Source organism: Castor canadensis, chromosome 1 (assembly GCF_047511655.1).
Source record: "Castor canadensis chromosome 1, mCasCan1.hap1v2, whole genome shotgun sequence".
Lineage (NCBI taxonomy): Eukaryota > Metazoa > Chordata > Mammalia > Rodentia > Castoridae > Castor > Castor canadensis.
Window position 1 is genome coordinate 186,069,926 of NC_133386.1, and position 72,089 is coordinate 186,142,014.

The window sequence follows — 72,089 nt, forward strand, 5'->3', positions numbered from 1 at the left end:
CTAAAGTCAGGTAGGAGACAAGGGTGCTCACTCTCTCCACTCCTATTTGACATTTTCCTGGAATTCCTAGGCAGAGCAACAAAATAATAAGAAGAAATAAAAGGAACACAGAAAGGTAAAGAAGTAGTTAAACTAACCTTATTCACAGATGACATGATCTCATTCCTTAAAGGCATGAAAAAATTCCACCCCAAAACTCCTAGGCACCATAAACAGCTTCAGCAAAATAGCAGAATACAAAATCAACTTACAAAATTTTCCATACCCCAACAATGAACAGATTGAGAAAGAATGTAAGACAATATTTCCTTTTGCAATAGCCTCAAAAAAAAATCAGATCTCTAGGAATAAACTTAACAAAGGATGTGAATGAGCTTTACACAAGGAGAGCTACAAACCTGAAGAAAACTTTTAAGGAAGAGATTGAAGAATAATACAAAAGGTGGAATGATCTCCCATGCTGTAGGACTGGCAGAATCAACATTGTAAAAATGGCTACACTACCAAAAGCAATCTACATGTTCAATGCAATTCCCAACAAAATCCCAATGACATTCATCACAGAGATTGAAAATCTAACTCAACATTCATTTGGAAACACAAAGACCACAAATAGCTAAAGCAATGTCACAAGGAAACTCCTTGTATAGCTATCTAAAACAAACAAAAATCTCATTTTTTTTCACCTACAAGAACAAGAGGGAGAAACAGGTCCAGTCTGGGGGAGTTGATACCAATAGGAGGGGGCAGAAGATTGGGAAAGGGAATGGGAGGGTGAATTTAGTGCAAATACTGTGTATGCATGTATATAAATGGAAAAATGACACCTGTTGAAACTATTGCATTAATGGGGAGATATAGGAGAGCGGTGGAGGGTGTGAATTAATGTATATTTGATGTATTGAAAGAACTTCTGTAAATGCCAAAAGGTATGGTCACTGAACATAGCAACAAAAAAAGAAATTTATTGCATAATCTTACCAGTGAGCATTATGGTAGTCAGAATAGATCTGCCATATTATCCAGCAATCCCACTCCTAGGAATATACCAGAAGGACTGTGACTCAGGTTACTACAAAGGACCTGTACACCCATGTATATTGCAGCACTATTCACAATAGCAAGCTATAAAAAAAGCCAAGATGACCCACTCCCAATGAATGAATTAAGAAAATGTGGTATTTACACACAATGAAATTTTATTCAGCCACAGAGAAGAATGAAATTTTGTCATTCTCAGGTAAATGGATGGGACTTGAGAACATCATCTTAAGCAAAGTTAGTAAGGCTCAGAAGTCCAAAAATCACATGTTCTCCCTCGTATGTGGATTATAGACCTAAAACAAATGCACTAATAGTATTGGATATGGGTCACACACTAAGAGGAGGTGGTGCACAGGAAGGATAGGGAAAGGGAAGGAAACCAAAATCTTGGATGTAATAGTATACTTATTGTATAGGAGCAAACTGGCAGAGGCCACTTTGGGAAGGGGACTATGAAGTAGTGAAGAGGTCTGGTAGAGATGAACCAGTTTGGGTTGTAACACACATATGCATGGAAACAACAGAAGGAATCTCCCTATATAGCTATCTTTATCTCAAACTAGCAAAAATGCTGTCTTTATATTAAGGTATAAACAAAGTGAAATAGTGGTAGACTAGCAATAATATAAAGCATGCAAACTATGGGTTCAATTAACGCATCTCCATCACATATACTCACTTGATTGCAGCAAAGACTTATCTGAGTTTCATATTGTCCTCTATTGTTAGATATAATAGGTGTGAAGTAAAGAGAAAGAAAATTAGCGTCCCATAAAAGGATGACCAAAAATACCACTCAGATTGATTGTAATTTTCATATTTCTGAATTTATGGGGGTCAAGCTGCAATATGTGGAAATATTTTAGGGAATTTATACTGAAATAGAATATAGTTCTAGTTGGTTGTTCTAAACAGGGATTCTATAGAATTGTGAAATATATCATGAAAGGCTTTGTTATATCCTAAAGTGTCTAATTAACTCTCATTTACTTCCCTGATCAATTTCTCTAAATGATATCATGTCAACCAATGACAGATGGAAAGTATTGTCCAAATACTACAGTATAATGACTTTGTTGACAAAGTTAGTAGTGTAGCTAACTTTCTACATTGTAATTCTATTTTTCACACTTGTTATTATAATACCTAAATATGCCTCTAGGAGTTATGATTCTGTTGCCATGTAATCCCCTCACAGCATTGGGATAGGTTTGAAAAATATGAGAACATCATACTCGCACAATGAGATTTCATTCTGTCTCTAGTCTTTTTTCACCTGAAGGAGTACTAGTAAGGTAGTGTCACAAGGGAAAAGAAGTAAAATTTTAGTCTTTGATAAACTTATTGCAGTACTCTCTGGGGAAAATTCCGAGTCAAAAATGTATTTAATTATGATTGAATAACAGAAAACAATGAAAGCAACCCTTCAAGATTAAATCCCTACAGTCACTAGATGAAAATAAAATGCGATCTACATATTGTTCATTTACCAAGGATAAGGAAAGAAAGCTTTCTCATCTCAGGTAGGTTTCTGAATGACTCTGTTTAAATAATAATGAAAACTAAAATTTTTATTTTCATTGGAAAAATGAAGAATCAAATATGGGAAATATGTAAATGAAGGATTTTATATCTGATTTTATATCAGCTAAACATAATCTATAAATCTAATGTCCCATGATATTTTATTGTTAATCCTGTGAGATTTTGACTTAATTTGTAATTTGTATATAGTGTATAAATATTTTATTTCTTCATATTTTAATCACAATTCATAAATAAACCTTTTCTTTTTAAAAATAGCTATCAGTGATATGGTGCTTATAGGATATGTTTGTTTTATTAAAATAACAATATACTACAATACAAACTTCAACATAAGTAAATTCTAGGCCATGTAGACCACATACTATATTTAAGTCTACATGAACGACAGACTTCTAATTCCAATTTTTGTATATACACAGATAGATGCATATTTTTGGATATACACATATAAATGCAAACACAAAGAAACAGAAGCTGTATATCTAACAAATAATTGCTTGTCCTTACCATTCATTTTAGTGAACAAGTTAAATTAAGAGCCAAGGATATGCAAGTATATATTTGTTAAAATCTGTGGTTCTTACTCTCTTGATTTCATTTATTTGGCTTTTTAAGGAATTTGTCCTTAGGAACAGGAGGGGCTATTCAAAGAGATTGCAAAAGTCCTGGAAAACCAGTGATAGAGTAGGTCAATAAAACACATTTGATTTTTCAGTAAACACTAGACACTAACTAGACACAACTACACTAACAAGTATACTAGAACAATTTTCACTATATTATCTTTTATGCAATATCATTTTCAGGGCTAAAATCAATTACAATTCTTGAATAATTTAGTAAGTGTGACTCTAGTTGTTAAGCATATGAAATGTTTAGTCTTTTATCTTTGGGCATTTCTGTCTAACATTGATATATATTTCATATTATTTTGGATCTGGAATCAGCTTTTGTTCATTCAAATGTATTGCCTGAGAACCGATGACAGTGGCCAAGGAAAGTCATCTCATGAATTATATGTAAGTAAACTTAGAATTAAAGCAGGTCAACATACATTCAGGCATGTTTTAGTTTATTATTATCTTTTTAATGGTAATGCCTCTTTAAAAGAGATATGTGTCTGGGTTATTTTCTGAGGGTGGAGAAAGCAGTTAATAGAAAGAATTAATTTTCTACTTCCTAATAACACTTTGGGATATGCAGAACAATCCCTAATTTATCATTATCTTGTTTGAATTGTAATAGTTTTTGAAAAGAGCAAAGAGGAATGAGCACTGGAAATTTCTCATCACCAATTGAATTCCTTCTCTTGGGAATTACCAATAACCCTGGGATTAGAGTGGTTCTATTCAGTGCATTTCTAGCTATTTATCTTATTATTCTCGTTGCAAATCTTGGAATGATTACTTTAATCAGAATGGATTCCCACCTTCACACTCCTATGTACATTTTCCTAAGCCACCTTTCTTTGGCTGACTTTTGCTATTCCACTGTAGTTGGGCCTAAGATGCTGGTGTATCTCCTTGCCAAGAATAAATCAGTTCCCTTTGTTGGCTGTGCCCTGCAGTTCTTCATCTTCTGCATCTTTACAGATGCTGAGTGCATGCTGCTGGCAGTGATGGCCTTCCATCGGTACAAGGCCATCAGCAACCCTCAGTAGACATGTCCAGCAAGGTTTGCTCCCAATTGCTGGCTGGGGTTTACCTGGTGGCAATGGCAGATGCTTTGACACATACGACATTGACATTCCGCTTGTGTTTCTGTGTGTCTCATGAGATTAATCATTTCCTCTGCGATGTCCCCCCTCTCCTATTATTATCTTTCTCAAATACACAGGTCAATGAGCTAGCGATATTCACCATCTTTGGTTTCATTGAACTGAGCACCATTTCAGGAGTTCTTATCTCTTATTGTTATATTGTATTATCAGTCTTAAAGATCCACTCTGCTGAGAGGAGGCTCAAAGCTTTTTCCACCTGTACCTCCCACTTAACAGCAGTTTCCATTTTCCAGGGAACTATGCTATTCATGTATTTCCAGCCAAGTTCTTCCTACTCTCTAGATCAGGACAAAATGACCTCACTGTTTTATAGTCTTGTGATTCCCGTGTTGAATCCTCTGATTTATAGCTTACAGAACAAGGATGTTATAATCGGCATAAAAAAACTGAAAAATAAGATTTTATTTTAAATAAATATTTATATACTCTGAGTACAAACACATTTAAGTCCACACACACACACACATACCATTGTTTTCTTCAACTTTAAATTACAATATAAAGTTGTCTGAAGTATCTTATTATATATATATATATATATATATATATATATATATATATGTTAGTAAACCATAACATACAAATGGTTTATAGTTTCATAAATATGTTATACTTTACTATGTATTCTATTTAAATGTTATTCTACCTATTTTGAAAAATTTGCAGTTTCTTGTTATTTTGCCATTGGCATTTTTTTATCATTGCATATGCATTCATTTCCAGAATTATTGAAATATTTTTATGTGACTTTTACACTACTGATATCATTGCATTTCAAGGTAAAATAGGATCCATGTTATTCAGTCCTGTAATATATCAAGAAATAGAAACATTAATGTACTAAATATAAATAATTCAAGTAAACATTAAATATCACCATGTTGACAGAAGTGTATTTAACGTACAAGCAAAATGTCTGAACCTAGACTGTAATGAAGAAAGCATTCTTTGAATGGGGACAATTAGCTTTAGATATGAGCAGTGAGCTGGGACACACTAGAGGACGGTGGTGAGATGAAAGCATTCTTGTGCATTGACTGAGAATTATACATCATGAGGAGGCAGAGGAAAATGCCTTTTGAGAATAAAGAAGTCCATGATGTACAGAATAAATAGCAAAGTGCTTTTTGTCCTAGTTGTTATTTATTTACTTATTTTGCTGGGACTTGAACCCAGATCTGTACACACTGGCAAATGATCTATCACTTGAGTTGCACTCTTAGCCTAAAATGTGGTATTAATTTTCATTGCTAAGTGATGTTGAAAATTTTTTCATGTACTTTTTGACAATTTGTATATCTTGTTTCAAGAAATGTCCATTTTATTCTTTGGCAGCCTTTTTATTCAAATTATGTCTTTCTTTTGTCTGTTTTCTTTTTTCTATTGAGTTGTTTGAGTGCTATAGGAGAAGTAAGTTCTGACTTTCTACTGCAAGGTAGAGTGACAATTGACAATAATAATAATCAACTGTATATTTCAAAATAAGTGGAAGAAGTGATGTTTAATGCTCTCTCATAAAGGAATGATAGATGTTTGAGGTAGTGGAAATTCTGATTGCCCTGATTTGATGATTGCCTAATGTGTATATTACTCTTTACATCACATTGTACTACATGACTTTGTACAGTTTTGTGTCAACTAAAATAAAATAAAATAAAATGAAACAAAGCAAAATTGCAAAATAAAGAGCTCCAGTGAAATCTAACTTTGTGCTGATGTTCTTTACTCAGGTACTTCTACTAAGCTTTTCATCCCTTCTTCCCTTTCTCAGCTCTGGTCAAGTGCTCATCTTTGTGATTCATAAATAATATTCTTTAAAAGGCACCATTCTCTTCTTATTAAAATGTCACTTTCAAATGAGATTAAATTTTCTTTGCTCCAGAACACCAAGTTTTATTCCTATAATTCCATCACTGGTGTTGTGACTGTGACACAAAATAGGGAAATGTAAATAATAAGAACTTACATACTACCAGTTTATGGGCTCATTTAGATATCAGGCTATGATAAGTCTTGGATATGGCATACTTTGAATATGTATTTTATACCTTAAGAAGGCAAACACAATGGTTGTGAATTCTAAAGCAATGAATATACAAAGGTATGCAATTTAATTACATATTATAAGTATAGAATATTCATTGAGGTGTTTCTTTGATGTTCACATAAAATGGGCACTGTTCAAGTTTATGAAATCATAACACTTAAATAAACTTTTTCAGAAAATGTGGATATGGACATGAATTTGAAGGATACACAATAGCTTCTGAAACTTAATTTCCATTATAGTTGTACCAACTAAAAGACATTGAACACTTTTGGTTTTCCCAGCTGCCATTAAAAAATGTATAGTATAAAAACAATTCAGAATGGCAGTAAAGTCCAACAGGCTTGCTTTCTTTCCAAAGCACATTTAAAAAAATTTTCTGATGCCGTAAAGTTCATCTTATGTCTTGTTACCCCAGGATTTTTCTTCAAAGTCATTCTCTAATAAAACACATATCTTTTGAGGGCTAGTTTAGATGAATTTATTGTCAGCATTATATTTCTACCCATGCATGGTGTCAAAGGAGTGTGAAGGTTAGGACTCATGACATGGAGGGATAATTGTGCTTTTGAAATTAAAGTTTGTAACCTGCCTAAACAAAGTATATTCTAAGTAAGGTCTTCCTGGAGAAAGTGAAACACTTGAGAGGGAAAAATGAGTTTGAAAGGAAACAAAAGATCTCTAAGGAGAACTCTGAATCCTCCAAATATTCACAGGAGAATTAGTGAAGGTCCTGGACAAAATGAGGATTACTTTCTTTGATTACCATGGTGGAAAATTATTGGCAATGAATCAGTTTGGGCTTAGTCACAATAATTCATACAGACATTTTAGTATTGGAATCATCAATGAAAAAGTGGCAGAGTTATATCATAAAGCAATAAAAATTGTCTTAAGAATCACTTTTCCTCAAATTAAAATTTTATTAGTGTCATAGCATTTCACTTGATGATCATTAGAGCTTCATAAAAAGCCAGGGAAATCTCTAGAACAACAAATAAGATGTAAAAGCAAAAATAACCACAAAATCTTAGACTGGTCACTCCGAGTGGGTTTTCATAAGAAACAGAGAAGAATGCATTGTGTCTAATCACAGTAGGTATTTATATGCAAAGTGTGTTTATTCTGACATCATTTTGTGTTTAAATCTTAGAAATCAACAGTATTGATTATGAAATCTAGTTATCATGTAAGTAGTACAAAACAGAAATAAGCCTCACATATCAGAACTTCTGGGGAAATAGGTAAGAAAAAAGTTTATAAACAATTGTTTTATGGAACAAAGATGTTTAAGATTTTTATCATGTCTTACACACATCTAATCTGTTATTTGGCAGATCATGCAGAGTCTGCATGTTAGAAGGACTCAGCTACTGACTAGAGTCCTGTTCTGCTTTCTCTCACCTGGGCTGCCTCATCTCTGCAAGTAGTTCTTCAAACCACTGAACAACAGCAGCTTTCAAATGGGACAATGGAGAGGTCTGGCTTATTCCTATCTATCTTTTCAGGTTTATTACTATTGCTTGTACTCTCACCTACTTTTGCAGAAACCCTTGAACTTCTTGTTCCAGTAGGTTCTGAATAACAAGGCAGATAATCTCCAACCATTGACCACACAAGACAACATTACTTCTGAAACTGGAAAGGAAATGAACAGTTTATGGGGGAGTGAGAAAATGTGAAGTCTAAGAGCAGTCTGAGGGAAGGAAAAACGAATAACATTTATTCATTACCAGAATTTCTCACTTAAGTTTCTCTGTTTCAAGAAACTGTATGTTTCTCTGTTGCAAGTTACAAGAACATTTCTAGAATATTGGAAACAACAATAACTAACTTGTCTGAAGATGTGGGTTATCTGGACTAAGTAAGCTTAAGAAATATTACCTGAGCTTCTGAGGGCATCAATTTCTTAAATGATAAGAAAGAACTAGAAAAAATAGTAAAGCACTGCAAAGATTTTCAAAGAAATAACATGATTAAATTTGGATGAATATATGCTACAATTTCAGTTCAGAGTTATATGAATATAAAAAATTTCATTATCATTTTATTGGTTGATATTGTATTGAGTGGATTTCTATTAGAGTCAGTTTAGTTTAAATAATGGTAATGTAACCTCGCTTTAACTTCTGAAACAAGTAGGGAAAAAGGAAAAGTAGGAAGAGCATTGTTTTGCTGTTTTTCAGAGTCCTTTTCTTCCCTTCTTCATTGATAAGTATATCCCAGTGAGGTATCATGAGCTATTGCAAGATTCCCATGGTCAAATTCTGCTTCTGCTCCTTAAAATTTCAATTTTAAAATTAGATTTAAGTAGGGCTTTTGAGCCAGAAGGCAATCATAGATAGTCAAATTGAGTCTTCTTTATTTCCTTCCTATGCACTAATAGCATCCTGTAAATGTCCATTATAACATTTAAATGTAAATTATTAGTAAATTTAAAAATGAACAAAATAATCTGCTGATTTATACTCATAAGTTTATAAAAGAATGGTCTTGCATCAGTCACTCACCATTATTTATTTACTTTGTTATTTACAATGTTTTCTGGGTATGTCATTCAAAAATAGTCACTAAGTAAACAAAGCAGTTTTCCCTACAACACTAAAACAAAAAAGAAGTTTTTGAAAGTTCAGCGGTAAAACCTCCCTTTATTTCACTTTTACATATGTTCACCTAAGATAAAATGTGCTTGCATTTTTCACCTTTGGCCTAGCCTGTAATAAGTGGTATTTAACAGAGCACATTTGCTGTAAAGAACTCTGTGAACCATTCAGTTCTCATCAGCATGACCCAAATACATGAGCAATGTCTCCAGAAATAGCCACTCCAGTTTGTAGCACAGACAGACTGGACATCAGTCTGTGGACTTCTCTTCCTGGCCTTACTCTGGGGACTAGCAATGGAGTTATTGGTAAATGTAGAGCAAATGGAAACTATATAAATGGAAACTCAGGGTGAAAAACATGGACCTGCTCTGAAGGCTTGTGGAAAAGGGTTCTCAATTTGTATTGATGAACTCATTTATTATATCATAGTTGAATGATAGTTAAAAATTAAAAGCTACTGAAATGCCCATTCAATACACATAAAGTTTTAAAGAAAATTTACTTCATAATTCCACACATTCAATGGAATAAAACAAAAGCCAACTAATATTTGCATTAGTATTTCCTTTATAATGATTTTTCCTGGCTCTGTGTTTATCTGGAAAATAAGTTGGAACCATATTTTAAACCCATGTTAATTTGGGGGCATTCATGGGTGGATGGATTCTAGGTAATGCTAGAATATATTCTAATAATTAAATTTAGCTAATTGCATTTGTTTTTCATAATTTATTGACTCATTGATTAATACTCATTGAGTATGATAGGGAGGATCATACAAGGCTTTCTCCTCAAATCGTTTAATTTCATATATTCTTTAAAATATGAAATGTGAATGATCAAGCATTATAGAAATGAAGCAATTTATAAAAACTTGCAGTTTTCAACTTGGTATTTTGTATTACTTATTACATAGAATTTAAATAAAGTAACACTACCTCCTATATTTTTTTGTTTGTTTTGTGGTGCCAGGGATCCATCCCAAGACCTTACCCCTGCCAGGCAAGAATTCTACCACTGAGCCTGTCCTGTGTGTTGAATGTTGTCTCTCTTCTGTATTTGTTGTGTATAGGTCACATTGCTAGTCAGGATATCTCAATTATAGCTCAGTCACCTCTACAACTCCATGTGCTTTATTAAAAATGTACTAAATATATTAACATGTATTTAAAACTAAACATTCATTATTAAAATTACCTTCACTGCCTACATTTTTTAATTCATTTTTCTTTATCATTACCTTAAGGCACACTGATTAAATAGTCTTTACACATTGTCAAGAGTCCATTATTTTTACTTTTGAATTTTCATGTTAATTTTGAATAATCATCTATCATAAATGATAGATTTTTAGAAAAGAATCTGAATTCACATGAGACAGACACATGTACAAATCTGTGTACCATAATTTAGTTATTAATTGTGTGACTATAGTCAGTTTCAGTATTATATTTTCTTAAATAGGACTTGAAAATAAATATTATATAATATCTATATATCTGTATTTATCAGGTATATACACACTAGTGGTGTGTGTGTGTGTGTTTGTATGTTTTATTGACCAAAGAAGTCTCTAGCATCAAACTGAACTAATCATCAGGGAATAATCTCTTAGTGTTAAAAGCAAAGATATTCATAGCATCATTTCCTGAAACACAGGCTCTAGGCCATATCTTCTGTTTGGTTTTTAGAGCTGCTCAAATAAGTTAATTAAAATCCACCTGCAGATTCCAGCCTTAGACCATGCTTGCAGATTTCTGTACATACACATGAGAACTTAATTTTCCTCTTCCTGCCTTTACTCCTGGTTAGAGCTGAGTAGAGGCTTCTCCATGGCTACCCAATGCTGGCCACATAATCCACATGCTCAGATTAGATGCCTGAAACTACAAAATTGATCTAAGTCTCAGACTCCACGTTCCCAAGAAATGAGTTTTTATAATTAATCCCATAGTACGTTATTTTCTGTTATCCTCTGTGGACATAGCCCAAGGGCTGTGTCTGAAATGTCACACATAGCTACAAAAAGGAGTCAACAGGTATATACTTTGATGAATTTGTGCACCTTGGAGAATATTTAATGCTGCCTATGAGGTCAAATTAATTAGTTTTCTTCAATTGCAGATTGCTATTCTTATTTTCATTATTGTAAACCTACATTGCTCAGGGTCTTATACTGCAGATCTGAATGGACAAGTTATTTTTCTTAATAAAAATATATCCTATTACTATGAGTGGAACTGTGGCCTAGATATACAACCCAGTGTATACTATATTTTCACTGTCAGAAGGTTTTTTATTTATTCATTGTCTATCTCACTATCTCACCTCAGTTTTGGGTTTAACTCACTTTCTGGCTTTCTAGCCACATTTCCTCTGTGTGCCACGCTGTAGTTGTCAGCTAAGCCATAGTTCAACACTCCCAGCTCCTGTGTCCCATTCCTGGCTCTCAGAGCACAGATTTCCTTGGAAATTTTAGCTACATGTTTATAGATCAAGATGTTTCAGACCCAGAAAGTCATGAGAAAATATCAGAATTAAATTATTCAAGACATGCAAATTTATAGTTTGCAAATTGTTTCAGAAAAGCCATCATAATTTATAATATCTTAGCATTATATACTTGAGTATACATGACCACTGTGAAAAATGAACCCAAAATACTATAATAATAATAAAATAATTTGCTTTTTTCTATGGAGCCATTTGATCTAAACAAATCACAGCCAGTAGTAAACCATATTTATCTCACAAAAATTCACTCAGAACGTACACTGTGTAAAATTCAGTGATGAAATGGCAACAGATTAAATGAATCAGAATTAATGAATGAGTTACAAATAGCTCTAGTAATCACACATGATTTGACCAAATGTGGTCAAAAAAATTAAAGATGAGAAGAAATTTAAACAAACATTTTAAATTTCTGTGCATGTATTATGCAGCTCAGGTTACAGCAAGAGCTCTTAGTTCAGTGTTAGTGTTAGTTGTATTTAAATCATTGTGTGATCTACCTAATGCTTCCCTAAACTTAATTTTATGAAAACATATGAACCCCAAACAACTGGCATGCTACAAAAGCAAAATAAATGTTATCATAATCTACTCAAGCCCAAAAGGGCTTGTGATGTGCTTAATTTTGTGACAAAGTGAAAATGTTAGGTTTGTTAAATGGTGGCATGTTTTTAGTGGAAGCTGAGTGGTGTTATGGAAAAAAATGAATCAAGCATCTTCAGTACAGTACCAAATTCTGTGCATCCTGAGCACCCAGATTTTCTGAACAATGGTGGTCTCCTTGAAGCCATATGCCTATGGACACTAAGGGTCTATTGCACAAGGTACAAAAGAAAATGATGAGCGTCTTCACAAAGTTATATGCAAGTTTGATTTGGGCAATTAATTACGATATGCATGCACTTCCAAGGGAATCAAAATTAATAAAAAATATTTGGAAACTATATCCATTTTCTTTTACCAAAAGGAAATAATGGTATATCAAATATTTATCTATTATTGAAAAAATTATGGAAAAAGTTTAAGGAAAGAAAAGTAGAAAGAATGTGAGATATAGGAAATTAGTGAAAGATAGCTTTCCTTAAATAGATATTAAAAATAGTTAAGAGATTGATGTATGTAATGTGAATGATGGTAGTTCTAGTTTTAATTCTGCTCTGATTTTGTGGTAGGTGCATAATCAACCACATATTTGAGGAGTACCCATTTTAAATTGATTTTTCCAATAGTTAGAACTAAAAATCCAAAAATACACATTGTTGAAATTGCTAGTATCATTTTCCCTAACACTAAGGAAGCAATTTTTGGCTAATCATTTTTCTAAAGGCATTTTTGACATCTTTGTTTCTTAGACTATAAATTAAGGGGTTTAGCATAGGTATAACCAGTGTGTAGAAAACAGAGGTCACTTTGTCAATATATAGTGTGTGACCTGTGCTGGGGCGCAAGTAAATGAAAATCAGGGTACCATGATAAATTGTGACCACCACCAAGTGGGAAGCACAAGTGGAAAACCCTTTTCTTCTTCCCTCTGCAGAGCCTGTTTTGAGGATGGCTGCTATAATACAGACATATGAGAGGAGAACTGTTAGAAGGCAGATGGCTTCCACCAGACTTGCAAAGACCACCAGAATGATGTCATGCATGTAAGTATCATCACAGGATAGAGAGAAGAGTGGGGAGATATCACAAAAGAAATGGTTAATTTCTCTGGAGCAGAATGACAGTTGGAAAGTATTTGTTGTGTGAATAATTGAGCTCATAGTTCCCCCCAAAAATGCTCCAAGAGCAAGTTGGTAACAAACCCTCTTGGACATAATAGCAGTATAAAGCAGAGGGTTGCAGATTGCTATGTATCTGTCATAAGCCATGGCAGCCAACAGGAAAGATTCTGTGTCAACCAACGAGCAGAAAAAATATAACTGTGCAGCACAGCCATCATGTGAAATGGCCTTCTTCTCAGAAATCAAGTTCACAAGTAATTTGGGGGCAATGACAGAAGAATAGCATGCATCGACGAAGGACAGAATGCAGAGAAAAAAGTACATTGGGGTGTGCAGTTGGGAACTGATTGTGATTAATAAAATCATCCCAAGGTTCCCCATGAGAGTAATGGAATAGATACAAAAAAACCCACAAAAAAGAAGATTCTGAAGTTCTGGATGGTCACTAAATCCCAGCAGAAAGAACTCCTTCTTCACAGTGCCATTCTCCAACCTCATCATCCGCAGTGCTTCTGGGTTTCTGGAATTAGAGCAGAAAAAAGACACTGACAAAAGAAAAAGAGAACAAAAGAAGCAAGGTCAAAATAAATAAGATAGTGATTATAAATACACTTGATGATCCTGATATCAACAAGGCATGTCCTCCGTTAGTGCAGTTTCATGAACATATTTTCAATTTCCTTATATTGAATCAAGAATTTACTACATGTCTGGTTAAAGCTAATATTTGCCACATTAAATATCACTATTGTCAAATCAGTTTCAGAACTTTGAACCTGGGCAAATATTTTCTTTATTTCATTAACTCTGTTAACAAGCATCTTTGTCAACTCATCATGTAGAATGACTTCTTTATTTTTTTTGCAAACTCTGAATAAAGAGTCTTATTTCTGTTACCTTGTTTATTTCTAAGGCATATTAAAATGCTGCTGTTCCATGTGAAGCCTTTTGGGTAAAGGAATAGAACGTCTACAGTTCTAACTTTGAAATACGTCTTTTGATCATTCCCTCTGAGAAAGCAAGGAAGTCCTTGGAGTTGTTTGAAGCCCACTTATAAAAACAGAGCAAAGAGTTTGCATTAGTTGCTTCAGTGACTGATTTCTAGGTCTGTTCCTCAGGAACAAGGAAACCTCAGGCAGGGCAATTGCTCAGCAACTTTCAGTTCCTTCACCTACAATATGAAAATGGTATTAGTTCAATAAATTTCCTCCTACTGCCTCCGTTTACTTGCCATCTTGTCCACACAGTGCTTTTGAGTGGCAATACAGCATTTCTGGGTAAATTAAGACATCTATTTTCTTATTAATCTGTATGGAGTATTTATTTTACATGCTTACTAATTTGTCACATTCAATCCAGGCATGAACACTAAAGATAGCCAGAAATTTTTCCATGCTCTCTGAGGTTTATAATTATTACAATAATTGAAATAGGATGCCTATTTATTCTTTTAGATTACTGTTGTTTGTCATTGTCCTTGGTCTATTTGCAACTCTGTTAGCTGTAAATAATCAGACACAATGTAATCACACTTATCCATGTGCATTTTGTCCAGTGTGCAGATGATTGATTTCACCTCCTCTATCCATGTAAAACACATTTTTGCAGTTATTTGTAATATATTTATGATTTCCCTATCTTTAAAATTGTGGGTAAAAAATTCCTTTTTGTAACAATTGCACAAGTTTCATCAACAAGTAAAGTAAAATCATTGAACAAAACATTTTGTATTTATCAGAGTCACAATTTTAGGGGTGTGTGTGTGTTTGTGTATATAGACATATATACAGACATATGCTTATTCTTTTATAGTTCATAAGACATAGTCATTTCCCTCAGGGAATATTGACAGTTATTTTAAGCCTTTACTATTCTATGTAAGACATTATTTTACAAGTGCCCTCTCACTTTGAGAAATTAATTGTTAATTTTCAGAGAAAAAAGTAAACAGAAAGCAAGTGTACCTTGTTTTTCTTTCTCTTGAAATAGTTGAATATGGCAGTGGCTCTCTCTCCTTCCTTCTCTCTTGTTCCAGTCTACCCAAAATATAGCTCCACCATTTGAGATTAATCTCATTAACTATGCTTACGTCAGTAAAAGTTTTTATAAGTAATTTTTAGTAACAATTAGAAAAGTTCTTACTAATAATCTTTCAGCAAGCAATGCTTTTTCTTAGTCTTCTTTCTTTTTTTAGTGTATATTAAATGTATAAAATAATGGGCTTTATTGTGACATTTTCATACACGAAGATAGAATACTTAGTAAATATTCACTCCCATTGCTCTCTTTTGTCCCCATTACCCCTTCCACCTAGTCCTCGTCTCTATTAGTCTTCCTTCTACTTTCTTGTCTTATTTTAATCTAGATTCTGCACATAAGTAAAAAACATGTTACAATTGTCTTTCTGAGTGTGGTTTATTTTGCTTAACATGATGATCAATCTCCTTTTCTATCCATTTTCTTGCAAACAACATCATTCCATTGTTCTTCATTATTGAGCAACATTCTATTGGGTAAATACCTTATTTTCTTTGATTAGTCATCCATCAATGGGCAACAAGACTGATTCTATAACTTAGTCATTGTAAATAGTATAGCAGTTAAACATGATTGTGTGGGAGTCTCTATTGTATACTGCCTTTGGTTCCTTTGGTTGAATATCCAGCAGTGGAATATATGGTGCTATTGTTTGTAATTTCATGAGGAACACCCATACTTATAGTCATGGTACTGGACAAATTTACATTCTCACAAACAATGGAGAGGTTTTTTTTGCTTTTGTTTTTGTTTTTTATGCACCCTCATTAGCACTTGATATTTTTTGTTTTCTTCATGCTAACCTCCCTGACTGGAGTAAGAATGAATTTCAATGTAATTCTGATTTGCATTTCCCTGGTTTCTAATAATGTTGATTTTTTTTTCATTTATCGATCATTTGTACATTTTTCTTTTGACAGCTATCTTTTTAGTTCACTTGCCCATTTATTGATTGGATTTTGTTCTTATGGTGCTTAAATTTTTGAGTCTTTCATATGTTCCATATATTAATACTGTCAGAGGAAGAGCTGGCAAAGATTGTCTCTAATTCTGAAGGCTGCCTCTTCATTCTGGTGTTTGTTTAAGTAAATTTTTTCTTTAATAATATTATCCTTTATTTATTTCCCTTCATTTACTTTAATTTCTTTACAGTGTTTTACTGTAGGCAGCCATGCTGGTTTCCTCATCCTTACTTCAGTCTAGTAAGAAAGTAATCTTGTTGAAAAAAACCTCAGTAAAATTATTTTGTACAATGTCAGGAATTGCAGTCTAGCTGTCAAATCATACAATTTCCACTTGCAATTCATTTCATTTTCTAAACAAAGTGATAGAACCTTCTTAAAATTGTCATATCTCTTGGCTTCTACACAACTCTTTTGATATCTTTCCTGAACCTAACGTATTCCTACTCAGCCTCCTTCACATGAGGTGGCAATCTCTCAAGGCGTCATTCTTAAGTCTCTCCTTACCAACTACATTCTTCCAAGGTAATGCTAAATTTTTAAGATGCCACCTATAAATATGGAGAGCTTTCAATACACATTGCAAACTTTTCTTTTTATCTCAAAACTGTTATACAAAAAGGCACATAATGTATGTTAATTCTAAAATAAAATATTGTTGGCATCACTTCCTACAATATGTATACCTATTGTGTAATGACTATCTTAGTAAATATTTTTACCATGCCCACTGCTGTAATAAATTTTTTAAAATTACCCCATTAAAAAACTAACTAGGATTCACTGATTCAATTTTTGAAATGTGAGTAATGCCAAACTTTCTGCTACATTGTTGCTGACATTTCACTTTTGAATGTCATACCTCTTTTTACTCATCTGCATCTCTTAATTTATTTCTTTCATTCCAGTCTCTATTTCAAGTTATGCTACAAAAGCTAGTTACATTTCATTTTAGTTACTATTACAAAACATATTTCTTTTTTCTGCTTTCTTACTTATGTCCTGAAATAATTCTTTGTCTCCTATAATCTCATATTTCAATATCATAATAATTGACATTTGACATCTATTTCCATTTCATCTCATATGCTTTAACCCATTCCTGACATGACATAATAACATTACCAAAATCTTAAGTTCCTGCCATTTTCTCAGACTGGTACAGGTTTTTTTGAACAATACTGAGCAATATTATTTTGATTGTACATCATTTATAGTAAATGACAAGATTTTAGCTGTCTGCAAACTTATTGTCTGGGTACAGAAAATGTAATAAAATAAAATCCAATAAAGATTGCTGTTTCTGCATTATCAAAGTTTTTTCCTACATTTGTCTTTGTAGATAGGTAGATTAAATATGGTATACCTGGCAGTTATATATCTTATAATTTTCAAATACTGATCAATTCTCACAGCTCTTTACAACAAGGGTTGATTTTCTCTCAATGTTTGGATACAGGATTGCAGTCAAATTATAAAGCCCAGAGCTACACATCTTTCTGATAAAAGTGTGACCGACTGAGATTAGAAATTGTATATAACTAGGTTATTCTACTGGCCAATAAGTATTGCCTCCTCAGAAATAAGGCAAAATGCTGATATAAAAAAGATTAAACTGTTTCATTTTGTCCTGAAAATTAAATGTACTAATTTTGATATGGGTGTATTAGTTTTAAACCTAATATAAATTTTCATTTAGTGAACATGCTAAAAGAGTTCCCTTTGTTCTTCTAGGAATAGAGACAGACAGTTGTGGTGATTAAAAGCATAGTCCTGGAGCCAGTCTACTGAGTTTGAATTCTGACTCTGGAACACATGTTTGTGTGACTTTGTATATATCTTGTATAGTTTTACGGTTTCATTTTCTAATATGCAACTTTTTTAGATGATTTGGCTATAGAGTTACAATGAGAATGAAATGAATTAGTATATGTAGCATACTTTAAAAAGTGCTTTTCTTATCTCACACCTTTAGTAAGTATTATTAATATTCACACATTGAGGTAAGTTTGAGCTTCTCTAGACATTAAAATTTATAACTGATCAGGATGCTAATGAAAATGTGCAATATCCAGGTATAGATTAAAATCTAAAATAAATATTTTTTTATTAAAAGAAGAAGACAGAATCATTGAGCTACAGGACAACTCTATGAATTTCTTCTTCCTTTATATTTAGGTGATTTCATCCATAGAAAATGTCAAATCTCATGGAATACTTATCTTTCCATTCCTGTGGACACACATGAAAGACAAGGCTATGAACTCACAAAGTGTGGAGCTTTGACCACTGCTTTGAAGGACAAGAAATATCCAGTGGCTCTTTAGTGGAAGTGGGATGGAAATGCTTGTGTGGTCTGCATTCTCTATTTTGGTGGTTATGAAAAATGACCATTCCAAAAAGGAGCTCATCATTAGGGCCAGTGCTTAAATAGCTCTGGCAAGGCTGTCAAGGTAAAATAATTTGTTTGCTTAAGGTGTTTGTTCTAATAGAGATCCTTATTTCTGATCACGAAATTAAAGATACTGAAGAAAATTTTGTAGTGGATGTCACTTCTAATAATCTTGCAAGGATGTTACATGACTGAAGACTGAAAACTCTTAAAGAATGAAAAATTAAATATGAAAGATAAAAAGGAATAATAAAAGGTGAATAGATGTTGGAGGTATAGAAAAATGAGACAAGTAACTTATTCCACAAATGGCAGATTCCTAGTAAATTCAGTAAAACTATATATTATTACAGTAATTCTACATGTTGAACTCAAGAACTTTATTTACCATTTTATTCCTTTAAAGTAGGTCTATAAACCCTATCTGAGGTCTGTTACTTATGTTTTGATAATAATTGTTATCAATATATTACCATAATATTATATCAGCCTTAATTGATATCTAGGAATATTCAAACTTTTTTAAACTAATAACATGTAATTAGAGTTCAATTTGCATTTAGATTTCTAATCAGAATCTAATGATATTTTGATGCTGATGGTTTTCTTAAGAATATCATATGATCACGGCCTGATGTCATGTTACATGGAAGGCATAGGTAAGAGGATTACGATGGCCACCTTTGAACCAAAACCACAAGATCTTATCTGAAATTAAGTAAAACAAAAGAGTTGGAGACATGGTTCATGTGGTAGTGCGCTTGGCCAGCAAGCATGAGACTCTCAGCTCATACCTAATTACCAAAAAATGAAATTGTGTTCAATGTACTTATTAGTTGCTATTGTTTTTAGTGACATTTACTGTTAAGATGTCAGTTTTATAGGTGTAAAGGGAGTGATGCTAAAGAAGTATAAAATCCCTTTTTGTTTAATATCCTAGCATTATGACAAGAACACTTACCAGATCATTGCCTTTCTTTCATTGACGTTATTACTTCACTATTGTGAGTTCCAGTTCACCTTTCACCAAAAATATAAATTTTGTCACTTAAAGAAAGACAGCAAAGTTTGATTCATTGTAGCATGTATCATAATCCATTTTAAAAAGACCTTCTATGTTCATAGAAGAAAGGGTGCCTCTCTTAGGAAAGCTGTGTTCTCTTACAAGAAGAAAGACCTTTTATGGTTTTCTTCTAGACTGTTGTTCTCCTATTGGATCCCTAAACCCAAACTTTAACATTCAAACCTCTCATGGGAAAGGATGTGAGCAATTAGACAGATACACCAAGGAATTGATTAAACACAAAGTGGAATGATGAAATGAAATGATGTAACATGTTTTTAAACATCCTTGAAATGTCTCAAAGAAATGTATTTTGACTTTCAAAATAGTAGATTACATAGAATATTAAATTATAATATTTCTTAGGTCATGTGATTTAACTAACTCAAATTCTGAAACAACTATCAGAAAACTCTGTGCAAAGCTATGCTGCAATAAACTGAAATTAAGGAAAGTATATCTGTTTAGTGATTTAGAATTCAAAGTTCTTGAACATCAACATGTTGAAGGAAAACCAGCTCTGACTGAATTTAATAACTCTATCAGTACTGTGATATATTTGTGTCCATACTTAATTTAAATCTAACCACACAAGGCCATATTATATCTGGAAGCTATGATTTAACAATATATTTCCTCTGTTTTATGCAGAAAAAAAGGAGAATAATTTGAACTGGGCATTAAGAAAGTTTTCAAGTATGTAACACTAAGTGGAAGAGAGATAGGACAGCAACATAAACTCATGGAGATAGGTAAAGGGCATAATGGAGACTTGAGATGATCCTTAGAGGGAATTTGTTGCCTAATAAAGATAAGTAAGGTGTGTGTGTTTGAATGTGTGCGTGCACAGTGGCTAAACGTATCTTAAATCCAATTTATGGTAGTTTAACATTTATTTGAATGAATGAAGAACGTATTTATAAGTTTGGGTATCTTTCACTTGACTATGCTAAAACACATTTCAAAGGACAATTACAATGTATGAGACTGTATCTTAGTAGAGTATGGAAACCACCAGCTATCCTCACTTGTACATTCTGCAGAGAGATCAAATTGACACTGGCTAAAAAGAGTGGCTGTTGGCTATAAGAACTTCTTAAATTCAGGGAATTTCAATAAAGAAGTCTCCCCTGTGGAGACTTGATTTCTAGGTACTGACATCCTCTGGATCAGTGGCTCTCAACCGGAAGGGATTTCACACTCTAGCAGAGATTTGGTGGTGTTCTGAGACCTTCTTGCTTGTCAGATGTCAGATGTCTGTCTGGGTGCCCTGGCGTTTAAAGGATGAAAGTCAGGGATTGGAATAAACATCCTAAAAAAACATAGGACTAATGCTTCACAGCAAAAAAATTATCTGCTCCAAAATATTAATAATGTCAAGGATGAAATACACTGTCCTGTTTGGAGGAACAAGTGTAAAAGATTTTTGTCTTCCACTCATCTTAAAATTCAAAGTCTCATAAGTGCTATATAAAAATCTCACAACATTTAAAAAATTTGAAAAAGTCAACTGAATGCTGTATTCATGTCAAAAGCAGCAGCTAACTCGATTCTTTCATCCAGTGAGTATTCATGTTCAACACTGTGATTGTAGTTAATAATATTTTATTGCATACTTGAAATTTCCTATGGAGTCACCACAGGAAAAAAGAAAAAGAAAAAATGGCATCTCAATTAAGTTGAGATAGTAAATCACTGTGTGTATGGATATCACATCATTAAGACATATAACTTAAATTATATTTGATTATTATTTTCAGTTTAATCTTAATAAAGCTTTTCTATATATAAAGAAAGAATGAATACCTCTCTGTGTTAGAGATACTGCTGTAATCTTTTGAAAATAGATAGCAAATGATTGTTGACAGATTTTGTTTCAGTCACCAAAAGAAGAGTTTATTTTATGGGCTGAAACTTGCAGTGAACATTAATACTATTGTTATTCTGTTCAAGCTCCACATTTACAGTCTGAGCCTGGCATTTTATCTGCAGTTATATTTGAGAGAAGTAAGGCTGAATTTAGTCATCTTCCCCAGCCATGCATCATAGTCAGAACCCAGATACAAGTGTTTAATCTCATGGCAGCTTCTCTTCCAACTTTACTAAAGCACTAATGATTTATATTGTATTTAAATAAAAGACTCATAAAAATAAAAACAACAGTTAAATTCTGATTTGTTCTTCAAAAGATAAGTGTGTATTCCTTTACATATATTCTCATATATATTTGTGAAGGAAGTAACAGTATAAAGTGGAGAGAATGTCTACACTTTCACTTAGTCTGTGTTTTTTCATACTCACCAATGTGTGACAGTGCAGAGAAAATTATTTTCACCAATTGCCTCTCAAAATTAAATGCAAACCCATTTGATGAAGTAAGAGCAAGGGAAAACGGTTCTCTCAAATGTCCTTTCATTAGAAGAGAAATTAATTAGACATATCTTTAAAATGAGTTTTTTCCAGAAAATATATTAATTTCCATTTTTCAGGAATGTCATATGTATATAAATATATATATATATATTATATGTGGTACCAACCATATAATATTTATCTCTCTGTTTATCTATCTATGTATCTGTGTATCTATCTATCTAATTAAGAAGGTTTTGCTCTCAAATTTAAGGCCATATTCATATTGGCCACTAATATTTACTAAGTAAGTATTTTTCATTATTTTATACAAATAAGCCAGTTAATCAATTATAATTATATCTCACCATTAAATTACCTTGACAATATTGTCAAAAATCCATAAACCAAAGATGTCTCATTTTAGGAGACTCAGTCTGTATATATTACACTACTACCAAATTAATATTATTTATGTAATTCCATAGAAATATTGATATTAGGTTTTATAATTCCTTTATTGTTCCCTCCCCTATTTTGTTTGCTTTTGTAAAAATAGTTTTGGTTGGGTATTCTAGATTTGGTTATTTTGACTATCTTGTCCATCTTCCTAAGAATTTTAGGATAAGTTTCTCATTTTTGGCAAAGAGGTTTCTTGGCTTTTGACAGAAATTATATTGAATTAATGCATAAATATAGAAAGATTCTGATTCTGTCCAATATTTCATCTGCCAGTCTAGGATTATACACTATGTATCCACTTTGAGTTTTAAATTTTTTTCACAAAATGTTTTATAACTTTGTGTTTAAGTATTACTCTTCAATTTTTAAATGTATTTCTAAATATTGTATAATTTGTGATTCCACCATGAGTTGAATTGTTTTCTTAATTTCACCTTGAGAATTTTTTTGCTAATTGATAGAACTTAAATTATTTTTATATAATAATTTTCTGTCATGTTGTTGCGGGAAACAGCGAGGGAAACAAAGTCACAGAGACCACTTTGCAGGAAGCAGGAATTTTATGCTAGCAGACTTAGGGGTGATAAGTTCTCAAAGCCCTAAGCCCCAATTACAGGATTTGCCACCCCCACACCCCTTTATACAATGTGGGTACTGTTTATAGAAAACCTTGCAGAGATAGCAGAAAGCTGCTTGCGGACTCAGTGTGGGGAAACAAAGGTAAATTCCAGACATACAGTAAATCCCAGAAAAATGGCCAAGATGGCTCCAACATTTCCCCCTTTGATGTTTGACATTTTATTTGTCAAAATGCATCATCTCTTTTGTCCTCAGGGATGGGATTTACTCCTTGGTAACCTTGTAATAGATATAATTGTGTGGCCATTTTTCATTCCACTATGACTTTTATCAGGGTCGATATGGACCACATGACCAGTGGCAGCAAGTATGGGGATATAAGACAGCCTAACACTATAATTAATACAGCCCTAAATGTTGTTATAGACCTTCCTCTTGTAGAGAACCATAGTGAGGGGTTTAGGTTTGAAAAAGGAAGCCAGAATAGAAGCAACCAAAAACAATACCACATCCTGTTAGCAGGAGAAAAAAACAAACTGCCAGAGAAAGCCTTTTGATCCGGCTTTATCTCGCTGGGGCACTTACTGCTGTTCCTATTGACCAAAGAAAAGCAAGGTTAAAATGCCAAGAACAGAGATAGGCAAGGGATGGCAGAACTTAAGTATCACCACAGAACACTAACTATGAGAAACAATAGTCCATTACTTGTCTGTTTAGTTGATTCCTTAAGCTCTTGCTGTGCTTTGACTAGTCAATGTCCGCTTTGTGACTAGATCAAGGCTGAAGGTCCCCTCCTTAAAGTTAGTTTGAGCAGTTTGTTAGAGTCTGGTTGTCCTTTCCATTTAGGAGCTGTTCTCTTCCCTCTGCTGTAATGGATCCACGGGGTGCTCTCTGCCACCTTGATTGCCATGGGGGTAGTCAGGATCACCGAATAGGGCCCTCTCCATCAAGGCTGAAGATTCTGAAGATTCCCCTCCTTTATCCAAACCTGGTCACCTGGCTTAAAGGAATGGACATCAGTGGTTAAGCTGAAAGGGACTTTTTCTTGACCAGGGCAGTATAGGACCTTGAGCACTTCTCCCAAAGTGTGTATCTGTTGGAGCAAGGTTAGATTTTCTATTTTTTTAAATCTCTCTTAACGCCTTTTACTGGTGGGGGTGGCCTTCCGTAAAGAATCTCACAGGGCAAGAACCCTGTTTGTTTAGTGGGGCTGAATCAGATCCTAAGTAAAGCTAATGGCAAGATCTGTTTTTCAACTTAGGTGACTCTCCTGACAGAGTTTACACACCTGAGGTTTTAGTGTCCAATTCATCCTCTCAATCTTGCCTGAACTCTGAAGACACTACACTGTGTGAAGTTTTTAAGTTATTTTTAGTCTCTTTTTTATATATACATAGCCCCATGTACATGAAGATCGGTAAAAGCATAATTAAAGTCTGTGTATAAATTAACAGTTTCTCAGCTGCCAGTTGTAGGGCACATGTCACTGCAGTGAGTTCAATTTTTTGCACTGACGTGCCTGAAGCCAATGTGTGAGCTTTCAGGACTGAGTCTAGAGACACCACTGCATAGCCAGCATATCTTGTTCATTCTTTTAAGGAAGCTGCTCCTGTCTGTGAACAGCTGGTCAGGCTGAGCTAGATGCTGGTCACCAAGGTCAGGAAGCTTGAGAAGACTTCATTAATCACCTCAGCACAGTCATGGTCTGGAGGCCCCGCAGCTGACTGGAGGATGGTTGCCGGGTATAAAGTCCAGACCACTTCTAGTTTCACTTGTGGATTTTCACAGAGCATGCTCAGGTGTCTGACCGTCCTGGCATTTGTCAGCCAATACTGCTCCTTGTATTCCATTAGAATCACAAGAGAATGTGGGACCCTGACAGATATTCCCCCTCCCAGTGTTAACTTTTAGGCCTCTGATACCAACAAGGCTGTGGCTGTGAGAGTTTGCAGGCAGTGAGGTCATCCCTTTTCCACTGAATCTAACTGCTTGGAGAGATAAGCCACAGGACGATGCCATGAGTTCAGGCATTGGGTCAGGACTTCAGTTGCCATGCTGCTTCTCTCATGCATATAGAGGAAGAAAGGCTTCCTAGAGTAGGATCACTGACTAATGCCTCCTTGATAGCACGAAATCCCTGTTCAGACTCCCAGATTAGGGGCTCCCTTTCACTCCCTTTTATGGATTCATACAAAAGCTTTGCTAGCAATGAGAAATTAGGTATTCAAATCCGACAAAACCCAGCCACTCCCAAGAACTAACTGATGTGTCTTCTTGTAGTTGGAGTCAGGATTGAGCAGAGAGCTTGCTTGCTTTCTGCACCAAGATTTCACTGGCCTTGGGAGATGTGAAACCCCAAATATTTGACTTGGTCTTAACAGATCTGAGCCTTCTTTTGTGATACTTTGTATCCAGCTTCCCATAAAACACAGAGTAAGACCTCAGTCCCTTTAAGGCAGTCTTGGTGGTTAACTCCTGCAAGGAGGAGGTCATTTACATAAGAGAGTGCAGTCAGCTTCTTCTGCTGGCTATGCCCAGAAATCTGATGCCAGAGTAGTTCCAAAGATGATTGAGGAGTTTTTGAAATCCTGTGGGAGATAAGTCCAGGTTAACTGCTGTTGCCCCCATGACTGGGGGTCCTCCCATTGGAAAGCAAAGATGGGTTGGCTCACAGGTGACAACTGTATGCAGAAGAATGCATTTTTTACGTTCAAACATGAGAAGCAGGTTGCTTCTGCTGGTATCAGTGCCAGCAAGGTGTACAGGTTTGGAACCACCAGGAGCAGTCACTGCTGCTTGGTTGACTCCTCCCAGGTCTTGCACTGGGCGGTAATCATTGGTGCCTGGCTTCTGAACTGGCAGAAAGGGAGTGTTCCAAGCATATTGACAAGGTCTCAGGATTCCATAGTTTAAGAGTCTTTGTAGGTGATGATATATCCCTTCTTGTGCCCTCATCAAAATTGGGTATTGTTTCACTCTTACTAGAGTGACTCTTGGATTTATTTCTATTACCATTGGGGGAATGTTGACGGCTAGCCTCAGAGGATTGTTTTCTGCCCATACTCCTGGGACCTTAAGGGGTATCTCTGGCCCCTTTAAGGCAGTCTCTAGTGAATGTAATCTCCATTCTTCTCTTTGGGGAGTAATGAGGGGTAAGACCCTAGGGGGCCCTGAGCCAAAGCTTAAAGCCACTTGTCCATCCTTCTGAAAACTGATTTGGGCCTGCAGCTTGCTTAGCAGATCTTGGCCCATCAGTGTCACTGGACATTCTGGTATATAGAGAAACCCATGATCCATGATATGCCCTCCCAGTCATTTTCAGGGCTGGGAAAAAGAGCGTTGGGTCTGGGTCCCCATAGCCACCACAATTTTCTGGTGTTTTTGTGAAATTGATGCTACCAGTCAGGTCACCACTGAATGCTCAGTGTCAGTGTCCACCATGAAATCTACAGGTTGGCCTCCTACTGACATATGGACTATGGGTTCTTGGGGGCCGATGAGGAAAGAGCCCAGTCACCCCTAATCATTGGTCCACTCAATGCCTGCAAGCTCCACAAAGTCCTCTTTTTCTTTTGTCTTTCTGTGCTTGGGCTGGAGCTGTGGGCAATCATTTCTCCAGTGTCCCTCTTGGGGACAGAAGGCACATTAATTCTTCTTTAGGGTGTCTAATGACCAGGGCCATGCTTGTGGGGAGTTTCCTACAGGCCCCTTTTGTCTCTTCCTCAGCCTCTACCCCTACTGTGCCCTCCCCATCCATTCAATGGCACTGCCAGGAGATCTACCTTTTTCTTATTTTTCATTGTGCCTCCCTTTGGGTTTCTTGGTCTCTGGTGACAAACACCTTAGTTGCCACTTCCAGGACTGGGGTGCATTCATACCTGCAAATCCTTAGTTTTGTAAATTTCTTCTAATGTCCCTCTGGCCTTGCCCCACAAAGGTGGCATTGATCATTTGCTGATTTTCAGTGGCCTCAGGATTGAAGAGAGAATATAGACACTATGTTTCACCTAGTCTGTCATAGAACTCTGCTGGGCTCTCATAAGAATTCTGTAAGATCTTTAAGACTTTGTTCATGTTTATGGCCTTTCTTTCCCCTTCTCTTAGACCTGCCATAAGAGCCTCTCTGTAGCTATGTAAATTGTCTCAGCTGTCTGCTTCATTTGGGTCCCCTGTATGTTCAGCTTCTGGGGATAAGCTTGTACATCATTTGTCCCATTGGGGACATGAACCTCAAGCCAATAAAGGGCTTGGGGACAACTCACCTCTGTTCCTTCATGCTGAGGAGCATTTGAAGCAATTGCCTACAGTCTTGCTAGGTTGGATTGTGAGTTTGGATGATGGACTAAACCAAGTCAATCATGGTCTATGGCTTCTCAGTGTACAAGGGGGTATGGTTTTTACAGTTTAGGAGGTTCTTGTTGGTGAAGGGCTGAGAGATGAACAAGACCCTCCTCCCTGCAGCCCATGGTTTGGATTGTACTACATGGTCACTCTGATCTCCCTGAGGGGTATCTGGAATGCTACCTATGCTGTTCAGTGGGTTTTTGGGTGAGTTCCAGACTGTGTAGGTGGCCTGGTTGAAAATCCTGAAAAGGGAAGAGAAAAGGGGTTTCCTGAGTCCTCAAGTTCTGAGTCTGTTGTGGGATCTGCTGGAGGTGGGGTGGCCAAGACACAAGTTGAGAAATTGGGGCATATGGTGGTGGGAACAGGTAAGGGTTGGCCTGAAACACTGGAGGGAGGAGACTTTTCTTTCTTTTCCTTTCTTTTAAGAGTCCCAGTAATTGTTTCTCTTGCCATCATAATCTTATAGTTATCTTCAAAGCATTTCTTAAGCCAAGGAGGAAATTGAGCTGCCAATGTCTGCCATATGTCTATGTAGGGGAACTGGTCAGGATGACCTGGTGTCCCTGTCACTACCTGATGAACCCTACAAATTGTTTCTCAATCTACAGATCCCTCAGAAGGCCATACAACCTTAAAGGACACCCAATGTATTTGACAGAATTTCCAAAGTTTCTGGGGTGTGAGCTCAACACCATAATCACCTGTGTACTCTCTCTTGAAGTAGTCAAGTATAGATTGTAAAGGAGTCTATTTACTTTGACTCCCACCCATATTGAGACAAGGTACAAGAGGAACGGGGTGTTTGGAAATGAGGTATGAGGTCCTCAGTTTCCAACACAAAGGGAAGACAGACAACTTTCACTCCATCCATCCCTAACTGTTCTTGTGGAGATATTTCAGACATCTTATAGCTGTAGTGAGTGCATATAAATCCCCTCTGGTGCCCCAAAGAGGGATTACTCTACACCAAATGAGAATGTCCCTGGTTTCTGGAAATGAACTCTGCACACCATGTAGTGACCAAAGTCACACTCTTTTCGTGTTCTCAGATACACATCATGCATTCATCCAACCCAACAATCCTAGTATAGAAGAAACCAAAGCTTCCCCCTGAATAATCACATATACCAAAGAATCAGATTCAAGGTTACTGGTGCATACCGAGGGGGTGATCAAGCCCCTCTTCCATCCTCTCATGGATGGTCCCATTTTGATGGAACTGGGTCCTACCTGTTTCAGATGGGCTGTGCTCCAAATTTTCCTGGTTCCTGCTTTCTCTACCCAGGTTCTGTTGCTGTGTACAGACCTGAGGCCTCAGTCTCCATGGGAGGCTTGTCTAAATGTCTGGACTAAGCATCCAGTGGTGCCTTGGCTGGGTTGCATCCCTAGAAGTTGGGCAAGTGCCCAATATCCAGGGAGGCAAAAATGTCAACTTTGGTCTCTCCCACTCCCAGCCAATGCACCAGAAATGTTGCGAGAAACAAAGTCACTGAGACCACTTTGCAGGAAGCAGGAATTTTATTATGCTAGGAGACTTCAGGGTGATAATTTTTCAAAGCCCTGAGCCTCAATTACAGAATTGCCACTCCCCACCCACTTATAGAATGTGGGTACAGTTACAGGAAACCTTGCAGGGTCAGTTGGGGGCATGCAATATTGCAGAGCTAGCAGAAATCTGCTTGCAGAGTCGTGTGGGGAAACCAGTGTAAATTCCAGATGTATCGTAAATCCCAGAAAAGTGGCCAAGATGGCTCCAACAATGTGACTTTGATGAACTCAATTTTAGTTCTAGAAGGTTGTGTTTTTTTTATCTTTTGGGCTCTCTATATAAAAAATAATGAATTCTGTTTCTAAAGTCAATTTTACTTCAAATCTAGATTGCTACCTGATAGACAAACTTTCTTTTTCTTCCCTTCCTCCTTCCCTTCTTTCCTTCCTTCCTCCCTCTCTCCTCCCTTTTTCTTCCCTCCCTCCCATTTTTTCTCTTTTTGTCTTCCTATCTAAGCTTATCTATGTATCTGAAAGCATTGAGACTTGGTACCCTGCAGTTTTCTTCACCTTAGAGGTGAATCAGTCATTTTTCTAACCATTAAATGACATGTTAACAACATGTGTGATAGTTTCAAATATTTCATTCTATTTCTACATTTTTGCAAATTTACATTATGAGTAGCTGTAATAGTGGTGCAAATCACTTTCTATGCTGCTACCTCTTAAATTGCAGCCATATGCTCAATAACTGCTTCATAAAACACTTGGCTGTGGTGGTTCATGTCTTTAATCCCATCTCCTCAGAAGGCAGAAATTAGAGAACCATAGTTGCAGGCCAAACTGGGCAAAAAAGAAAAAAAGAAAAAAAGTTTGATCAGCTCTCAGAAAACTAGCCTGTCCTAGTGGCATGTGTCTGAAATCTCAGCTATGCAGTGAGTGTATGTAGGAGGGTGGGGGTCTGAGGCAGAGCCAGGCCACAGAGCAAGACTATCTAAGAAAGAAAAGAACAAAAACTAAAGCTAAGGTGGTAGAGCAAGCACACACTTAGCAAGTGCAAGTCCTTGTGTATAAACCTCAATACTGCTAAAAATGTAAATAAAAATAAAATTAAATTAAAAACTAAACTAAATAAAATTAAAATATGTTTTATTTTAACTGTTACTTAATAAATCCTGCCATAGATTTTTTTTCAATACTACAGTTTGAACTCAGGGCATAACACTTGTCACCCAGTGCTCTACCACCTAAGTCATACCCCAGCCCTTTTCTTTTAGTTATTTTTCAGATAGGTTTTTCACTTTTTCCTCAGAGATAGCCAAGGACTATGATCCTCCTTACTGAGATTATAGATCTGAACCACCGAGCTGGATCTCAACAATTTTTTTTAATTAACTTTCAGAGACTGATGAAGTGGATTTTGCAAATAATTGTATAGAATCATGTTGAAAATATAGGGTCACTATATTTGTTTTAACCAACAGATTAAAAGGATATAATCATATTGTCAATAAATAAAATGAGCATTGATGATAAGGACTAAAGAGGATTTTGAAACATTGTATGAGTGATAACCAAAATATTGAGTAACACTGCATTGTAAAAGCAAAATTCTATATTCCTTAAAATGACAAAATTTAAGAATTCTGATTCCTGTGTTATTCTAACAAGAATATATTCATCCATGGATAATTTTGCTAATTAAAATTAGCAAAAATAAAGAAAGCAAAAATTTAGTTCTTCTCTCCCTGCCTTCGTTCCTACCTCCATACACTCATTGTGTTTCCAATAATATTTTATAATTTTTCTTAGAACATTTCACAAAAATATGTCATAAAAGTTATTCATAAAAATAATGATTGCTGTGATTATTCTTATAGGTAAAATCACACAGGGATTTGCTGTCATGGGAAATGAAAGTTCAATTTCCATACAATTTTTTAGTTGCAAAGTAACATAATCATCTGGTTAATAAATATGATTCTGGACAGCAAGTACAACTTGAATGTGACTTCAGGAACAAAGAAATGACAGGAAATCTTATGATCCATGTATTTCAGATTAATTCTGTTGGTCATAAAATAACTCTGGGACACACCCCAAAACCCCAATCTTTTGCTTTCCACTTAAATTTGTGATGTATTTTTTAGCCTTGAATGTACCAGCGGGAGGGGGCAGGATATGGGGGTAGAGTGTGGGAGAATGAAAATAGTACAAAGATTGTCTGTACCTGAATGTAAATGGAAAAATGAGACCTGTTGAAACTATTTCAGGAGTGGGGGAGGAGGAAATAAAGGAGAATGATAGAGGAGGCGAATTAAACTATGATATATTTTAAGAACTTTTGAAAATGTCACAATGTACCCCCAGCACAACAATAATAAAAAAAGAAAATTATAACACACAAATAGGTATTCTCCAAATAAAAAAAAAGTAAAGGCATATGAGTTAAAAGTAGATAATACAAACATAAGTTATGCACTACATTACAGGTACAAGATCTAACAAGAATACTTTAAAATCTGAAGTTAGAGAATTACAAATACAAAAAAACATAACACTATTTGCTGAAAGTGTTCATGTCTACATGGTTGTATGCCCAAATTATTGTCTTCATTGTGTCACTCTAGAATTTAAAATAATTTTTTTAGTGCACTTAAAGAATCTATATCTTCTTTTCCTAAGAATGAAATTTAAGGAGGAATGTTTCTTAGGACCCAAAATGAAGTTATCTTTTACCCAGTAAGGAAAGAAACAGAGGATTTGCTTTTTGAGAATGGATTGTTCATCATTTATTTCAAGCAAGATCAATGCTACTGTTTTACTACCTATCCACCATTGTTTTGGCAAATTAAAATACCAAATTAGTGAAAATGAGTACAGCTCAGTGGTAGAGTGTGTGACCATGGGTTTGATCTTTCACATTGTAAGAACAGATAAATAAAAGCAAATAAAAACAACAGTGTGTCCTGGAAGCTGGTTTATTGTGAACACATCCAAAAATGTGGGAAATGTGATTTTATTTTATCATGTTTACATAACCATTGAAAATTATTTCCATGCATTGAAACCTAAATCTATTTTACATTTTCTGTTTTGCAAAAGAGACAGAATTTCATTTCTCAACATTTTCTGACTTAATTTGGAATTTTATCTAGATTCAAAGTAAACAGATTTCATGAAGATTAATCAAAATAAGATCTTATTTTTTATAATATCTTCTCATGTATTTTTCCCTCATGAGTCAACATGCTTATCCATGCCCTAAATTATTTAGATCAAGTCCTCTTTATTGTTTCTCCACATGTTTCACATTAATACTTTAATTTTATGTGTTGTCAGGGGCCTCTAAGAAAGCAATTAAAATTAGAAACTCTTTTCTTCTACCCTTTTATTTATTCTGTAATAACTACTTAGGCCTTTGATATAGAAATAAAATACTCTTGAAAGAGATTTGAAAATCTTGTATAAGGTACAAAATTTAGCATAAAATTATAGGATAATATGGATTCATGTTAAATTTATATATTCACTTTTTCCTGAAAGAAATTTAAAGAAAATTTTTGACATTTGACTATCTATGCTATTATTTTTATTCTAAAGCATATTTGCATGAATTATTATACCCCTATGATTGTATACATCCTGTACTTAACAGTAAAGAATTATTGTATCATACTTCAATTAATAAGGCTTCTTTTGTGAAAATAAAAATGTCAATGAGTACATATTGTTAAAGTTTAATCTTGATAAAATGCCATGAGTTTGGCAGGATTATCCAATGTTAAAATTTCAAGAAACTAAGCATGAAAGAAGTGAAATTACTTTCCAAATTAAAAAATCAGGGTCAAAACAATAAGTTTTGTTCTCACGAACTTGAAGCTTTTTCTTCTTTTCTAACATTTTATAGATTTAAGAATGGCAGCTACATTTAAAACAGTGAGTGCAATATTAAAATTGACTTCAATATTAATGGATCTGCAAAAGAAATGTACATCTGAAAGAAGACTGAATGAGTAGCTGTGGTTTGGGTACATATAAAACAAGTGAAAAGAGTATTTTATGAAGAACAAACATATAAGCAAAGATCATGAACAGAGGATAGAAATCAACTTACATGTGTCAGTAAATATTTCATCTTCAATGGAGGTTAGTGGTAACATGATTATAAGAAGTTAAAGATAAAGTGAAAGAAGGTAAGAAAGGCAGATTCAGTCACTAATAAGAATGGTTATTAAATGATTAATTATTATGAAGAGAGACAGAAAAAGAGACTCCAGAGAAAAGATAGAATGAATTATATATAAAAATTATTCTGTCTTTCCACATGAAATGTAATAGATTTCTGGATTCTTGGCAAATAATTATTATTATTGCCCAAGTTTTTCAAAGGAGATGATATGTAACCTTCCAAAAAACACTTTTCATTGCAAAATCTACCAAAATAGTAAAGGAAACAATAAAAAATAATCAAAAGTTGTACACAAATATGAATTTTTCTTTCTTTGCATGAACTGACAGCTGTTTTTTCATTATAAAATACTATTAATTCAATGTGTAAAAGTATTATATCTTCTAGAAAGTATATAGAAAAATGTATGATTTTTGTAAATTCTTCATTAAATATATGAAGGATTAAATATGTAAATACCTGTATCTTAGTAGTGATATTATCCATATCAATTTAAAACACAAAAATTTTAGAACAACATTTAAGTGAACTGCAAGTTTTGAAAACACACAATCCTTCTATTATAAATTAAAGACACACTTACTCACTTATTAAAGATAAGTGAGTAAGACTCAACCTTATCTTGTTATTTTACTGTTCTTCCATTCCCATCTTCAGGCAACTTATTTACCACTAGAACCATCTCCATGTTGAAACTACAAATTTTGTTACTGAACTATTGCTTAGGAAATTATACTGGATCCCACCACTTTTCTGAGAGCTTCTTTCACATCTTTGTTTCTCAGGCTGTAGATCGGGGGTTCAACATGGGAATCACTACGGTGTAAAATACCGTAGTCACTTTATCAATATCCAAACTATTGCCAGAACTACGCTGGCAATAAATAAAAAGGATTGTTCCATGGAAGACAGTGATGGCTGTGAGGTGGGAGGCACAGGTAGAAAATGCTCTGTGTCTTCCCTCTGCAGAGCGCATCCTCAGGATGGTGATAAGAATAAACAAGTAGGAGGTCAGGATGATCACAATGGTAAGAGCCTCCTTGAAATTGACTACAATGAACACCAGCACCTCATTGATAGTGACATCAGAGCAAGCAAGACTTAAGAGAGGGAGTAGATCACAAAAGAAGTGGTTGATCACATTCAACTTGTAGGATGAAATCTCAAGGGCTAAGCATAAATGAATCAGAGCACACAGAGATGCATAGAGGTAGCAGCCAGATACCAACACCCCACAGAGCTTCTGGGACATAATGACTGTGTACGACAGAGGGTTACAGATGGCCACAAAGCAGTCATAGGCCATCACAGCCAGTAGGAAGACATCAGTGATTGCAAAAGTACAGAATAAATAGAATTGCACCATACATCCTAAGAAAGAAATGGCTTTGTCTTTACTCACAATGTTAGCCAGCATTTTTGGCATAATGACTGTGGAGTAGCATAAATCCACAGAGGACAAATGACTGAGGAAAAAGTACATGGGCGTGTGCAGTTGAGAGCTGAGCTGAATCAGTACGGCCATGCCCAGGTTGGAGAAGACTGTGACTCCATAGACAAGAAGGAAGAACAGGAAGAGGAAGGCTCTCAGCTCAGGGACATCTGATAATCCCAAGAGAATGAATTCAGTCACAGTGATGCAGTTTACAACATTGCCACTACTAGTCAAGTGAGTGAAAAATAATGATTAGTTATATATTTCTTCTGCTTAATCCAAGCAGTATAACAGCTTTTGAGATTCTGTAAAATATACACTATTTTGTTTAACCTATCAGTAACATATCAGCAGCAAAACAATCTACAATTCCATCATTAGAAAGTGTGAAAAATTACTTTTAAAATTAGTGCCTCATGAAGACCCTGTAGATATGAAATTGTTGATAATGAAAGAGGAAAATAAAAAACAAACCATGAAGGCTGAGCATGTTGGAGCATAATTGCAATCCTAACTATGTGGGAGGTGTAAGTAAGAGAACAGAGATTGGAGACCAGCATCAGGGTAATAGTGCAAGGCCCCAGGCAAACAATTAAAGAGCAAAAAAACTGGTTGAGGTTTGGCTCAAGTGTTAGCGTATTGGCAAGCACAAGGCCTTCTGTTCAATTCCAGTACCACCAAGGGGAAAATAACTCAGAAACCACAATAATTTTTATTTATCAAATTAGTAACATAATTTAATTCATTATAATCATAATTATGAAGCCCTATAATGACTCATAAAGATGGAACACTTACATAAATTTTTCTGTAAAAGCAATAAGCCAACATTTATTCAAATAATATAAACTAGATGATCTTAAATTAGGAAATCAGTGACATTAGAAAATTTTATTGCATTCAAAAACTTGTTGAAATACTATTCCAGTGATGCAAACTCTTGAGTGTACTATTAATAATAGAAACTAACATTCACAGTACAGACATTGTTAAACTATGTTACATCATATATAATATAGAAAATTACCATGATTTTGAAATTTTATTTTAGAAATACCTAATTTAGATAACCCTAGTAGACCTAATGCATACATGTTGGTATAATGAGTGTGTATTTGTAGAAGTGTAAACATAAACACACACATATAGATGATAGGTATATAGAGAGAGATATAGAGATGAGAGATAGACAGATATGTCATAAACTTAATTTGGCTACAACCCTGAAACATAAATAATTCATCTACATTGAAAAGAAAAAACAAGAAAAGGAAAGAAAAGACAAAAATAAGATGTTTGCTTATAAAAGAGAAGAATATCCTATTTGGAATTTTTCTTTCCAGTGTTCTATGCTGATATTGTGAAAAAGTCCATGGTAAACCCAGTCGAATCCAAAATGACTGATATCCATTCCTGATCAGAGGAAGTTCACAGGTCCTGACACCATGGTCAACTTGCAGACATATTAATTTAATGGCAAAATTAGGGAGGCAAATGGCACTAGTTAACTCATCTTTGGTCACAAATTATTAATTTCATGAAGAAAGTTTGCGTGGAAAAGTGTTGGAGGAGAAAGAGAGGAGAGAGACAGGAGAGAGAGAAAGAGAGACAGAGATACAGAGAGGAGAGAGAGAGAGAAAGAGAAATCTACCATTTTGTTTATTCTGTATATTTTAAACATGTTTATGTTTCCTATGAAAGAGGAAATGTTTATGATTTTTCTTTAACCGTCTTTCAGTAAAAAGACAAACTATTTTTAATACTAAATACACAAAATAAGGGTCCTTACAGGATTCTGTAATTAGAAGATGGTTGACTTAAATATATTTTAATGTAAATTTTCCTCAGAAAATATATTTACTTCCATTTTCAAGAAATTGGTATCTAGTTTTAGTAAACAAACCTGAGTTACACACTGTTGCTCCTTGGAACTGAAGATGTTAGATGTGTGTAGTACACAGAGACTTTATACTGTAAAATAAGCTCCTTGGAAATTGGTCCCTTGTGTAAAACAATTACTAATCTGCAAGATATAACAAATAACTAAAAATTGAACTGAAAACCTATGTCTGAAAAGACTCAATCTCTGTGGACAATTTGTTATAAAAATACTCTAATTTGGTGTTATATTGCATAGCAGAATGCATATGTTAAAGATGAATGTATTATATATTTCAAAATATCCAGAAGATATATTTTCAATGTTCTCACCATAAAAAGTGATAAGTGCTTGATGTGGTGAATATGTGAATTATCCAGTTTTGTTCATTACACAAAGAACACAAGCTTCAAAACATCATCCACATCCTCAAAATAGATATAATTTTTTTGTGTCTGATGAAAATATCACAAGAAGACAAAAATAGATTACATTAATTTGGGGATCTTTCTTAAAACTAAATCTACCTTATTCTAGATTCTATATATAATCATGGATTTCTACATACTGTTTTTGATTATATGACTCATAACTCATTACCATTTTGAAATGACATGAATAGTTCTCATGGAATTTCTTTTTTCATAATATTATAAAGCCTTTTAGCTTCCAGCAAGATAGACTATCCAATGAATCTACTGGTCAGTCAACTCTGATAATAGTGCACACATACTGGGCATTTGTTATGCTAGAATATATCTAAATCTTAACATTCGTTAATTAACTTATTTAATCTTCCTAACAATAAGACTAGAAACAGTTTTTGAGGCATTCTTGACTTTGTTTAGGGTACAAAATCACAAATGCCATGCAATATGATGCTACAGCAGGATTTAGCTTGCCCACAAACAGCCTTCTCCCAACTTCCCCTCACTTATGTGGTCACTTTTTCTTGACTCCTACCTCAGTCTAAATTGGGTTTACATGAATGTAAAATCATTGTACAAGAGATACAATTATAGAGAATGGCAGAGTGAGGATGCACATAGGAGGTCGTCGGGTCCATGATTGAACTTCACACTTAATATAAAAGCCCAAGAAGGTCGAACAATATGCTGTTTTGGGTAAGTCACTGATTACACTCGAAGGCTCTGTTCAGATGAAATTGACTGAACCTGAATACATGTCATTGATTCTGCAGAAGAGTCCAAGAAAATATATGGAAAATAATTAATTACCAGTTTGTCTAACTATAATACTTCATAATTATATTTCCCTATAATAGGATAACTTTCTACTATTCTATACTTTTGTTCCAACAGAGGACTGCATTGCTCATTTGTGATAGATACCAGAAATCCCACATTATTCAAGTAATTTCTAAAATTTTAAGATCAAGGAATGAATTTTCTAATTGCTTTCCAGTCTTTTCTATGTTACATTGAATAATGGGTAAAATGTAGACCCTAAAAAACTACTTGTTCAGTAAAAGAATGAAAAGAAAAACTTAGACACATTATTGTTTTTATGCTCATTTTACAGATGAGATAATGGAGACATGTCAGCTGTAATTTGAACAATGTTCAAAAAATTTGTAGGAAAAGCCAACATGCTGCTTCATGGCTTTTCCCACTTATGTAATTGTATGAAGAAAAGGAGAGACTCAGAGTCAGTGTCAGGACTGCATTTTCTCTAAAGTGTGTCCAATGCTAGATAGCACCAAATGGGACCATCCGCCAATCTCTGCATGATATAAATATTTTTCAATCTGGAATTAATAAATGTTCATGTGTTTGATTTAATGTGTTCCTTGAAATGTGAATATTGAATCTGATGAACTACTGTGCTAAAGTCTTTGTGAAAAACTGTACAAGTTGTTACCATGACAAGTAATGCTGAATCTCACTTTAGGTTATGAATTACCATCCTATACAAGGTTCAAAATATTCAATAAGAAGCACAATTTCATTATGTGTGTGTATTAATATCTGTCAATAATTAATAGAAGATCATTATAAAAATCAGTCTTGCATAATTGTTCTGTAAGATGAAAACTTTTATTAAATTTATTTTTTGTTTTTACAAAATAGTATCACCTTATTCTTCACTTAAAAAGATGGAATGCATATTGTGGGATTACAACCTGAGCCAAGCAGCAAACTCAATTGTAACAATGAGCACTATGTTATGAATAATATATCTTAACTGATTTTCTACATAACAACAAGGAAGGAAAAGGCTCACCATAAATGATGCTGTGGGGAGTACTGCATGTTTTGTGAAGTGATTTCGAAGATTACATTGTGAGCATTCATTTGGCGTATATATGCAAATAAAATAAAAACAAATAAATTTAAAATGTCATTTTTGCAAAGCTTATCATTTGTCTTATGATTTCAGAATCAGTAGGGTCTTTTAAATCGTTAAGAAAAACAATAAAACCATTTGGAAACATGAACAAAGTGCCTGAGCACATATTTCACAGAAACCAAATGAAAATATGATTGAAAATCAGATGTTTTCATCTTAACAAGTCTTTATTTCTCTGATGTTTCCATTCACTACGATGTTTTCTGAAGCCAAATATGATTACAGAATTGTTTTTTTTTTTTAGCTTCCTTGGTGAACTACTTCCTTTGATTACATCATTTTATGTAGGAAAATACATGAAATAGAGAATATGTAGCCTGAGGATTCAGTTGATTATGCCCTTTTTCAAACTCTACCGTTTTTTTTTTTCCCAACACTTCTAAAGCTATTTTATTTGTTTATTTATCTATGCAGAGTATTGCTGCATAACCCAAACTGACCTCAAACTCAAGATCTCCTTGCCTTAGGTTGTGTTAGCAATAATGGCGCTGATAGGTTTTGGTTCTTACTGCACCCTTAAGCTTCTGTTTTCCAGGGCCACAGTCCTGCCTCAAGTCTAGCTTGAATCCTCCTTCTGCCCCAACCTCCAATCACTATGAACCGTAAGATCCTAAGGAATCAGATCATGCTGAGTCCCACTGAGGGGTATTTAAGCCCCTGCCCTTCCTGCTTCTCTCTCTCTGGCTCTCTTGTCTCTCTCCCTCTCCCACCCAGCAATAAAGAATCTCTTGGCCACGTGGTCACTTTTTGGGCCTATATTTCCTTACAGGTTCCAACTGCCATAGGTGCCAAATTTCCAGCTCCTTGCCAAACTCTGAACCAGCCCTTCTATTCCATCAGATGACCATGATCACCAACCACTAAAAACTTAATATTGATATCCAAAATTTCTTTTGAAATATACATCCCAGTAGTGTCTAATCTTAGTAGCTTTGAGTAACAGCCAAGTAAAATAAAAAGCTAAGAAACTGTGGGGAAGGTGTTAACTTTGCCATATGGTTTGGCAATAGGGAACTGTCCTTGTCTGGATCATAAATAATATTTACCACCTTTTGTCACATTCAGTTAGTTCAATGAGATGAAAACAGTGAGTTTTAGTGCTTTATTGTTTAGATAAAGAGAGATTTACAGCTCACACTTGATGATGAGGAAAGAGGTAAGACTTCTTTCTTGTGTGAAAAAGTGTTGGGTCTGCTCTCCTTTCCAAGTCCATTCTTCTATTCTTTGGATTGAGGTGCTAATGACAAGACTTGCAAATTTCATTTCAAAGGTCCTTTCTATCTGACTTCCTGCAAGATTCTAAGGAAAGAAGTAGTGAAGTAGTGGTTGGTAAGGAAAGATGGGGAGTAAGTAGGAAGAATGAAGGACAGAATTCCTTCTTATTTTTCAGTTAGTTTTACAGTGAATGAACACTTGGTTCTTTCTGCCAGCTTCCCCTCTTATTCTCTTCAAAAGTAAGACAGCAGCTTGGCATGACACACTTTGGTGGTCAAATGCCCTATAAGGACATACCACGGAGATTTGAATTACACTGAATCCTAACACAGACTCAGGGGCCCAGTCACACTGAGAGCTGTGTGTCTTTGTCAGAGGTTTAAAGGCAACTAACTGGAGTACTTTTTTGCTCTGAAGTTCTGGTAGCAATATATTTTCCACATTGTTCCCCTATATTAAAAGCTGTTATAGGTGGTTCTGTTGTGGCAATATAGTCAGAGGAGAAACCAAGCAACACTCGGAGGAGTGGAGAACTCAGATTTTAATTTTACGCTAACGGGCCCAGACTTATACCTGTGTCTGAGCCCCAAACAAAGGATTCACAGGATATTTAAAAGGCAGTGCAGGGTATCAGGTTACAAGGAATGTGCTCTCCCATTAAGTAGGGCTAGTAGTGGGTTAGAGACCTAAGGTTTGCATAAGAAAAGCAGGGGAGTCCTGCTTTGGAAAGTTTATTTACAAGTGGAGACAAAGGAAGGCAGGAATGAGTGCTTATCTCTGCATGGTGCCTTTCATCTTGGTCCCAAACTTTTGCATGGCTCTAATGGGCAATTCCTCACAGCTCTGTCCAAGGTTACAGCTTTTAATTGACAGTTTACCATGTTTTACAACCCTGTTTCAAGGCTATCTTCCTCTTCAGTTCCTGCAGTTAATAATCCTTAAATTGACCCAATATTCCCATTTTGATCTTTCCAGCTTCTAGTAACCAACAGTCCTTATGTTAAATCTAAGTGCACCTTGATTAATAGAATACTCATAAAAATAAAGAACAAAATTGAGCTCATTACCAATGCTTACATGATTTGGAAGTACTCTAAATTCATTTATTATGACTTATATGCATACATTTAAAACATCCGTATTTATTCATCATGCCATTTAATAAAAAGAAAAATAAAGAGACTTTATCATATCTCCAAGATAGAAAAATGAATTAAAAGGCAAATAATCTCAGAAAGACCTCAGTGGCTGCATTTAAACATACCCTCAATATTTTCTACATGTCAGAGAGCACATACATGTTGTTAAAATTTAATCTTAATAATTTCCACAAGGTTATACACACTAGTAATACTAGTAGAGAAAATTGAGGATTAAGAAAGTGCAATTGCTTGCCAAATTAAAAAATATATATATTGTCAAAACACAAATCCTGCATTTAAGATACTCAAACACATTACTTTTAAGGAGAAAAGCTAAATAGCAGTGAAACACTCCTATCTATACCTCAACAAACACAAATTTTCCTCTTGTTTTCCCCACATTACTTTTGACGTACTTAAAGTTGATTTCCTTTTTCATTGATAATAACTATTTCTTAGTGTTTTAAATTGGAGCATATCTTGCCTGATAAATTTTTTAATTATTATTTTAAGTTTCTTCCAGGTGAAGCACTCTCCTCTGACCTTTATTTGAAATTGTGTCACTGCTCTTCTGTGTGAGGTGTACTGTTATTTACTGTCTCACCTTGTAGTGGAATCTATATATCATTTTTCCCACCTGAAAGTGTCTGAACAATTACATGAATAAATTTTATACACACTTATTTTGCATATTCTTCTTGAAACATAACTCTGCATATTGGAGGAGCAAGTGCTGTGTATGGTTGTGTGGTTGTGTGTGTGTGTGTGTGTTTGTGTGCATGTGTGTATGCTGAGATATTTTAGAAGACTCCAGGATAAGGATCCAGATGTGAGATTGCTGAATGTCCAGGTCAGCTTCGTATGCAACTTGATTTGTGAAATTGCTGTATCTCTTGCTAAAGACCTTAACAAGTGATTTTTGTTCTCTTAAAGGAGCCCATGTCTGCTGGTGCTGCTAGGAAGGCAGTCTGTTTTTTTTGGTTTGTTTTAGGGCATTGCTTGACAGGAAAAATTCTCGGTTGACAGGATGGGAAAAGGGTTCTTATAGCAATGCTTTACTGTCTAATTCAAGTGTAGTCTTCTTGTATATTTGTTGATGCTAATTATTGTTATCTTTTGTTGAAGTAACTGTTTCTTAAATAGGAAGACAGGATTTTTGAGAGCAAAGCGGTTCCTGGGCCAACCTCATCAGCTCAGCTATCTTCTGGTGCAGTGGCATGGACATTATAAGCAGAGGGACAGGCCTGAACTAGAAAGTGTTGAGGGTGGATGGATTTTGTTTCAATTGTTAAACATACTCTATTTTTTAAGACTGTGGAATCATATCAGAAGTGGATTTGGGTTGAACTATTTCTATAAAGGATACGTCGTGCTTAGAGAAATAGAACAGAATTGCTATTGCTATTGCGTGTGCTATTCTACACCAAGAATGTTACCTTGAACAATACAATTTGAGAACAAAAAAGGAAAAAGAAATAAATCACAATAGAGCTATGAAGTGCTAATGGTACACATTATTCAGGACTGAATGAGGAGATTTGTGTGAGATATATAGAAAGAAGGTATGATAAAAAGATATTTCATCAAGAAAAAAATGCATGCAAAGAACATGAACAGAGGTAGAAATCTACCTGTAAACAACAGTAAACATTTCACCTACAAACATTGTAAAGTTAGCAAGGACAGAGTAGAAAAGATACAGTTAGAGAAGGTTTAGTTCAGAAATGCTGCCATCCATAATAAAGGTTTTAAATGTTTATAAATATATATAAAGAGAAGAGATAGAGACATAGAATGAACTAATTGTCTTCTAGACATTATTCTAATCTTCTTATATATGCCCTTATTTCTGTAATTCAATGTTCCTAAAATACTTGTGCAATAATTATTCTCTACATGAATTAACAAATTATCAAGCAACACAGTACACAAAAATTACAGCAAAATCAAAAAGGAAAGTGAAGTAGACCATGAACATGAATGAGCAAAAGAAAATAAACAATTACATAAATTCTATAATGAAAGGAATCAATTTCTTCACATCATAATAAATATGTGTGTCTTACTAATGTCATTGCACATATATAAAACATTAAATAGAGTTAAATTAAGAGCTTAAATTATGATGTGTGTGTGTGTGTTTGTGTGTGTGTGTGTGTGTGTATAATTATGGATTGGGCACTGTTTTCTTGCTCTCTTCCTTGTTAAAGTGAACTTTCTCTCTTGCTCCTGGTTATTACTGAACTTAACTGGGGCTAACTGGGGGCAATTAGAGATTCAGAAAAGACACGGGATAGACAGACAGACAGAAACTGGGGTCAGGTGTACTGCATGCTCAGGTGGAGACAAACAACCTTCATTGATTCTTTTCTCTACTTTTATACTTTAAGGCCTTATTCCTTTGCAGTTCTTTAAAGCCTTGCTTAAAACTTCTTTCCTTAGCTCAAGGTGAAAGTCCTGAGTTCATGCCCCATTACTGCAAAAAAAAATTATTTCCTTAGACTCACACTGTCCCAAGTTTTCTCTTTGCTTATCTTTAGCTTAATCTCTCCTGAAGTTTTTTGCCCCCAGGCTTGCACTGTCCCATCTCTCTTTAGCTTTCTTAAAGCTTCAGTGCTCAGACTTGCAAACAGCCACACCTACAAACTGCATATGCATAACTCTTAAAGTCTCTGTCCTTAGACCCGCACTGTAAAGTTCTTTCTTTGGCTTTTCTTTAGCTTAGCTTTTCTAAAGCCTATGTATAAAGTTCTTTTTTTAGCTTAGGTTTTCTAAGACCTATTTTAAAGTTCTTGGTACTATCAACCAATCTTTAGCCATTCTTTTCCCTTCAGCAATTTCCCTTTAGCAATTCTTTTCCTTCAGTAATTCTTTTCCCTTCCAAAAGCTTTCCACACCAAAAAGCCCAAAGCCAAAGCCCAAAGTGAAAAAAACCCAAGTCAAAGCCAAAGCCAAAGCCAAAACCAAAAGCCCAAAATAAAAGCCCAAGGCAAAAAGCCCAAAAAAGCCTCAAACCCTCCCTTAGCCCTTAGTGGGTCTCTAATACCCAGTGGTAAACAGGGTAGAGCAGCAGTCCTTGGGGAGGGGTGTGACATTGTAGCAGGAGAAACCTACATTCCTGCTTCTCTGAATGCAAATAAGTGAGGAGAAACAGGTGTTCTGCTTCTGGGGCTTTGCCAATCGGAAAAGCAGGTGAGCTGCATCTCGCCTTGCTTGTGTGCAGTTTTCATAGGCTTTCTATAATCCTCTCTCCACATAATTATACATTTCTAAATTGAAGAGATGTAGCATAAATTATTTAGAAAAATCACTAATATCTACCTAGCTTCTTTTTTTATCTTTTTTTATTCATATGTGCATACAATGTTTGGGTCATTTCTTCCCCTTTTCCCCACCCCTTCCATTACCTACTATACTCCCTCCCTCTCCTTCCCCCACCCTCCCTGCGAAGCAGAAACTATTTTGCCCTTACCTCTAATTTTGTTGAAGAGAGACTATAAGCAATAATAGGAAGGACCAAGGGTTTTTGCTAGTTGAGATAGGGATAGCTATACAGGGAGTTGACTCGCATTGCTTTCTTGTACTAGTGTTACCTTCTAAATTAATTCTTCTGGAGCTAACCTTTTCTCTAGTTCCTGGTCCCCTTCTCTTATTGGCTTCTGTCACTTTAAAGTATCTGCTTTAGTTTCTCTGCACTGAGGGCAACAAATGCTATCTAGTTTTTTAGGTGTCCTACCTATCTCTTACCTCCCTTGTGTGCTCTCGCTTTATCATGTGATCAAAGTCCAATCCGCTTGTTGTGTTTGCCCTTGATCTAATGTCCGCATATGAGGGAGAACATACAATTTTTGGTCTTTTGTTACAGTCTAACCTCACTTAGAATGATGTTCTCCAGTTCCATTCATTTACTTGAGAATGATAAGATTTCATTGTTCTTCATTGCTGCAAAAAATTCCATTGTGTATAAATACCACATTTTCTTAATCCATTCGTCAGTAGTGGGGCATCTTGGCTGTTTCTATAACTTGGCTATTGTGAATAGTGCTGCAATAAGCATGGGTGTGCAGGTGCCTTTGGAGTAACCTGTGTCATGTTTCTTTGGGTATATCCCCAAGAGTGGTATTACTGGATCATATGGTAGGTCTATGTTTAGATTTTAAGAAGCCTCCAGGTTTTTTTCCAGAGTGGTTGTACTAGATTGAATTCCCACCAGCAGTGTAAAAGGGTTCCTTTTTTCCCCACATCCTTGCCAACACCTGTTGTTAGTGGTGTTGCTAATGATGGCTATTCTAACAGGTGAGATGGAATCTTAGTGTTGTTTTAATTTGCACTTCCTTTATGGCTGAAGATGGTGAGCACTTTTTCATGGTTTTTTTTTTGCCATTTGATTGTCTTCCTTTGAGAAAGTTCTGTTTAGTTCACTTGTCCATTTCTTTATTGGTTCATTAATTTTGGGAGAATTTAGTTTTTCCAGTTCCCTATATATTCTGGTTATCAATCCTTTGTCTGATGTGTAGATGGCAAATATTTTCTCCCATTCTGTGGGTGGTCTCTTCAGTTTAGAGACCATTTCTTTTGTTGAGCAGAAGCTTTTTAGTTTTATGAAGTCCCATTTATCTATGCTATCTCTTAGTTGCTGAGCTGTTGGGGTTCAATTGAGAAAGTCCTTGTCTATGCCTATTAGTTCCAGAGTATTTCCTACTCTTTCCTGTATCAACTTTAGCATTTGAGGTCTAATATTAAGATCCTTCATCTATTTTGAGTTAATATTGGTATATGGTAATAAACATGGAATGAGTTTCAGTTTTTTGCAGACTGCTAACAGTTTTCCCAGAAATTTTTGTTGAAGAGGCTGTCTTTTCTCCATTGTATATTTTTAGTGCCTTTGTGAAAGACAAGTTGGTTTGTTAGGACCCGGAATCCTATTCCCCCGAGAGACAGAGAGCCAGGCGTGAATGCAATCAACAAAGCAGAGTTTATTGGACTGGCTAGCCAGGGTCGAGCTCCCACACGGACACGCAGGACCGGTTAGGAAAGCAAGACCCTGAGCCTCTTAGGGGGAAATCTTATATAGACTGCAGTGGCGTGCATATTTTTGTTATCAACATTAGACAAGCAGGCAGAGCACATCCTGCACGTACTTCACATCTTGCTCGTACCTCACATCTTGCTCGTATCTCACATCTTGCTCGTATCTCACATCTTGCATTCCTCACATTCTATATGCCCTAACTGAGCCCTGCCTCATTGCTTATCTTATCTACATGGGATGTTTGGTACTGGTTTCTCCAACAAGGGGGTTGGGGCCCGCTGAGACCTCATATTCCTTTCATTCCCCCCTTTCTTATGGCCTAAATTGAGGAATCATCCTCGAGAGGATGAAGAGCCTGATATTGTTGGCGGAGGACCAGAAGTTGGATAGTATTAATTCGACTTTTGACAAAAGTCATAAGTCGGTTTAGAATCCAGGGTCCTATGGTAACAAGCAGTAGGATGATTATTATTGGCCCTGCCAGTGCAGATAAAAGGGTAGCCAACCATGGGGACTGGTTAAACCAAGACTCGAACCAGCTTTCCCCTGCCTCTTTTTCTCGTTTTCTTTGTTCCAGGCTCTTTCGGAGTTTAGACATGGAGTCACGAACAACTCCGGTATGGTCAGCGTAAAAACAACATTCTTCCCCTAGAGCAACGCATAGTCCCCCTTTTTGGAGGAACAACAAGTCCAGACCTCGTCGGTTTTGAAGTACTACCTCAGACAGGGAAGTGAGGGATTTTTCTAGGTGGCTAATGGAGGTTTCTATTCTCTCTATATCTTCATCTATGGCTGCGCGCAGCGAAGACATCCCTTTATGTTGAGTAGCCAGGGAGGCTATGCCGGTCCCTGCCCCAGCCACCCCTAGGCTAAGTAGGGTAGCAATGGTTAGTGTAGAAATAGGCTCTCTCTTCTTTCTCTCACCTGTTCCTATATTCCAGTATGAATATAGACTTTCCTCCAAATGATAGAGGATGCGGGGCAGCACAACCACTATAACACAGAATTCTTTAGAGCTGTTAAACACCTTAGTTGATAGGCATGGGGTGAGTCCGGACCGCGAGCATAGCCACCACCCATTGTCCTTTGGAATTACCCATTTAATAGCATTTCCCCAGGTAGAACTGGCGTTAATAACAGTACATAAGTCCCGTCTGTTCTTTGGCACTTTTCCTAAGCAGGTTCCTTGGCCGTTTACCTGCTGTATGGTCAGACCTCTCTTACGGTCTCCCCAGGAACATTGAGTAGGGTTTTCCTCAGATGAGGTATCGTGAGTGGTGTTTAGCCCTATTGCCTCATAGAATGGGGGCCTCACATCATAACATAACCAACAGGAGTTAGTCATGTTAGGGTTGGTGTGGTTTAACGTCAGGAAGGCAGCACCCACTAGCTCCCAGAGGGGGTCTTTAGATGCGGTCATGAGACTGGGCCTCACCAGGGGAGGGCTGGTTTCTGATGGTCTTGGAGTTGTAACATTAGCCCGAGCTATGGTTGAGGGAAGGTGGTGAGTTGTGGAAGGTTGGGGAGATGGCTTTACATTGGGCGGCCTAAGTACCTTATTGGGGCCTACTGCTGTGGACGGTGGCCCTATGGGCTCAATTTTTAATCTGACCACTATGGTCGAGCCAGCATGTCCACCATATTTATAAAATACAAGTCCCCATACCTTACCTTGTATCCACCCAGGGGTGTCCTTCTTGCCAGTTTCAGTGAAAGTGACCTTGATTCTATCTAGATCCGTGGGCTGGCATTTATGGGTGGGTATTGGAATTCTGTGCCCCCTTAATATCCCATTTACAAAGGCAAATTTGACTAGGTCTGATTTTGATATCCCCCATTTCCATTCACTATCATTGGATGTGACACATGCCCATGACCTACAGAAGGAGTATTGTATCCCCCCACATTCCTGGTTCTTTTTGTGGCCGGGGCAGGCATAAAACCCATAACGTCGGGCTGACTCCGGGGCAGTAGACTTGTAGGCAGGATTGATGTCTCTGAAGCAGAACTGAAGCTCCGGCCACCAAGTTCCTATGGGGGCAGTGCGAGTAGTCTCGTTGAGGGTGGTATGAGTCTCCCCATCGGTGAGTATCCAGGTTTGCTTATAGGGCTGGTGAGGGTTGGTTTCTGCGAGGCTCCCGCTCTGGGCATTGAGCAAGATCAGAGCGATCAGCCACCCCATCCGTGGCTGCTCCTGAAGGCTCTGCATGTTCCCGGGGCCACAAACGCTTTAGCTTTAATGGGTTGTCTGGGTGCCGCCGTACAGTCCACTCCTTGACCCCTTCTTGTTTTTGATGATTGGCTCGACGCACGTGGGAGTGGTGGATCCAAGGTCCGATGCCATCAACCTTGAGGGCGGTAGGGGTAGTAAACAGTACAACATAAGGTCCTTTCCATCTAGGCTCTAGGGTTTTGGACTGATGCCTTTTAACCCATACCATGTCACCCGGGACTATGCCATGTTCCGGAGCCGGGTCCCTCTTAACAGCGTGGTATGCTTGAATTAAGGGCCAAATCCGTTGTTGCACTTTAGCTAAAGCCTGCAACATGGTCAGGTAATTTGGGGCCAGATCACCTAGTTCTGGGCTTAAGGTCCTCTGAATGATGGGGGGTGGAGCCCCATACAGGATCTCAAAGGGAGTTAGCCCATGGACATAGGGGGAGTTCCGGACTCGGAAGATGGCCAAGGGAAGGAGCGTCACCCAATCACCGCCAGTCTCCAGGGCCAATTTGGCTAAAGTCTCCTTTAGTGTCCTATTCATCCTTTCTACTTGCCCTGAGCTCTGGGGGTTATATTCACAATGTAGCTTCCAATTGGCCCCCATAGTCTGGGCTAGTCCCTGCAGGACCTTACTAACAAAAGCCGGACCGTTATCTGACCCAATTGCCTCGGGCACCCCATATCTGGGTATGATTTCCTCTAGCAAAGCCTTTGCCACTACCTGACTCGTCTCCTTCTTTGTAGGAAAAGCCTCCACCCAGCCTGAAAAGGTATCTATGAATACCAGCAAATATTTGTACCCAAACTTTCCCGGTTTTACCTCAGTAAAATCCACTTCCCAACTTCTTCCCGGAGCCCTCCCCCGTTCCCGAGTACCTGTATGGTGCCCCTCCCTTCGTCCTGGTTTCATGATTGTGCAGCTGGCACAATCTTCCACAATTTGGCGGACTGCTATGGTCTGGTTCGGAAATCGGAGCTGCGCAGATGTCAACAAGTCTAGTAATTTTCTCCGCCCCAAATGGGTGGACTTATGTAAGTTAGCCAACAGGAATCGTCCGAGTTTTTCAGGCAGAATTAACTTGCCTTCCAAGTCGCTTTTCCATCCGTCTTCCCCTTCTCTAAAGGGGGAGTGGGCTCTCATCCAAGTGAAATCCTCTGTGGAGTATTCTGGTCGGGGGGGTAGCGGAGGGAGCTCTGGGACCGGCACGTCTATCGCCGCAACCGTGGAAGGTTGCCCTGTCTCCATGGGAGGACTCACCATTGCTACTCTCTTTGCTTCTTGATCTGCTCTGTTGTTACCGACAGCTTCCGGCGTCTTGGCAGACTGGTGGCCTGGGACATACATCACTGCCACTGCCTTCGGTTTTTCCACTGCCATTAATAGACGCTGGACTTCGGCTAGGTTCTTTAGATGTTTTCCTTCTGCTGTGCGGAATCCTCTTTCGCGATAGATGGCCCCGTGGACATGGATGGTACCGAAAGCATAGCGGCTATCGGTGTAGATATTGACTCGCTTTCCTTTTGCCCTCTCCAGGGCCTCTGCCAAGGCAATTAATTCCGCTTTTTGGGCTGATGTTCCGGGTGGGAGGGCGCTGCTCCATACCGTATTTCCTTCTTGGTCGACTACAGCTGCCCCTGCCCTTCGGGCTCCATCTTGGAAAAAACTGCTTCCATCCGTGTACCAGTTTAATTTGCAGCCGGACAGGGGGGTATCCTTTAGGTCAGCCCGTACCTGTGTAACTTCGGAGAGGAATTCTTTGCAGTTATGGACAGGTGTCTGCAGTTCCGGGTTAGGCAACAAGGTGGCAGGGTTCAGGATTACGGGATCTGTGAATGTGATCCGAGGGGAATCCAACAAGAGCCCCTGGTAGTGGGTGAGCCTGGCATTCGTCATCCATTTCCCAGGGGGTTGTTTAAGGATTCCCTCCACCGGGTGAGGGGCCGTTACCCAGAGGGCCTGTCCAAAGGTTAGTTTATCGGCTTCTCTCACCAGCACGGCAATGGCCGCTATGATGCGGAGGCAGGGGGGCCATCCTGCCGCTACTGCGTCTAATTTCTTGGAAAAGTATGCCACTGGTCTCTTCCAGGGACCTAGCTGTTGGGTCAAGACTCCTTTGGCTACCCCCTTTTTCTCATCTACAAACAGAGTGAATGGTCTTGTAGGATCTGGCAAGGCTAAGGCAGGGGCCTGCAAAAGAGCGTCTTTTAGCTGATCAAAGGCCTGTTGTTCTCTCTCTCCCCAACTCCAATCTGGAGCTTCTTTGGTGGCCTCATATAGGGGTCTGGCTATTTCCGCAAATCCTGGAATCCAGAGTCTACAGAACCCCGCGGAGCCCAGGAATTCTCTCACCCCCCTAGTGGATGTCGGGGATGGGATAGCCAGAATAGTCTGTTTCATGGCATCAGTCAGCCACCTTGCCCCATCTGCAATCCGATAACCCAAATACGTCACTGACCTTTTACAGATGTGAGTTTTCTTGGCACTTGCCCGATACCCCAGCTCACCTAATTCCGTTAGCAGGTGTTCAGTAGCCTTGATGCACTCCTCTCGGGTTTCTGCCGCTAACAGTAAGTCATCAACATACTGTAATAGAGTGACTCGTGGGTGGCTCCGACGAAAATGTTCCAGGTCCTGGCTCAGGGCCTCATTAAACAGGGTGGGAGAGTTTTTAAATCCTTGCGGCAGTCTGGTCCAAGTGAGCTGTCCGGATTGGCCCCCATCTTCTTGCCATTCGAAAGCAAATAGCGGCTGACTAATTTCTGACAATGGAATGCTGAAGAAAGCATCTTTCAAATCAAGGGTTGTATACCATACTTGCGAGGGGGGTAGGTGGCTGAGCAAGGTATAGGGATTTGGAACGGTGGGATGAATGTCCTCCGTCCGCTCGTTTACCTTTCGTAGGTCTTGCACAGGCCTATAGTCCCCGCTTCCCGGCTTTCGGACGGGGAGCAGAGGAGTATTCCAGGCAGACTGACAAGGTCGCAGTACTCCTTCCTTTATTAGCCTGTGGATATGAGGGGCTATGCCTCTTCGGGCCTCCTCAGGCATAGGATACTGTTTCACCCGAATGGGGAGAGCAGAAGCCTTCAATTGTATAACTACGGGCGGGAGGTGTTTGGCGAGGCCGGTTCCCGCAGTCTCCGCCCAGGCCGTGGGAAATCTTTTTACCCAATGAGTCATGTCCCCTCCTGGTTCCTGTTGACTCTCAAACAGACGATGCTCGTCAGCCAATGATAGGGACAAGACATGAATCGGGCTCCCTTCTCGATCAGTCACAATTATTCCATCTGGTTCAAAATGGATATGGGCCCCTATTTTGGTGAGTAGGTCCCGTCCGAGCAGGGGAGCGGGGCTCTCAGGGACGACCAAGAAGGAGTGTGTGACCTGGTGTTTTCCTAAGTTCACCTTTCTTTTGGTAGTCCATGTACATAACTGCGTACCGGTGGCCCCCTGAACAACACTTGTTCGTGCCTTGTTCAAAGGTCCATGTGCCTTGTTTAAAACCGAATATTGGGCGCCGGTATCCACCATGAACCCCATCGGCTTCCCCTCCACATGCATTGTTACCCAGGACTCGGGGAGGGGGTCTGAGCCCCGTCTCCTTCAGTCCTCTTCTCCGGCTAGTAGGACTCTGGCCTGCTCTACTGCTCGTTCCCTTTCCCTGTTTTCCCCCGGTCTCCTTGCAAACCCTCTTCTTCCCTTTAACTTAGGACATTCTCTCTTCCAATGCCCCGTTTCCTTACAGTAAAAACAGTGTTCCTTATCCGGGGTCCTGGCGTGGCCCCCTCCTCTGGGTTGGTCCCGGACACCCGCTAGGAAAATACGAGCCATTTCTCTCTGTTGCTTTCGGTTTTCCTTAGCCTGGAACTCCCGGTCCTCCTTTCTCAATTTCTCCTGGGCTTCCCTGTCTTCCTTTCTCTGTCTTTCCTCCCTTTCTTCTGGAGTTTCCCTAGCGGTAAAGACCTTTTCTGCTACCTGTAGCATTTCCCTTATAGTCATCTCCCCTAAGTTTTCCTGTTTATTGAGTTTTCTCCTAATGTCTGGGGCTGCCTGATTAATGAATGAGAGTACCACAGCAGACCGGTGGAGGTCCGCCTCAGGGTCAATCGGGGTGTACTGACGGTATGCCTCATAGAGGCGCTCTAAGAAACCGGCTGGGCTTTCGTTTTCCCCTTGAATGACTGCTTTTACTTTTGCAAAATTGGTGGGCCTTCTAGCGGCCGCTCGGAGACCGGCCATCAGAGTCTGGCGGTAGATCCGAAGACGCTCCCTACCTTCTGCGGTCCCGAAATCCCAATCAGGCCGGCGTAGGGGAAAAGCCTCGTCTATGGCCGGTTGGAGAGTTGTGGGTCTCCCATTATCCCCCAAGACGTTCTTCCTCGCTTCGTTGAGGATGCGCTCTCGTTCCTCCGTCGTAAAAAGAGTATTGAGCAGCTGATGACAGTCATCCCAAGTGGGGCGGTGTGTATGCATGATGGACTCCAGGAGATCTATGAGACACTTGGGGTCTTCAGAAAAGGGCGGGTTCTGCGTCCTCCAGTTATATAGATCACTGGCGGAGAAGGGCCAGTACTGAAACTGTTGCCCTCCTCCCGGTCCCCCTTGGCCCACCATCCGGACTGGAAGTGTAGGGACAGTTTCCTCCCCCTGTGTTGATGAGGGGGGCCCGTCTTCCCCCTCCCTTTCCCGGATCCCTCGGGGGCGAAGTCTTCGACCCATTCCTCCTCCTGCTGCCAGTCCTGTTGAGGAGGATGAGGAAATTTCCTCCTCCGGGGCACTGGCTTGGCCAGGGGGAGTCACGTATGGAGGCGGCCGATCTTCCTCTGCCCCTGCGAGGGATGGGTAAAGGGGGGAACTCTCTGGTAAGACCGGAGATGGTGAAGGAGATGCCCTAATTTGAGGACCGGTCAAGGTGGGAAGAGGAAGTTTTTCCTCCTCCTTTATGACCAAGGCGGGCGTGACTGGGGTTTTAGCCCCGGGGGCCGAACTGGAGGGGTGGGTCAGAAAAACTGTTAACCAAGGGGGAGGGTTCCTCACCAGATCCTCCCAAACCAAAATGTAAGAAACTTGGTCTGGATGGCCTCGATTGTCTGGCTGAAAAATGACTGCTTTAACCTTAGTGATCAGGTCTAGGGAGAGGGAACCTTGAATGGGCCACCCGACTCCAAAGGTGGGCCACTCTGCAGAACAAAAGGTGTCGAACTTACCTTTCTTGATGACCAGACCCGCATTTAAGGCCCTTTCTTTAACTTCTGGAAAGTGAGAAAGGATCAGAGACTTTGGGGTTGTTTGTCCCTGTCCCATTGTGGAAGGAGACTCAAACACCAAGAGAGATAGAACAAAAAGGGTAAAGGCAACAATAATTCCACACACACACAACACTCTCCAGCACTCGCTCGGACCGGTCCTTCTCTCACACTGGTGCGCACCCCATTCAACCTCCTCACCGTCCAACTGGGATATCAGGCCGAAAGGCGTCCACTTGACGGGTGGTCGGTCGACTAGCTCAATTAGTTCTTCACCTGGCGCCAGGGTTCCTAAAATGCTCGAGCCCAAATGAGAGGAAAGCCTCTCCCAATAGGACCCTGTGGTCCTCCTTGCGAGATTCCCAGAATGAATCTCCCTGGGGATTGGCCGAATCCCCGCCGCGGCCCAAATGGAACACTCAAGTTCCTCCAAATGAGGGTCTGGGATCCCCTCCCAACGCCTAGGACTTGGGATCGCCCCTGCTTTCTCGCAGGCAGGTTCTGTCTCTCGAGAAAATGAAATCTCGGTGGGACCTCCAAATGTTAGGACCCGGAATCCTATTCCCCCGAGAGACAGAGAGCCAGGCGTGAATGCAATCAACAAAGCAGAGTTTATTGGACTGGCTAGCCAGGGTCGAGCTCCCACACGGACACGCAGGACCGGTTAGGAAAGCAAGACCCTGAGCCTCTTAGGGGGAAATCTTATATAGACTGCAGTGGCGTGCATATTTTTGTTATCAACATTAGACAAGCAGGCAGAGCACATCCTGCACGTACTTCACATCTTGCTCGTACCTCACATCTTGCTCGTATCTCACATCTTGCTCGTATCTCACATCTTGCATTCCTCACATTCTATATGCCCTAACTGAGCCCTGCCTCATTGCTTATCTTATCTACATGGGATGTTTGGTACTGGTTTCTCCAACAAGGGGGTTGGGGCCCGCTGAGACCTCATATTCCTTTCAGGTTATAGTTGAGTGGCTTCATATCTGGGTCCTCTATTCTGTTTCACAGGTCTTCATGTCTGCTTTTGTGCCAGTACCATACTGTTTTTATTGCTATTTCTTTTTAATATAGTTTGAAGTCAGGTATTGTGATACCTCCAGTATTGTTCTTTTTACTGAGTATTGCCTTGGCTATTTGTGGCCTCTTGTGTTTCCAAATAAATTTAATCATTGATTTTTCCATCTATTTGATGAATGCCATTGGGGTTTTGATGGGAATTGCATTAAATATTTGATGGGAATTGCTTTTGGGAGTATAGACATTTTTACTATGTTGATTCTACCTATCCATGAGCATGGGAGATTTCTCCACTTTCTATAGTCTTCCTCAATCTCTTTCTTCAGAAGTTTATAGTTTTGCTGATAGAGGTCATTCACATCTTTTGTTAAGTTTATACCTAGGTATTTGATTTTTTTTTTGAGGCTATTGTAAATGGAATTGTTTTCATATATTCTTTCTCAGTTTATTCTTTATTAGTGTATAGAAATGTTAATGATTTTTCTATGTTGATTTAATATCCTGCTACCTTGCTATAGCTGTTGATGGTGTCAAGGAGCTTTTGAGTAGAGTTTTTTTGGGTCTTTAAGGTATAGAATCATATCATCTGCAAATAGGATATTTTGACAGTTTCTTTCCCAATTTGTATTCCTTTTATTCCTTATTCTTGCATAATTGCTCTGGCTAGGAATTCCAGTACTGTGTCTAATAGGAGTGGAGATAGTGGACATCCTTGTCTTGTTCCTGATTTTAAAGGAAATGGTTTCAGTTTTTCACCATTAAGTATAGTGCTGGCTGTAGGTTTGTCATATATAGCTTTTGTAATGTTGAGGTACTTTCCTTCTATTCCTAGTTTTCTTAAAGCTTTTATCAGGAAATGCTTTTGGATCTTATCAAAGGCTTTTTCTGCATCTATTGAGATGATGAAGTGGTTTTTGTCTTTGCTTCTGTTAATGTAATGTATTACATTTATTGATTTTCATGTTAAACCACCCCTGCATTCCTGGGATGAAGTATACATGGTCATGGTGAATGATCATTTTAATGTGCTGTTGAATTTGGTTTGCCATTACTTTATTGAGGATTTTTGCAACTATGTTCATTAAAGAAATTGGCCTATAGTTCTCATTTTTGGAGGTGTCTTTGCCTGGTTTTGGGATAGGTGTAATACTGGCTTCATACAATGTGTTATGCAGTTTTCCTTCTCTTTCAATTTCATAGAACAGTTTAAGGAGAGTTGTTATTAGTTCTTCTTTAAATGTCTGAAAGAATTTAGCAGAAGCATTCAGGTCCTGGACTTTTCTTTTTTGAGAGACTCTTGATTGCTGCTTCAATTTCATTTTGTGTTATAGATCTATTCCGGTGATTAGTATTCTCTTGGTTCAATTTTGGATAATCATGAGTATCTAGGAATCTGTCCATTTCTTCAAGATTTTCAAATTTATTTGAATATAGGTTTTCAAAAATTGTCTCTGCTGATTTCTTGGACTTCCAAGGTGTTTGTTGTTATCTCACCTTTTTCATTCCTGATTTTACTGATTTGGGTTTTTTCTCTCCTCATTTTAGTTAGGTTTGCCAGGGGTCTATCGATCTTGTTTATTTTTTCAAAGAACCAACTTTTTATTTCATTAATTCTTTGTATGGTTTTATTGGTTTCTAGTTCATTGATTTCAGCTCTTATTTTTATTATTTCTCTCCTATTTGTTTTGGGATTTGCTTGTTCTTGTTTTTCTAGGAGTTTGAGATGTATCATTAGGTCATTGATTTGAGATCTTTCAGTCATTTTAATATATGCCCTCAAGGCTATAAACTTTCCTCTCAGGAATGCCTTTAATTTGTCCCATAGGTTCTGGTAGGTTGTATTTTCATTTTCATTGACTTCCAGGAACCTTTTCCTTTCCTCTTTTATTTCATCAATGACTCATTATTTATTAAGCAATGAGTTATTTAGTTTCCAGCTGTTTGCATGTTTTTCATCTTTTTTTTTGTTGTTGAGTTCTAGTTTTATTGCATTGTGATCAGATAGAATGCATGGTATAATTTCTATTTTCTTATATTTGCTGAGGCTTGCTTTGTGCCCTACCACATGATCTATTTTGGAGAAGGTTCTGTGGGCTGCTGCGAAGAATGTTTATTGTGTAGATATTGTATGAAATGTTCTGTAGACATCAAGTAGGTCCATTTGATCTGTGGTATGTTCTAGATCTAGGATTTCCTTTCTGATTTTTTATTTGGATGACCTATCTATTGATCATAGTAGGGTGTTAAAATCTCCCATGACCACTGTGTTGGAGTTAATATATGCTTTTAGGTCCTTCAGAGTATGTTTGATGAAATTGGGTGTGTTGACATTGGGTGCATATAGGTTGATTATTGTTATTTCCTCTTGGTCTATTTCCCCTTTTATTAGTATGGAATGTCCTTCTTTATCTTGTTTAATCAGTGTGGGTTTGTTGTCTACTTTGTCAGAGATAAGTATTGCTACTCCTGCCAGTTTTGGGGGGTCATTGACTTGGTAAATCTTCTTCCAGCCTTTCATCCTAAGCCTATGCTTATTTCTATCCATGAGATATGTCTCCTGTAAGCAACAAATTGTTGGATCTTCCTTTTTAATGCAGTTTGTCAGAAGGTGCCTATTGATGTGGGAATTAAGTCCATTAACATTAAGTGTTAGTATTGATAGGTATGTGGGGATGCCTGTCATTTAGTTGTCTTAGTTGTTCTAGGGTTTGATTATGTGTAGCTAATTCAATGTTACTCTCTACTTTCTTCCTTTTTCTTTTCCTATAGTTTGGTGCTGCCTGCCCTTTCATGGTTATGTTGGGTTTCACTTTCTGTGTGCAGAATCCCTTGAAGAACCTTTTGTAGTGGTGGCTTTGTGGTCACATATTGTTTTAGTTTCTGCTTATCATGGAAGACTTTTATTGCTCCATCTACTTTGAATGATAGTTTTGCTGCACAGAGTATCCTGGGGTTGAAGTTATTTTCATTCAGTGCCTGGAAGACCTCACCCCAAGCTCTTCTTGCTTTTAATGTTTCTGTTGAGAAGTCTGCTGTGGTTTTGATGGGTTTACCTTTGTGTGTTATTTGTTTTTTCTCTCTTACAACCTTCAATATTCTTTCTCTAGTCTCTGTACTTGTTGTTTTAATGTTAATATGTCGTGGGGTAGTTCTATTTTGGTCAGGTCTGTTTGGTGTTCTGGAGGCCTCCTGCATATTTATGGGCATAGATTTCTCTAGATTTGGCAAATTTTTTGTGATTATTTTGTTGAATATACTACGCATTCCTTTTGCTTGCACCTCTTTTCCTTCTTCAATGCCCATGATTCTCAGGTTTGGTCTTTTGATGGAGTCAGTAAGTTCTTGCATTTTCCTTTCACAGGTCTTGAGTTGTTTAACTAATAGTTCTTCAGTTTTTCCTTTAATTACCATTCCATTTTCATGTTCTGAGATTCTGTCTTCTGCTTGCTTTAGTGTGCTGGATTGGCCTTCCATTTTATTTTGCATTTTTGTTTCATTCTTTTTTCTGAGGTTTTCTATATCCCGAGTCACTTCCTCTTTGTTATTGTCTATTTTTATCCTGAGTTCATTTATCTCTTTATTAATCTTGTTCTTTGTTTCACTTTGGTCTTCATCTATCTAGCTTCTTATGTCTTTTTCCATTGCAATATTATGGGCTATCTATTAAAATACACCTGCCTGCTTTGGAATTCTGTGTCCTGGCAAGTAAATAATCTCTATGAATATATTTTAGAGCTGAAAACTTTTCCAAGAGCATCTTTCACATCCTTGTTCCTCAGGCTACAGATCAAGGGGTTCAGTATGGAATCACTGTGGTGTAGAGCTCTGTGGTTAGTTTGTTCACATCCCCACTGTAAATTGTGTCAAAGTCGAATGTCAAATGTTTCCTGGAAATATCTTTTTGCTGAGAAATCAGTCTACGTGCCCATTAGGTGATAAATGAATACAGAAAATGTGGATATTTACACAATAGATTATTATTCAACCATAAGGGAGAATTTTCTTTCTTCTTAGGTCATTTCCAGAAAAAGGAATGAACTGGAGATCATGAAGTTCAGAAATAAGCCAGAGTGAGAAAGACATATATCACTGTTCTCTCTCATATGTGAAACCCAGACCTAAAAACTAAATGAATGACTGGAGTATAATATGGAGCAACTGTTTGAGGGATGAAGCAATAGGAGAAGGGTCAAGAAAAGGTGAGAGTGACATTGGGGAGTATGATTAAAGTACTTCATACACACATATGAAAATAGAACAGTGAAAGGTGCTAAAATTGTTCAAAAATGGGGCAAGTGGATCAGAAAGAGTAATAGAGGGGTGAAATTTGCACAAAATACATGATATGCTTGCAAGGAAATATTACAATAAACCCTTTATTCAATTAACTAATACAGTAATGTAAAAGAGAAAATTTTTAAAAGAAGAATGAAATTGTGTATTTTGCTAGAAAATGGATGGTATATGTTGAAGGACATATACCAGTCACATAAGCACAACTGTGACATGTTTTCCCTTATTAGTGAAAGCTAGGAGGAAAAATGATACAAATGAACAAACAAAAAAAAAGTGCATAGATGTAAGGACAGGGCTACTCAGGAACTGGAAGGGGAAGAAAAGAGGGGAGCATGCCAGGGATAGAAAAAGAGACAATTAATATTTGCCAATAAAAATATTCTTTCTTCAAGGAGTATGGGTTTGGCTTTTAACTTGATAAATAATGTATCCATAGAACATTGCTTAATGCTAGAAGACCAGACATTTTCACATCATTACTATTTCAACTGCTTAATATATCACCATACTGAGAAAGCTTGATAGAAATACCATGGGAATATATGCTATCAGAAATTTTAAGTTAGATAACTCAATATTTTCAACCACATCAAAATAGTGTGCCAATTTCTCATGATAACCTTTCACCCAGTATTTGAAACAATTCTTTAAGCAATATTGAAAGAATTATCAGAGTAATGTTTTCAAGATGATTTGCTATATAGTATAATAGTTTATAACCATGTTTCAAATTTTCAACTCCTTCCTGTTTCCATACTAATTTAAATTCTTCTAATCAAATGACAGAATCAATTTCTCTATTGGAACTTCCTTTGGCTTACAGAATGTAGTTGAATTGAAATTGGATCATTCCCAAGTCTCTGTGATACTTTTGCTAGGCAGAATCCTTTAGAATCTTGAAAAGTTTCCATGTATAAAATAACAGACTATAATTCGGGTAATATGAAACCTAGATGTTTCTTATTACATCTAAGCTATGTCCCCATTACATGAGCTGCCATCAGACCAATGAGCATAGTTGAAGGTGAATCCCTAATAATCATTTGATTTGCTGATTGCTGTCATATACATGAACAAAAAAGATAGGTCAGCCATGCCAAGATCTTGTCAGTTTTGACCTACCTATCTGTTCAATGTTGTCTTTAACATATAGGTTTTGGAATCATTTGTTATACAATCATTAGGAACATTCACTTTTGACTTCTGGGAAGGTTACCACAATAACCTTCTAAGTCTTATCATACACTGTTTTCTGAGGTGGGTGAACAATAAATGGAAAAGATTGCTTCATAGAAGTCAAGGAGGTGGGAGGCACAGGTAGAAAATGCTCTGTGTCTTCTCTCTGCAGAGTGTATCCTCAGGATGGTGATAAGAACAAACAAGTAGGAAGTCAGGATGATCACCACAGTAGTGGGCTCATTAAAAGTGGACTTAATTCCCCCATCAAAAGAAACTGATTGGCAAACTGGATTAAAAAGGAAGATCCAACAATCTGTTGCTTACAGGAGACTTACCTCATCGACAGAAGTAAGCACTGGCTGAAAATGAAAGGCTGGAAGAAGATATACCAAGCCAATGGCCCCAGTAAACAGGCAGGGGTAGCAACACTTATTTCAGACAAAGTAGACTTCAAACTTACATTGATAAAACAAGACAAAGAAGGGCACTCTATTCTAATAAAAGGGGATATACACCAAAAGGAAATAACAATTATCAACCTATATGCAGCCAATGTCAACTCACCCAGTTTCATAAAACATACTCTGAAGGGCCTAAAAGCTTACATAAACTCCAGAACAGTGATACTAGGAGACCTTAATATCCCCCATCACCAATATATAGGTCATCTAAACAAAAAATCAATAAAGAAATTCTAGAACTAAATCACAACATAGACCAAATGGACCTAGCTGAGGTCTACAAAATATTTCACCCAACTGCTGCACAATATCATTTCTTCTTAGCATCTCATGGAATCTTCTCCAAGATTGATCATATCTTAGGGCACAAAGCAAACCTCAGCAAATATAAGAAAATAGAAATAATCCCATGCATTCTGTCTGACCACAATGCATTAAAATTAGAAATCAACAACAAAAATAGCAGTAAAAAATGTGCAAACAATTGGAAGTTGAACAATACATTGCTCAATGATCAATGGGTAATTGGTGAAATAAAAGAAGAAATTAAAAGGTTCCTGGAAGTCAGTGAAAATGAAAACACAACATACCAGAACCTATGGAACACAGCAAAGACTGTCCTAAGATGAAAGTTTATAGCCATGAGTGAATATATTAAAAGGTCAGAAAGATCTCAAATCAATGATCTAAATCTACAGCTCAACCTCCTAGAAAAACAAGAACAAGCAAATCCCAAAACAAGCAGAAGGACAGAAATTCTTAAAATAAGGGCTAAAATCAATGAAATAGAAACAAAAAAAGCCCATACAAAGAATTAATGAGGCAAAAAGCTGGTTCTTTGAAAAAATAAATAAGATTGAAGACCTCTGGCAAACCTGAATGAAATGAGAAAATGAAAAAACTCAAATCAGTAAAATGAGAAAGGCAAAATGGAAGATAACAACAAACACCACGGAAATCCAGGAAATCATCAGAGACTACTTTGAGAGCCTTTACTCTAATAAATTTGAAAATTTTGAAGAAATGGACAGATTTCTAGATACTTATAACCATCCAAAACTGAACCAAAATGGCATTAATCACTTGAATAGCTCTATAAGACAAAACAAAATTGAAGCAGCAATTAAGACTCTCCCAAAAAAGAAAATCCAGGACCTGATGCATTCACTGCTGAATTCTATCAGACCTTTAAAGAAAAACTAATACCAACCCTCCTTAAACTGTTCCACAAAATAGAAAGGGAAGAAATGCTGCCTAACTTGTTTTTATGAAGCCAACATTGCTCTTATGCCAAAACCAGACATAGACACCTCCAAAAAGGAGAAGTATAGGCCAATTTCCCTAATGAATATCGATACAAAAATCCTCAATAAAATAATGGCAAACCAAATCCAACCACACATCAAAAAGATCCTATACCACAACATAGTCGGCTTCATCCCAGGGATGCAGGGGTGCTTGACTATATGCAAATCTATAAATGTAATACATCACATCTTCAGAAGCAAAGAGAAAAACCACTTGATCATCTCAATAGGTGCAGATAAAGCTTTTGACAAGATCAAACACCATTTCATGAGAAAAGCTCTAAGAAAACTAGGAATAGAAGAAATGTACCTGAACACTGTAAAATCTGTATATGACAAACCTATAGCCAACATCATAATTAATGGAGAAAAACTGAAACCATTTCCCCTAAAATCAGGAATGAGACAAGGGTGCCCACTATCCCTACTCCTTTTCAACATAGTACTGGAATTTCTAGTCAGAGCAATTAGGCAAGAAGAAGAAATAGAAGGAATATAAATAGGTAAGAAACTGTTCAAATATCCTTATTTGCAGATGTTATGATTCTATACCTTAAAGACCCAAAAAACTCTACCCCAAAACTCTTAGACACCATAAACAGGTGTAGCAAGGTGGCAGGATACAAAATTGACTTACAAAAATCATTAGCTTTTCTATACACCAACAATGAACAGAGAAGGAATACATGGAAACAATTCCATTTACAATAGCCTCCAAAAAAAATCAAATACCTAGGAGTATACTTAACAAACTATGTGAATGACCTCTACAAGGAAAACTATAAGCCCCTGAAGAAAGAGATTGAGGAAGACTACAGAAGATGGAAAGATCTCCTGTGCTCATGGATTGGAAGAATCAACATAGTAAAAATGCCTATACTACCAAAAGCAATCTACATGTTTAATGCAATTCCCATCAAAATCCCAATGACTTTCATCACAGAGATTGAAAAATCTACTTTAAAATTCATTTGGAAATACAGACCATGAATAGCCAAGGCAATACTCAGCAAAAAGAGCAATGCTGGCTGTGTCACAATACCCGACTTCTAACCATATTACAAAGCAATAGCAATAAAAACAGCATGGTACTGGCACAAAAACAGACAAGAAGACCAGTGGAACAGAGTAGAGGACCCAGATATGAATCCACACAATTATAACCACCTTATTTTTGACAAAGGGGACAAAAATATATGATGGAGAAAAGACAGCCTTTTCAACAAATGCTACTGGAAAAAGTGGTTATCCATCTGCAAGAAACTAAAACTAGATCCAAGTCTAAAAGTCTGTACTATTATCAACTCAAAATGTATCAAGGACCTTAATATCAGACCAAAAACTCTGAAGTTAGTACAGGAAGTAGCAGGAAACACTCTGGAACTAATAGGTATAGGCAAGGACTTCCTCAATAGAACCCTAGAAGTTTAGCAACTAAGGGAAAGGATGGACAAATGGAAACTTCATAAAATTAATAAGCTTCTGTACAACAAAAGATGTGGTCTCTAAACTGAAGAGACCATCCACAGAGTGGGAGAAAATATTTGCCAGCCATACATCGACAAGGGACTGATAACCAGAATATAAAGGGAACTTAAGAAACTAAACTCTTAAAATCAATGAACCAAGTAAGAAATGGGAAACTGAACTAAACAGAACTTTCTTAAAAGAAGAAATTCAAATGGCCAAAAAACACATGAAAAAATGCTCACCATCTCTAGCCATAAAGGAAATGCAAATCAAAACAACACTAAGATTCCACCTCACCCCTGTTAGGATAGCCATCTTCAAAAACACCACCAACATGTGTTGGGGAGGATGTGGGGAAAAGGAATCTTTGTACTTTGCTGGTGGGAATGCATGCTGGTGCAACCACTCTGGAAAAAAATTTGGAAGCTTCTTAAAAATCTAAACATGGATCTGCCATATGACTCAGCAATCCCTCTCCTGGAGATATACCCAAACGAATGCAAGAAAGGTTACTCCAGAGGCACCTGCACACCCATGTTTATTGCAGAGCTATTCATAATAGCCAAGTTATGGAAATATCCAAGATTCCCCACTACTGACAAGTGGATCAAGAAAATGTGGTATTTATACACATGGAATTTTACTCAGCCATGAAGAAAAATGAAATCTTACCATCTGCAAGTAAACGGACGGAACTGGAGGTCATCATTCTGAGAAAAGTTAACCAGACTCAGAAGACCAAAAATCCTATGTTCTCCCTCATATGTGGGTTTTAGATCTAGGGCAAATATAGCAATGTTGTTGGACTTGGGTTATATGACAAGGGGAAAACATATACGTGAGGTACAGGGTTAGATAGAAAACCCAAAACCTGAAAGCACTGATGTCTCCACTCCAGAGGAATTAATACAGAAACCTTAAAGTGACAGAGGTCAACATGAGGAGGTGATCAGGAACCAGTGTAAAGATCAGTTTAGAGATGAATCAACCTGTGTTGTAACACATTTGAACAGGAAATCAATGCTAGGAATCTGTCTGTATAGCTGTCTTTATCTCAACTAGCAAAAATGCTATGTCTTTCTTATTATTTCTTATTTCTACTCTTCAAGAGAACTGGAGAAAAGCGCAGAACGGATTCTGCCTAGAAGCCAGGGGGGAGAGAGGGAGAGTGTGGAGGCAGGAAGCATGGGGGAGAAATGACCCAAACAATGTATGCACTTGTGAATAAATGAATAATAAAAAAAATTTTAAGAAGGGTGAACATGGGGGATGTATTTTGCACTCACATGCAAAAATAAAGAATGAAACCTATTGAAATTGATCTAAGAAGGTGGGGAAGGGAAGAGGAGGGTGAACTAAGGAGAGGATAAAACCAACTAAGATATATTGTAAGTACATATGTAAATATCATACTGTATCTCTGTAAAACTAAAACACTTATTAATTCATGTATGTTGAATGACTATTTAGTTTATTCCTGGTCTAAAGTATATATATACAATGATCATTTTAACAACGACCATAAGTCTAAAATGATATGATAATGCAAATAACTTTATTGAGTCCCTGTAAAAATGTACACCATTTTATATTATTTCTCTTTCATCAAAACATAGAGAAACTTACTACTTCCACCATACTGATGAACATTTAAATTTTTATCTGGACACATTAAGCAATGAGAAGAGAAGTGTTGAACAAGATATTTCAGCAAAAGTAAGTTGCTGAGATAAACTTGAAGTTTCTATAGGGAATCAGTTTTCTTTTAAAACAACTCCAAACGGTTTTCTTTTAAGGTGAAAGAGAAGTAAGAGAACTTTTTCTTGGTAAAGATTCAGAGTTTATACACAAGATGAGCAAAAAGAGTTCTCCAGTGATTGATAGTATTTCTGACATCTTCATGTTACCATTCATTCCAGCATTTCTGAGGTTGCTAGAAATTCTATTATTTTTATCAGAGTACAATACTGGAGCTCCTTTAAAACCACATTCAGGATAGAGATCACATATTATTCAAATTTTTATGCAGGGCAAGTGATGTGTATATTATACAATACATGCACAAAAGCATGTACACACAAACACAGTAGATATTATGTGTTGTATTAACACAATAAAATAACAAAATAAAAATATTAGTGGCACTTTTGACTCAGGATTCTATTCTTTTTTTTTTTTTTTTGTAAATTCCTGTCCTTATGCCAAAGTAGATTTTACCTGCAATAAAAAATAAATTTTAAAATAAATGAAAATAAAAGTACTAAAAGGAAAACATAAAATATTTTAGAATTCTTGGAGAGGAGAAAACAAAATTCAGAAACCATGAAGAAAGACTGATATATTTCCTTATATACAATGATTTCTTAAAACTCGTAAGAAAAAAAAGAAAGAACTCCAATAGAAAAATGTGCAAAGGACATAAACAGGCAATTCATACAAAAATAAATATAAATAACTAACAAAATAAAGAAATAAGTGCAACATAATGAATATTTTATATTTATCATATTCACAAGGATGAAAATGACATTGTTAATGACAGTACTGAAATATATTTATTATCAAAATCACTTGACAGAATTAGAAATTGGTGCACAATTTTAAAGGAAAAAATGGGATTATCTAAAAAAATGTTAAATACATGCACTCATTGACACATTAATTCTAGTTCAAAGAAATTATCCTGCATATATGGGCACAAATATATATGTAAACATATATGTACACACAAACATAATCATGGCATATTTTGTTATCACTCCCAAGTGCTAATTATAGTCATTCGCCACCACATATGTCTAGAATTTTGTTTTTAATTTTCTTGCAGTACTAGGACTTGAATTTAGGGATTCATGCTTACAAGGCAAGTAAGTACTCTACCACTTGAATCAAACCTCTAGCCCTGTGTAGAAGTGAGAATATGGTGAAAATATCATATATTCATGTGTGAAAATGGAAAAATGAGACCTGGTGAAGCTATTCTAAGAATTATGGGAGGAGGGATCCTGAACTAAGTTTTATTCATGAAGTTTTCTACTGAATAAAACTCCTTTGTCACTGAATATATCTCTAAAACCTCAACTCTCTTTTTTCCATTGAAAAGATCAAAAGACATCCTTCTTAAAAATAAAAACATCCTTCTAAAGTCCGGTAGTATATTTGAAATTTCCCTTCTCACTAATTTTCTAGGTACTGTCTTAGCAATGGGTTAGGAAAAACATGAGCATATAGTCAACAGTTTCACATCCTTGAGGATAAGAATTATGTCTATCTTAACTGGTATTTCTTCTCTTATGACATGAATTCTTGTATTTTGAAAGACTCATCAATTCCAGTTATCTTATAAGAAAAAGAATAGAATTAGTATTTGTTAAGTTAAAGAGGTATCATATAAGCTATGCATGCATGCTACCTTTAAATCTTGATAGTGAATTCAAAACTATACAAAGTTATCTCAACTCTAAAAATGAAATATTAACAATCAGAAATATTGCTGCCCTAAACCTACAGGTACAAGACAGGGAAATTTCATCTCTAGACACTAAAATCCATTACTGGTCCATTGTGCAACATTAACCACATTAATTTTAATAGTAACTTTAAAGTCAATATTTTTGGACTGTTTTCTTTATATTGTGAATGTCACAACACTTTTATTTCTATCTGATAGTGTCAAAAGCAACACCATCAAAGTTTGGTGGTCAATAAACAATTTTAAAAGCCATTATTTTGCTCAGTGTATCCTTGACATCCTTATTTCTTAGACTATAGATCAGGGGATTCAACATGGGAATCACCACTGTGTAAAACACAGAGGCCACCTTCATTGTGAGCCTGGAATTTTTAGAGTTGGGCACGCAATACAGAAACAGGATGGTGCCATGGAAGATGGTGATGGCTGTCAGGTGTGCAGCACAGGTGGAGAAGGTTTTGAGGCGCCCACTGGCTGAATGCATTTTGAGGATGGTAACAAAAATGACCATATATGAGAAAAGAATGGTCAGCAGTGTGCTGACAGCATTAAATGTGGAAAAAATGAACAGCAGTAACTGGTTGACAAAAGTATCAGAACAGGAGAGGGAGAGCAGTGAGGAGAACTCACAGAAAAAATGATCGATGACATTGATACCACAGAAAGATAAATGTAGAGCAGAGCATGTCAAAATCAAGAAGCATGCCTCCCCCCACGCATAGGACACCAACACCAGCATGGCACAGAGCTTCTGGGACATGGCAACTGTGTAAAGCAGAGGTCTGCAGATGGCCACCACGCGGTCATAGGGCATTGTTGCTAATAGAAAGGATTCGTTAACTGCAAAGGTACCAAAGAAAAAGTATTGTACAATGCATTCTGTAAAAGAAACACTTCTGTCTTTGACAAGTAGGCTCACTAACAGCTCAGGAGCAATGGTATAGGAATAGCAGAAATCCACAAAGGAGAGTTGGCTGAGGAAGAAGTACATGGCGGTGTGCAACTTGGGGTTGATTTTGATTATGAGGATTATCCCAATATTCCCTACCACAGTGACACTGTAGATGGCCAGGAAAATCAAGAAGAGTAGGACTTGCAGTTCTGAGTAATCTGAGAAGCCCAAAATTGTGAATGTCACAACACTTTTATTTCTATCTGATAGTACCATCTTTTCTGTTCTCAGCATATGAAAGTCCTGAAAATAAAAAATAATAAAGTCTGAGCACATAGGAAAACTGCTACATTCCCCATAGAGAGCTTGGAGGATGCTGCAGAATACCTTTCAGAAATTAGTGTTTAGTACCTCATGTGAAGTACATGTCCAAAATTTAAACATCTAAGCATTTTCAAATTTCTATAATAACTATACAATGATTGAATTAAATTTTTAAATTCTCAAGTGTAAGTTTTCATTAATTATGAACATATGAAAATGAGATTGTAATATTTGCGGTTATTTTAAATTAATTCTTCAGATATATTTTCAGTTCTTATTGTACCAATAAGTATATATTACCTTAACAATGAGATTTGATCAAGACATCCCTGCATTTGGTAATAAAAATACAAGAGATTGTAAAGATATTAATTATGGAATGGGCAAGAGAAGGGAGAGAAATTCTGAGATTTCAAATATCCTGTGGATTTATATCAGTGTACACATCTATGTCTAGAGCCCCAATTGTCGGGTCCATTTTGCAACTACCAAACACTGTGTCCCTTATCTAGGTACAGATATTAACTCACTTCCTTTATTAATTATAATCTTTTATATTACTGAGAATGCTAGAGACATTAAATATATTTGAAATAACAGTAACCATGTAAATGTCACAGTGATATGCTACAATACAGCATAAAAGCAAAACATGATAAATGTATTTAGGCAGATTTTCACATTCAGTAATAACTGACTATATCAAAGACTGATAAAGAAAAACTCATATATTATTCAATAATGCTCTAGTTCTAAAGAAGTAAGCTTCATTACAAGTTGTTTCCCTGGTTGAAATTAATGTCAATGTTTCCTCTGAATCTTAAAACCAACCTTCTGATGATAAATTAGTTTCTCTCCTGGTTAGGAATGATGCATGCATTTTTATATCTCTAGTCACAACACTGGAGACAGGAACCCTAGAGAATATCTACTGCTTTTCTCTTGAGGGTCACAAAATAATGAATTAAAATTAATCACTTTTATCTGATGCAATGCTGTTTTTAAATTAAATGTTTATATGCCTTAAATAACATGTAGTAATTGCATAGTTATGAAATACTTAGTGACAAGTGATCAGGTTAATATAATTATCATTTATCTTAGATAGTTCTAATCTCTTCTTGTTTGGAACTTTCAAAATCATTTCTATAATGTAGTATAAAATAATCATTAATTATTTCAACTATAATTTTCCTAATCTGCTAGAGAAATTAAGTTATTTCTCCTACCCAACTGCATTCCTAAGCTGTCTCCAACCTTTCCTTGCTTCTAAACACTATTTTACACTATTACAGCACTTACTTTAAGTCTTCTACATATAGGTGAGAACCTGATTTATTTTTCTTTCTGCACCTACCTTGCTTCACTTAGTATAGTTAAATGAAATAAGCTCCATTCACGTTACTGAAAATTATATAAATTCAGATTTTCATTATTTTATTGTCAAATAATAATCCACATACTAAGTAATTACCAAATATTGTTCATCACATTATCTACATTTCCATCAGTAGACATTGCGTTTGTTTCTGTATCTTTGATATGGTTAGGAGTGCTGTATCAATGAATGAGTGAATACCTCTTTCATATAATGATCCCTGTTTGTTTGTATATGTACCAGGAGTTTAATTGTTCCTCATATTACTCATGTGGCAGTTCTACTACTAGGGATATTTGTTTTTAAAACACAGTCTCACTCTGTACTGAGGCTGACTTTGAACTCATGATCCTTCAGTCTCCAGCTCCTGAGAGCTATGATTACAGGTGTACACAATACAGAATGCCCAGCTTTATTTATAGGTTTCTGAGGAAATCCCACATTGATTTATTTAATAACTATATTTGTTTACATTCTCACTAATAATATGTGCAAGTACCCCTATCTAAGTTAAACGGTACCTTGTTGGACTTAACAGACATTTAGAGACCATTTCATCCACCAGCTGAAAAGTGCACATTGTTTTTACCAGCAGATGGAGCATCTATAGAACGGAGCACACATTAGACCACAAAACAAGTCTCAGAAACTAAAAAGAAATTGAAATTGCATATGCAATCTAATAAAAATAAAATATAAAGGATTATATCCCATAGTCAAGTCTGATTTATCCCAGTGATGCAATGGTGGCTTTGGTGGCTCAATATACACAAATCAACAACTGTAATACACCATATCACCATAATAAAGAACAAAGAAAGTACAATTGTCTCAATAGATTAATTTGATAAAATTCAATATTTCTTCAATCTAAAACACAAAACTTGTGGGTAGAAGAAATATACCTTCATAGAGTGATGAATACCCATGAGAAACCCACAGCCAACATAATACTAAGTGGGGAAAAACTAAAATAATTTCTTTTAATATCAGAAACAGAACAAGAATGTCCATTTTCACCACTCTTTTTTGATATGAAATTGCTATCCAGAGCAATGGAGTTAAAAAAAAATCAAGGCAATGAAATAAGAAAAGAAGAGGACAAGTTATTTTCATTTGCAAATAATGAGATTTTGTGCACAGTAAAACATAAACATTTCTAACAAAAAAGTTAGAAATGTTACAGGAATTCATTAATTTTATAGAATGCCAAAACCTCAACTCCACAAATCAGTAGGCTTTTTCACACACTAGTAATGAAGTTATCAAGAAACAAATCAAGAAAACAATCATATTCACAGGAGCAACAAATAATAATCTTATCAGTAATTTTAACCAAGACAGTTATTTATTTCTAAAACAAATATACAATACTATAATGAAAGAAATCAAGGAGTGCACTCAAAAATACCAAGACATTACATTTCCATAGATAGGAATTATTAATATTGTTAAAATATCCATGCTACCAAAAGTACTCTGTAGATCAAATACAGTTCCTATCAAAGTACTGATGTTTTTCTCAGAAATAGAAAAGAGAAACTTTTCTAAAATTAGTATCCAAAACTATCCTAACCCAAATAGCATCAACTGGAAAAAAAATAGACACACAAACCAATCAAACACAATAAAAGACACAGAAATAAATGCATATATTTATAGCCACTGATTTTTGACAAAGACAGGAAGTACCAAAGGAACACCTCTTATGAAGTGGTGTCAGGGAACTGGATAGCCATATGCAGAAAAAAAGAAAGATGCTTATCTCCTTCCATATGTACCAATAAAGTAAAAGTACATGAAAACTTAAGGTAAGACTTCAAATTGTCTTTCACAACAGCTTTTTGATTGGTTTGGTACACAACCAATAGAATCACTCACTTTCTGGTTTTCTGTGAAAATGATCACAGATACTTCATAAATCTTGTCAAATACTAATTAAAGATAGATTTTACTCCACTTACAGCTACTGTTTTAAACACAATGCAAATACATTTCAGAAAAGGTAACTTCCCAACTTAACCTTGCCAATACAATATTTTACTAATATGGGGTTATTTATGCTGGTAAATGTATGTAATCAAAAGCTTTCATTTGTGACAATGTGGCTTGTCCTGGAGAATATTATGTGAAGTGAGATAAACTAGGCTCAGAAAGACAAATTCATAATCTCAATCTTATGTGCAATTTAAAAAAGCTGACTCTATATAAATTGAGAGAAGAATGGAGATTACAATAGATTTGGGAAAATAGAAGGATGGAGGAGGGAAAGAGGTCAGTCAGTGGTTAAAAATGCTTTCATCAGATACGATGAGTAAGTTTTACTGTTCTATAGCAGAAAAGGATGAATATAATTAACCATGAAGTATTATATATCTCAAAGCACTTTCTACTATTAAACTGATAGAGGTTTAGAGAATGGATGTAAAAATTAAGCTGTGTAAATAATTACACAATATGTACATAAAATAAGTACCACATTGCATGTCATAACTATGTGCTTATGTAATGTGTGAATCAAAAATGAGACATAACAAAGTTAAATCTTCCTTTTATAGTACTGAGTACATGGATAGGACGTATGAAATAAATTCCAATAACTTAAAAAA

General features: G+C 36.7%; 2 protein-coding genes and 2 pseudogenes across 2 annotated transcripts; 1 reads left to right on the top strand and 3 right to left on the bottom strand.

Annotated features, from left to right (window-relative positions):
* The first annotated feature begins 3,859 nt into the window (after positions 1 to 3,859).
* On the top strand, positions 3,860 to 4,782 carry LOC109677031 (olfactory receptor 5W2-like; annotated as a pseudogene).
* An 8,046-nt stretch (positions 4,783 to 12,828) lies between these two features.
* Positions 12,829 to 13,761, bottom strand: LOC141413868 (olfactory receptor 5AP2-like). The gene has a single exon (XM_074047530.1). The coding sequence runs from the start codon at positions 13,759 to 13,761 to the stop codon at positions 12,829 to 12,831; it is 933 nt and encodes a 310-aa protein (XP_073903631.1).
* A 20,095-nt stretch (positions 13,762 to 33,856) lies between these two features.
* On the bottom strand, positions 33,857 to 38,763 carry LOC141413875 (olfactory receptor 5L1-like; annotated as a pseudogene).
* A 28,352-nt stretch (positions 38,764 to 67,115) lies between these two features.
* LOC141421586 (olfactory receptor 5D18-like) lies at positions 67,116 to 68,054 on the bottom strand. The gene has a single exon (XM_074068067.1). It carries the CDS (start codon positions 68,052 to 68,054, stop codon positions 67,116 to 67,118), a length of 939 nt encoding a protein of 312 aa, XP_073924168.1.
* Positions 68,055 to 72,089: the final 4,035 nt, after the last annotated feature.

Bases quoted from the DNA above. Each gene is read 5' to 3' on its own strand.
- LOC141413868 (XM_074047530.1), bottom strand. From the start codon at position 13,761: ATGAGGTTGGAGAATGGCACTGTGAAGAAGGAGTTCTTTCTGCTGGGA.
- LOC141421586 (XM_074068067.1), bottom strand. From the start codon at position 68,054: ATGGTACTATCAGATAGAAATAAAAGTGTTGTGACATTCACAATTTTG.